A 72,089-nucleotide genomic window follows, 5' to 3' on the forward strand; every position below is an offset into this window, starting at 1 on the left:
GTCATTACACTGTAATCTCATTTGGAGATGACAAATATACATTTTTATTCTTTAGGTTCCTCCCTTCCCACCCCCACCCCTCCTCACTCTTAAATGGGATAGGACTAAAATAAAAAATGTATGTATTTTCATTCCTGCAGTCTAGCTACATCATCTGGTCTGAAGAGTATTCTTGCAGTAGTTTGCATTGTCAAGAACTTTGTAATATCATGGTGTTATTCTGGTTTTTAATACCAAGGTGGGCTTGATCCAGTATATCAAGTTTTATCCAAAATAATTATGTATCTATGCACACTGATTAGTGCTAAGTTATTTACTAGAGAGGCAGTATGACAACTGTACATCAGGAGAACTAATTTCTATTCCTGGTTCTGCCATTGACTTGCTATTTAACTTTAGGAAAGTTGCTTAAGCCAAAAAATTTCACAAGTGGCCTCTAATTTAGGGACTCTCAATTTGTTAGTGTCTTACTAGAAATGCCTAGTGACTGATTTCCAGAGGTACTGAGAACGACTACTCTTTTTGACATATTTACAAAGTTGGGCCTCAGCCTCTCTGTTCCTCAGCTTCTTATCAGTAAAACTAGGAACTTACCTTTGAAGAGCACTTTGACATTATGGATTAAAAGCACCTTGTAGGCACTGGGCACTGTCTTTACTAATTTATTTAACTGGAAAAAACATACAGAATGTTTTACAGTAAATGTAACTTTATATATATAAAATCTTAGCACATTTCAAAAACATTCAGTGGTTGTTTACATGTTGAAGAATCTTACAAGGCACTAAAATATTGTGATAGTCATTAGTGCTGAGGGTGTCCTCCATATCTTCATGTCATGTTTAGATGCCATGTATAGATATAATTGTTTGTGGTATTAGTCAGCCAGATCATTAGAGGAGCTGATAATCTGCATTTCCCAGTAACTTGATGTCTGTCAGAGCTGCAGATCCTCAGGAACTACCAGGATTTGGTCCAAAGTGTATAAGCTGTTAATGGAATGATCAGTGCTTCCATACACATTTTTTACATAGCCTGCAAGATCCCTTTTTATAAAAGATGACATTACTGGGGTCTGTTCTCCTGAAGGCAATGAGCACAATATAAAACAGAGAGAAAAAGATGGATAGACAACTTTTTTGAGTAATATTTAAAACAATAAATCTGAAGCATTTAAAAGGTCCATTTCAAAAGACAATAGTCTTATTAGATTAAAAATGACTGAGTTTAAATTTAGATTTTCAGTACGGTGCCTATGTTTGAAAGGTTATCTTTAATAAAAATAGACTACAGAGATAATAGGAGCTAATTATGATTTATTTCTTCCATCAATTAATCAAATTCAGGATGATGTCTTCCTTTCTACAGTTTCTGTGATGTAAACTATGTAATTTGCCTGTCCTGTGGCTTCAGGCCCAGCTTTGATGATAAAGCCAGTGTTAAATATCACATCAGTTAATGAGATTTGAGTAAATGGACTGGGCCAAAGATAGTATGCAATTACAAGTGATCTGAGTAAACATTTCTTTTGGCATAGGATAGCATAACTGAGAAACTGTAAGAGCATGAACCTAATGTCTGAATAAACTGCAGATGGACACCTTTATCCTTTGAGAGTACTCCTCGGAGGATTCATTTATAGACTTTTTTGTACAGGAAGCCAATTTTGAATTAATTTTCTATTTTCATGTACCAAAGAGTTTGATGCATGAGAAAGGAATTATTTTCTTCAAAATTTCATGAAATTATAGGCAGTGAATAATATAGACTTTGCTCATTGTGCATTTATTTGTAGCTTTTCTATTTCAATGGATTTCTTGACTTAAGATTTCTTTTGAAAAAACATCACAGGGTTTCAGAAAGAACAGTTACTTACCTTACCACAGCTGTCCCTTGAGATGTTGTTGTTAGTGTGGATCCCACTGTAGGGTGTGCATGCCTCCTGTGGGTATGAGATTAGCACCCTGTGCTCCCTGGTGTTCCCAAGCAAAGCCAACAGTAGCTGAGAACTCTGAAAGCAGGGATGGTAGATTCATCATGGGATCCACACTGACAACAACATCTCGAAGAATCAGACTTACTGTATGATAGGTAACCATTCTGTCTTCCTGGAGTATGTGTCAGTGTGGATCCCATTGTAGGTGTCTGTCAAGCTGTATCCTGGGGCATTTCAGCTGCATCAGTCAAACAGTGTAGCACTGCTCTCCTGAACTTGGCATCTGACCTAGCAACTAAATCCAGGGCGTAGTGGTTGACAAAGGTCAAATAGGTTGTTCTACATTGAAGCTTTACAGATTTCTGATATTTGCACGTTCCTGAAGTAGGTGAAGGCTGTTGCTTGTGCTGTGTCAGACCAATCCTTGATGTTCCGTGGGAGAGGTATGCCAGCCAATTGGTAATATAATGTTCCCTTTTCAGGGTTTTTTTTTTAACCTTGTTTTTTTAAATAACTCTAGCTAAATTTCTAAATGAAATATTTCAAAACAAAAAGTGAAAATGTTTCAATTTCTTTGGAAAAAAAAATATCTTTGCCAGCCAAAACTATTTGTTGAATTTGATCTGAATTCGCAAATAGTTTTAGTCACCCAAAAGTGCATTTTCCATCAAATTAATGATTTGTCTGGAAAATGTTGCCATTATCTACTCTGTACCATTTCTGTCCTTGTTTGGCTGTCCATTCTACTTTTATATAGGTCACTGATACAAACAGGCAAGAATACAAATAACCATCACAGTGTTAAGAAAGGCTCAGTAGTTTATCTGTGTCCTTGTTCCTCATAATGCATGACACTTTAAAAGCCAGATTCTATACTTGTGGCAAAGAAACAAATGCTGCTTTATGAATGTATTCTCTTGATGGTAATTCTAATAATAATGGTGTAAACCTGATTCAGTCTCATGAAAATTGTAATCCAGCTGTTATTTGTGATCTCCTTGGATTTCACAGTGAGATATAATATTTAGCAGTATGGAAAGCATGAAAAACATTGCAAGAATTACTAAATAAGTTAGGGAAATGAAAAATAATCACCTCTTTGCAGAGGAGATAAATATGAAAGTTATTAAACTTAAAGTAGCTTTTGCATCATTGAGTGCAGAGTATAACTCTCTAGTTCTAAAACAGTTCAACAAATGAACAGAAAGACAATCTGAGTTTGCATACAAATGCATGAAAGCTTCTTCACTGGCATACTGGTAGAATTTTGCAGCTACAGTTGAACCACTACTTTCCTCCTTGGTCTGGCTGTTATGTTTAAATCAGCTCCAGTATCTGTACTGCATGGCAGGTGGTGTGTGGGAAGGAAAGGGTATAAACTTAACAAGAAACAGTACTTCTCCCTGCCATCTGTTACCCTTTACAGGGACATTCTCAGAATGATTTAGCCCTATTTTACCTTTTGTTTAAGAGAGGTTTTAAGAAAATTCTAAACAGCAGAAAGGTTTGGAATTTTAAATAAAATTAATGGAAATGTGTTTGGTTCATTTATATTTAAACATTTCTCTGCAGTTTTGCAACCTAAATATTGTGGCATTGTGCTAGTGGGGAGGCTCTGTCACTGTGGTGACAACCAAAAGTTAGACTGCCTTGTCTGTTTTCCCTGAATAGGTTCCTTCAAGCAAAGAAACAGAATGGAAAGAGAAGGAAGCAAAAGAAGAGAATGCAGAGAAGAGAACTGGGGTGGAAGTGCACATCAACGAAATTTCATACATCGTGCAGCCCTATCATGCCTGCATATATCTCAGGTAAAACATCACACATAATGAGAGAGAGAGAGACATATCTAATATATACACCCTCCTCCCCAAAACAATGTCTCCCCTCTCTGGCTTAGGAGAGGATGTACAGTGTTGAGAGTAGGCAGCGCAAGAGATCTAGGATCACTTCTTCAAGGGACTATTGTTAAAGTTTATACAATTCACAACCCTTGTTATTGAGCAAGGCCTTAAACTTCTACACGGGGACAGAATCCAGACTCTAATGTGACAGATCTAAGTCTCATTTCATTTGTCACACTGCATGTCTTGTTAAATATACCAGACCTATGTATTTGGCTATGCTGGTCACAACTTGCTCTATAATCATTAAACCACACCTCTCCAAGAACCTTGAATTTAACCCAGGAATCCTGATACCCAGCATTTCACTGCTGTCTCACAAATAGTTGTTTAATAACATTGGTAAAAGGTGTATTGTATCACGTTCATTTGTGGGTGGTCCACAAAGAAGATAGCATTATACTTCTGCTACCAGTTACACCTTTAGATGGAGTGATAGAGGTCTGTGCTGTTGATCTGAATTCTTTGGTCCAAACTCTGATGACAGTGGAAAAGGAGAAAACATATGCATGAGGAACAGAACTAAGATGGCATGGGAAACATGCATTCTGGCATTTCCTAACTTTTGAATTCCTGAGTTTAAGCCTTACTGTTCATTTAGCATAGTCTTGTGTATGCAAAAGTGTCTTTCTGTCTGTCTCTCTCTCTCTCTCTCTCTCCCTCCTTCCCTCTCCAGGACCTTCTTCTTAACTTAGTACCTACTGGGGGCTAAACTTTACTAATGGGCTAAAACCTGTCACTTATGAGTGACCAGTTTTACTCCATCACTGCTTGGCAGGAACTGAAAATTGTTCACATTCCATATAACGGCTGTTTTCTGACCCTTATATGAGATGAGTTTGATAGGTCTCTGCCCTAGTTGCCCCACTATAAATGCACCCCCATGCTTTGCATTAATTGGTCAACTCAATAGAGGAAGGCCAAGAACTGCATGATCCATCGAGACAGAACCACCCCAGGTATCACTACAGCCAGTCCCACCAGATCCAGGGTGAGGCATGCCAACGGGATAGTGCCTGTGGGAAGTTTGCCATGCAGCTCCTGCAGCCACCACCCTTCAGGTAAAAAGAATACTTAATTCACCAGATCTTTCAATCTGATGCCTTTCATCAGCCATAAATCCACACATAATTTTTTAAGCAAATGTTTATACCAATATGCAAATTACTTGGAAATATGCAGATTAACTCATACAATAATTTACATAAAACAGTGCTTAATTTGTGCCAGGACTGAGCCTTGGCAGTTCATAGCCTTGGCACCTCTGGGCTTGTTGCATCTATTATGAATGTAAAAACATTGCTTGAGCCCTGGCACCTGTTTCGTTACAAAGTAAGCACTGACATAAACTATTACATGTGCAACTTCACAAAAGTTGGTTGTTGTGGAAAGGATGCAAGTCCCAATAGTCTAGTGCTGTGAATACCACAGAAAACCATTTAACTGTAAATATAGTTAAAATCGTACAGAAAAGGTACTATCAATCTTTATAATACAGTTTCAGTAAAACAGGTTTGAAAAAAAAATTACACACTTCTGATAAATGATATTTCAAGTTAAGGAATCACACTGTAGGTAACAGCAATAAAAGTGCTGTGTGCACTAGTGGACTCTTAGTCCCATTTTCAGTGGGCCTATTTCCAAAAATTGGTATTTAAATTGGGATACATTAAGCTTGTAGGAGGGAGGTGAGTCAGTAAAATTAAGAGCTTCCTATAGGTCTCTGAACTCCTGTCTCTGGTCACTTCTTAAGTTCACCCTAGTAATTGTTAAAAGGGAAGCTACAATGAACAACTAATAAAAATTTGGTTCCAGTATAGCACATGTATATATTTCCTGATGACCATGGCTGTGGTTTTGTATTCTTCCTCCCCATGACCAATTCTAGAATCAGTAGCATAGCTGCTTTTAGTACACTAGGAATGTTTGAAATCAAAGATGACCAGGGTCAGTCTATGGGCGAATGTTCACCATTACATTGATATTGCTAGTTTTTAAATGATTGATTTGAAACAAGCATTTTAAGTTATTGGAGCAGCAACCTCAAATGTCTCTGTTGATAAATTCCTTCTCTTGACAATAGCATCATAAGGATTTAGTTTGCTGGCTAAAATTGACACAGACACAGATTCAGAATCATTGAGCAAAATACTACCTTTTTGAAACAATACAGGTACCCATGATGTGCTTTTAATATAAACAGACAGCACAAATGCTGCTTGGTTCAGGGGATTGCAGGTACAAACTATAGAAGCAATGACTTGGTTAATAGGTAATGAAGTGCACTACACTACAGAGTATCATTTGTGTATTGAAAAGGGAAGTGTGACAATAGCAGGGGAAGGAGAGAGATCACACACAATTGACAATAGAGGAACAGCGTGAAATGAGCCAAAACTACTCAGTCATGAGCCACTAATAAAGCCTCTAAATTGAGAAAGGCCAGGATAATTGTAGAAATGTCAGCAGTGGGGCCCTTCCTGACTCTACATTTAACTAGCAATTGCCCATCTCTACCTCCAGGCCAATTACTAATAAGGTTCCATCCTTAAGCCATTCAGATTCTGCTATAAAGTTTCATCACTATCCTCTTCACCACTGTCAGTCCCTGCACTAGAAAGTAATGCATTTTCTAAAAACACTTGTTATCAGGGTCTTGATTTATCTCCTGAACCCTCTGAGCCTGGAGATAGCATTTTTTTTTAATGCAAAACATAAAATAACTAAAGAAAAAAGATCGATACTGTAATTTGTCTGCCAGGGTTATTTTTGTAAAGCTTTCATAATCCTACATTTTATGGGTAAGATAATGTATTGCTCATGTTCCTTACAAACTATCATTGACCTTAACTGGTGTAACAAGGCTTTGCTTTCTTTTCTCTGATATATATATGGAGTCTATTTATTTTCCCTATGATATGCAAGACTAATTCCTATTAAAGTTAATGAGGTACATACACTTATCTAGAGAACAGACCTCTAATTAATATCATGATCCCATCTGTAACCTATCCAAACAGCACTTCTTGTTTTCAGACACTGAAGACATGTAGACTTTGTAAAATATCCAGGAGCTTTCAAATGAATCACTAATGACCAAATTCTCCCCTACACACATGCAATTAATTTCAGCTCAGAGTCTCCTGCTGGTTCTGTCAAGGAGTTTGGAGTAGAATTCGTTTATGCACAGAGGCAGCTAAAGTTTCCACTAATTAAACTCAATGCTCCTAAAAGGTAACGGGCTTCCCATTCAGAGCCCCTTGCCTTTGGTCTGATGCCTTTCCCCACTGAGCTCCATTTAGCCCCCCAATTCATTCAAAATGGCTTTTGCTGCAGGAAGCCATGCTGGTAGGAGTTACACTAAGTGCAACTGCTCCTGGAGCCCTCTTCAGTTAGAAAGAGAAGGATTCCATAGTGTGGAAGCAGCGCAAATTACTGAAGACTCTTCCTGCATTCTCATTAAGGTATGTTACCTGGATAAGCACCTCAGTAACTTTTGACAGCTTCATCCATGGCTTTTGAGCCAATGGACATTTGAATCCCTATGGAGCCTTTGTGGAGTTATTTCTGCAGGTTTGGGTAAAGGGCGGGGAAGACAATACTGCAGAGGGTGATATTTCCTCTCTATACTTTTCCCGCTCCTGATTTTATCAGCAGGATGTGGCTTGCTGCACTCATGGGAGCTGATATGAGCACGGGTATCTAAAGGCAGAATTCTACAAATACAGTTTACCCCGTTCCACAATGAAAACCCTTTTAGTCCTGAACCTGAAACAAATGTATTCAGTGAAACAATGAACTACTGAGCTATATTTGGGGAGATGTTTGGTGAAAAATCTTGTTTAAATTAAATGGAAATTGAAAATGATTGCTATCCCAGAACTGAGCCTTTGAGTGTAAAAGTGTAATTTAGATCCTAATGTTCTCTGAGACCAGTAAATGGCAAGCACTGTGGAATGTGTTAAAAAGAAAGGTATTTCTCCAAAAGTCATGTTTTATCTGAGGGAAATAAAATTCTTGAATAAAATATGCATGTCCAGTACCTGCACTAATATCTAGGATAATTCATTTATCCACTATAAAGATTAAAAATTTGTTCCTACTGTCATTGAAGTCAAAGGGACAACTACATTTATTTCAATGAAAGTGGTACTGGACTCAAAATCTCACAATGAACTTTGTAAATATAAGCTTTTATCTTGAAATATATTGTTGCTCTATTCAGAAAACCCCATAAAATACAATGAGATCCCTTGAATTCTCTCTCCTACATTGTTAATTAGTTGAATGGGTATTTTTTAGCTGAATGACTCCTATAAGCTTTAAGGAGTCAATGGGTAAGACACCTCATAACTCCTAATTCTTGACAATCTTCAAAGTGTTTGTTGTGTATTCTGTACCAATGACAGGAAAACATTCTGCAGAAATACATGAAACCTTCATAAGGAAATTTTGAAACTAAATGAGTTTCACCTGATTTTACAAAACCGAAGGTCGGCTGAAATGCATGCCAAGGATTGTGAATCTTTCAGAAGCCTGGCTGAGCATTAAGCAAACATGAGCTATTCTGTGCTTCCTTTGGGCCCCAAATAGGAAAAAGTATTGTTGGTTTTGGTCTATGGTTTCCACTCTAAACTAGAGGGTTGCACTCTTCACAGCTTCTGTAGGCCAAGCTCATTACTCGGGTTGTCAACTTTCTCATCACACAAAACCAAATATCCCTGCCCACCCCTTCTTTGAGGCCCTGCTCCCGCTTGCTCCATCACTTCTCCCTCCATCACTCGCTCTCCCCAACTCTCACTCATTTTCACCTGGCTGGGGCAGGGGATGGGGGTGAAGGCTCTGGCTGGGGATGCAGGCTCTGGGGTAGAGCAGGGAATGAGGGGTTTGGGGAGCGTGAGAGGGCTCTGGGCATGGGGTTGGGGTGCAGGAGGGAAATGGGCTCTGGGCTGGGGGTATGGGCTCCAGGTGGGGCCAGAAATGAGGGCTTCAGGGCTCTTGGCTGGGACAGGGAGATGCGGGGGGGGCGGGGGGTGTGCAGGCTCTGGGGTGGGGCTGAGGATGAGGGGTTTAGGTGCAGGAAGGGGCTCAGGGCTGGGGTGGGGGGGATCCAGCTGGGGTTGTGGGCTCTGGTATAGGGCCAGGGATGACGAGTTTGAGGTGCAGGAAGGGGCTCAGGGCTGGGCAGGGTGTTGGCAGGGTGGGTGCTGTCTTTGGGGTGGGGCCGCGGATGAGGGGTTTGGGCTGCAGGAAGTGGCTCAGAGTAGGGTCCCTGCAGCCCCTAGGCACATAGACAGCCAGGAAGGCTCTGCGCGCCAACTTTGTGCCCGCAGGCGCCACCCCCATAGCTCCCATTGGTCGCAGTTCCCGGCCAATGGGAACTGCTGAGTCGGCACTATTGGCAGGGGCAGCGCGCAGAGTATCCTTGGCCACCCATGCGCTTAGGGAACGCAGGGACCTGGTGGCTGCTTCCAGGAGCCGTGCAGAGCTAGGGCAGGCAGGGAGCCTTCCTTAGCCCCGGGCCCCCACTGTGCAAACAACCAGACTTCTAATGGCCTAGTCAGCAGTGCCGAACAGAGCCGACAGGGTCTCTTTTCAACTGGGCGTTCTGGTCGAAAATTGGATGCTTGGCAATCCTACTCATTACGCACACACAAGGGCTTCTTGCATTCTTCCATCCCCATCTATTTCAGGGACTCGCTGCCACTCCCATCCTCTCCCTTATGCCTGACATTCTCTGTGCCCTACCTTTCCCTGAGCCAGATTTTCTGTGTTAGGCCCCCGCATTACTCTCTCACCAATACCATGGTCCTATATTCTGTAATAGCTCACCTTACCTTGACAGGTTTCAGAGTAGCAGCCGTGTTAGTCTGTATTTGCAAAAAGAAAAGGAGTACTTGTGGCACCTTAGAGACTAACAAATTTATTTGAGCATAAGCTTTCGTGAGCTACAGCTCACTTCATCAGATGCATTCAGTGGAAAATACAGTGGGGAGATTTATATACATAGAGAACATGAAACAATGGGTCCCCAAGTCTGCTACTCCAGCAAATTCTGTGCCCAAGAAGCTATGTTCCTCTGCTTCCTCCCAGTGTCATATCAGGGTCCTTCTGGTTTTCTTTGCTTTCAGTACGCAATCCTAGCTCTGCAACCAGGGAAGCCTCTCTGTTGGCACAACTTAGTTTTGACCTACCATGCAGCCTAATGCGTCAGGTGATAGTCCCCACATGATTTCACATAAAGGGGCTTAATTGGTCCTTCTACTGAGCCTGAAGACTCTGCTTGCCACAGTCATTGGCTTTAATGAGGTCTGTGACTGTCTGTGGATCTAACACCCACCTGCTGGCAGCTATCAGTACTTATCAGCATAACAAAGAATATGGCAGGTAATAAAATAGCCTGCACTTAAGGTGTTGCTCAGATGTCAGTTGTAATCAAACTTTCTTTTGGATCAGAGTAAGAATAAATAAAATAAGTGAACCACACCTCTGAAAGGGATTTTTTTGAGCTCATTGAAAAGTAAAGCTTTTTTGTTCACCAGTAGCTTTGCTTTCAAATGAAAATCATGCCTTCAACATCTAGACTTTATTTGCCCTTGTGGTATTGTGTGTGTGTGTGTGTGTGTGTATACACTTATGTATTTAGAGCAACAGCCGTGTTAGTCTGTATTCGCAAAAAGAAAAGGAGTACTTGTGGCACCTTAGAGACTAACCAATTTATTTGAGCATGAGCTTTCGTGAGCTGAAATGAGCTGTAGCTCACGAAAGCTCATGCTCAAATAAATTGGTTAGTCTCTAAGGTGCCACAAGTACACCTTTTCTTCTTATGTATTTAGTTCAGGATGTGCCTATCTTAAGTTTTATGCACATTACACATAGTAAAAACAAACATCTTGACCAATTGCAAATTTAATAAACATTGTCAGTTTAACCCTTCTGAGATTTGTAAATATGATTGTTCTCCCTGAGCATGCTCATCAAGACTGATTTTTATTGGTTGTGCTGCCTATATTTAGGATGTGATTCCATGGGGACTCTCGTTCCCAGCGTTCAAGATAGTATCAGCTTTTGGATCATAAGGAGGACTTCCACAAATTTGTGCTTTCTTGTGACAACTAGCTAGAATATAGAATTATAATAAAAGTAAATATCCTATTACTGGCTTATTTATTGTGGAATATATTATTATTTATTATGTTCTCATTATATTGTATCACTAGGAGAACTTTATCAATACTGAGAAGCATATGTTTCTTTTTGTAACATGTTAATCTAACAAAATTGCAGGCTCACTTTCTATTTGGCAGAAAAGCTTCACTTTGGATTTCTTAAGATAGCAAAGCTTAACTATTAAGTTTGATCATAAATTCACATCATAGTTTTAACTTGAAGCTACGATTTCTAAAGTTACTAATCGTTTCCTGTATTACTCATCTTGTAATGCACACCTCCATTGGAGCTGACCTTGCTGTGATGATAGATTTGTACCAGGACTTCTGCAGGAGCCATTTGCAGCTGATCTGTCTCCTTTTCTCCACCTTCTGCAGCATGTTCGTTTCTCCATGAGTAGGATTGTTTTGCCTTATGGTGACCAGCTTGGCAGCCCTTACCAACTGGTGACTGGCACTGAGACACCAAAAGGAGGGCAATGAGTGCATGGGCTTGCATGGCCCTCTTCCCCATGTGGATGGGGTAAAAGAGGAGACAATTGTTGCTACCTTGATGACAGCCTGAAGTGCTCCCCATCTGCTCAATTGTGTTTTGGGCTTAATTGCACAGGTGCTGACTTCCCAAAGGGCCGGGGGGGTGCTCGACCCCCAGCTCTGCCCCATGTCCCGTCCCACTCCACCCCTTCCCCCAAGCCCCACCCCGCCCTGCCTCTTCCTGTCCCTGTCCCACCTCTTCCCGCCCTCTTCTCCCCCTCCCCCAAGTGTGCCGCATCCTCCCTCCCTCCTCCTCCTCCCTCCCAGCCTCCTGAAGGCTGCAAAACAGCTGACTGCAATGGGCGGGAGTCATGGGGAGGGAGTGGGAGGCGCTGATCCATGGGGCCTGCTGGTGGGAAGGAGACACTGAGGGGTGTGCGGGAGCTGAGAGGGGGGCTGCCAGTGGGTGCTCAGCACCCACCATTTTTTCCCCGTAGGCGCTCCAGACGCGGAGCACCGACAGAGTCGGCACCTATGCTTAGCCTGGTTTGTGTGAATATTGTTTTGCAACTAAAAATTCATCCAGAATGTTGGCCTGAATGCTCAAGCTGGTTGGATTACCATATTTGGGGTCAGGAAAGAAGATTCTCCATCCCACAAGATTCATTGACTAAGTTAATTGGATGTCTAACTGCAACATATTGCAGGGATTGTTTGATGGGATGTAAGGCTGAGAGGTGCTCGAGATGGGGGAGGCTGCCATAGGGGCATGTGGACAGCTCACTGTTTTGGAATAAGTTCACTTCCATGGTTCACTTGACATTGCACAGTTCACTTGTTCATGTGTAATTAATACTACAAGCTTTGTAGTAGCAGATTTGCACAATTTTGAGGACAGAGTATGGTAATGATGGTGTGGGGAAGAACTTACCATCATATTCAGCTATAAGGCAAACAAGTTTCTCATGATTTTGGATATGGTTTGGGAATTTCATCTTGGCAGCTATATCTCATTGTTATACACAGTAAATGGGGTGTGATGTTGGGCTTTAAAGATTACTAAACCCAACAGGAACTGTTGGCTGTCATTAACACTGTCGCATGAGTTATTTCAATAATTGTGACATTTACCTTTAATCGAATCACAGGTGTACTTTGTTATTTTTCCATTATCCCAAGTGGCATCAGCAATGTGGAGAAATTGGAGAGAGTCCAGTGAAGGGCAACAACAATGATTAGGGGTCTGGAACACATGACTTATGAGGAGAGGCTGAGGGAACTGGGATTGTTTAGTCTACGGAAGAGAAGAATGAGGGGGATTTGATAGCTGCTTTTAACTACCTGAAAGGTGGACCCAAAGAGGATGGATCTAGACTGTTCTCAGTGATAGCAGATGACAGAACAAGGAGTAATGGTCTCAAGTTGCAGTGGGGGAGATTTAGGTTGGATATTAGGAAAAACTTTTTCACTAGGATGGTGGTGAAATACTGGAATGAGTTACCTAGGGAGGTGGTGGAATCCCCTTCCTTAGAAGTTTTTAAGGTCAGGCTTGACAAAGCCCTGGTTGGAATGATTTAGTTGGGATTGGTCTTGCTCTGGGCAGGGGGTTGGACTAGATGACCTCCAGAGGTCCCTTCTAACTCTGATATTCTATGATTCTATGATTCAATGCATAATAATCTGGGTCTCTCTCTCTGCAAATTATTAACCAACAGTTTTTGTCAGAATGTTGTTTGACAAGCTTGCTATTTTTAAATGTCTAACCTAAATTTAGTATATACAAATATATATGCCATAAAATAAAAGGTATTCATGCAGCATTTGCCATTGGACTATGAAATTATTTTGATCACTCAGATGCCACTGAATGGTAATTGTGAGTAACTGTTAACTTTTTCTTGGTAAATTTCTGTATAAAGTACTTCTTAAAACCACAAGGCCCTTGCCAACCTATTGTATTTATAAGAATGGTGTGAGGATTACCCAAGTTGTTGGCTTTTTGCTCCTTTTGAGAGGTACTGAAAGGGAGACAAAAGAGAAAAAAGGTAGTTGTCAATACAAATACCCTGAATGTTCAGTAGTCTGCTTAAGTATATTAGTAGAACATTCATTGCCAAACATGAATCTGGATGGACATGCTCTTGTATTTTGGCTTTTTTAATAGAAAATGAAACTAATACATTACTTAATGACAAGTTTCAGAGTAGCAGCCGTGTTAGTCTGTATTCGCAAAAAGAAAAGGTACTTGTGGCACCTTAGAGACAAATAAATTTATTTGAGCATAAGCTGTAGCTCCTTTTCTTTTTGTGAATACATTACTTGTTACATATGCAATATAGCTTCCCTTTTGAAAAAGAGATTTGTCTAGGATAAATATATTGCACAGGATTAATTTATTTTAAGGATGTTAGCTTATTAAGTTAAAACAAATGTCTAACAGACATATCTAAATACACTTTGCAACTTTTTAATTATTGTATATGTCTGCTGTTTTTCCATGAGCAAGGCTAATGCTGTGTAACACTTGAACAACTAGATCTAGCTACGATTCATAAACCCATCCAAACAACATTACTGAACAGAGAGGTTTTCTGTTTTGCCTCCAACATTAATTGAATGACATATCTGTGCAGAAATAACTTAAGGCTAGCAAACAGCACTTTAGAAAATTGCTATGGAATCTTTGTTTAAAGGTGACTGTTTTTCATTTCTCTAAAGAAAATACAAATAAATGTGATGGGGCTTTCAACTAAAAAAACTGTGAATAGAAACAATATATTATGAGTATTCATTAATGAAGGGAAAATCATCCATTTAGAATTATTTCAGTGACTTCTTTATGCAATTTAATTGGGGTGTCTCCAAAAATTTCTAAAATTCTTTACATTGTTGGAACAGCCTTCATCCATGGAAGCTGGGAAAGTTTACAGAGAATAATTAATTTAACCTCACAATAACCTTTTAATGTGGGGAATCCTTATTACCCCATGTTACTCATGAGTAAATAGAGGCAATAAATGTTAATTGACTTTTCCAAGGTGATACAGTGAATCCATGACCTAGATGAGAACAGAAGCAATCCAAAGCCCATAGAAGTCAGTGGGAGCCCAAGAGGGAAAGGGGATAAAGTTGGCTTTAAGACACCTTTGTGTCTTCCAAATCCTGGATTGTTCCAGCAGCACATAGAGAGGCTGCTGGAGTTGCCTAAAATCTCTGCAATGTGGTGTACTGCAGCCTGACCCCGACACACCCCATATGGGGGATTGTCTTCAAGGTACCTGTGCCAGGGGAATCCTCCCTGGACATAGAACTTTTAGACCACCTTTGCATTACTTGGAACCTTTTGTGTGGTATAAAGGGGACCTCACCCTAGTGTCTCACTCATAGTTTATTGTAATTTGTTTTTGGCTGGGGAATTTTATATTCCTATTCCAGTTGTTTTGTTCATTAACTTAGAAAACCTTGAAAATAGGGGTTTAAAATGAAAGCATTGATACCTCCTTGTTAAAGAAGAGTGGAAGTTATCATTATATAAGACTATTTTAAGTCCTACCAACAGTGAAAGCAACTTACATCTCAATTTGCATGCAAGTAGTCTGTGCTTTCATTCAAAATGAGAAAATATAAATTAAAATTATTTCCATGTTTCCTTAGAGATTTATTGCTAAATTAGAGTACCATATCTATAAATGTCAACTCAGTCTTAATTATGGAGCCATAACTGGTGCTTCTGTAGTATGTGTATATACTGATTACAGGACTATTTGGTAAATTTAACTCCTAATGTCCAGTAAAAATATTGGCAATAATTCTAAGTCTCAGATGCCAAAAAGCAGGTCCTCTCCCTTTCTCCTGGCTTCCTTAGAATCTGCTACATAGTGGAATATGCAATAACCGAAAGCATTCAAGAAACCAATTAAATGTCTACAGTTTCCAAAATATAGGAGGAGGAACTTTTCCCTTCTTCCCCTGGGAAATGCTATTTGTAATAGTACATATAAACTTCTACTCTAATGAACAGTCCTGTGCACCATGGTATTCTTGACAAAACTTTCATGGGACTGAAAACTATTAGACTTGCACTCGAGCTATCAAAATTATTATAGTCAAGGTAATGTGCCCATCTCTAGTAAAAATAAATCTTCCTTTTGATGATGCTCACACAGAATGTTAGTTTTAAAAGAAGTACACCCTGAATTCAGAAACTCAAACTGTACAGTTGAGGTACAGAATTATAAGCTATTTCACAACTAAATTCTTTGGTCCCTATTCTCCTCTCTGCTCATGTGATTGCAGTCAAATGTAGAAGTATCTTCTGGAAAAGGTAAGGAAAGGGAACTCAGTGGCATTTTCTTCTTACCCTTTAATCCCCAAAGTGATTTTGCAGATATGTGACAGGGCTTGAGATCTGCAAGGTGATGAATCTGGAATATATCTGCTGTTTGTGGCAAGATTATTATTCAGTATCTACAGGAATCACCTAGATCAATTCATGCTGACCCAGTCAACATCACTGTATGCAGGATTCCCCTTTGCCACACGCATTCTTCTTGTAGGGGGTTCAAGGATAGTCTGTCCTACGGGCAACTGTACTAACCACTAGGCTACACTTGCTGGAAATAGGTGGCAGGAGATCTGCCTGCTCCCTGTGCAGAGATCAGGTTTGTCCTCGGCACAGGGAGCAGTTATGACTGCTTTTTATAGCAGGTGGGAGAATGAGGAAAAGCGGGCAATCAGGTGGGGATTTCCCTGTAACCAAGGGTCTCCCCCCCATATTACCTATGAAGGGTCTGAATATCCATAGTCTACATGGAAAATCAATTGAAGTGGCAGGTGTGAGAGTACTGTATAAATGAGAATTAGGCATGTAATCAGTAATCAAATTGTGATATGGTATTCACACCACACTATCCTGGAAAGGGTTAATGAGGCTCACAAGTGACCAGTGAACCTGATAGAATACACCTGAGGGACAATTAGGCTTGATAAGCAATCCCCAATTGAGGGTGGAGCCCAGCTGAGTGGAGGGACAGGTATAAAACTAGGAAGTGTTTGCAGCAGAAAGAGGCTGCTGTATGGAAATCTATAATCACTCTCTAGAGTAGGAAAACCCAGTGGGAGAGTGAAACTCTGGGATCCTGGCCGTGAAGGAAGGGTATACCCAGAGAAGTAGCAGAGTAGGAAAAATCTAATGGAAACAGTAGTAAGGTTTGGGATGGTGCAGAACTTGGTTGCTGATTTGAGGGTCCCTGAGCTGGCACCCTGAGTAGTGTGGGTCAGCTGGGTTCCCCTACCACCCACTGGGGAAGTAGCACTGTCTGAGCAGTGAATTGGAAGACTGCTTACAATGGTTCATATGAAACGACTTTGATACCCAGGAAGAGGGAAACCACATAGGGACCTGGCCAGAGGACCAAACCATGAAAAAATAGCAACCCAAGCTATGAGAAGGGAAAAGCCTGACTCTCAAAAATGAAGCACTGCAACTCCTAGGACATGAGAGGGGCCAAACCATGAATGAGAGATTGAAGTCCATGTCAGACTGAGCCGAGCTACTGTCCAGATATAGCCACCAGGAGGTGTCCAGACCGTGAGTAGAAATCCTAGTGACACATGCTATCAGGAGAAGCCTGTAAAACCACAAAAGATGCAGAGGGTGAAAGTAAAGGGAGAACTGATCTAAGTTGGTAACACAAGAAAGGGATCACTTTTTCTTTCTGTTCTATAGGGACCTAGAAGAAAGAAGTATCCATACATTACTGGGTATCTCTTTCCAGTGCTTTACTGTTACTAAGGGATAATAAAACTTGCACAATATTACCAGCAATTGGAGGCAGATGTTAGGGTTTGGTAGAGTTTCAATAGTTATGCACTTGTGTGTGTTGGTTTGACTTTTAAGATGCAGGATAGCAACAGTAGGTGCTAGGATAGCAAGTCTGCCCTGGCAGGCAGCATAGTATATGGCTTAAGGGAATTGATAGAGGAGTTCTCCTGGGAGTCGTGGTTATTAGTTTAGGGTTATAAAATAAAGTTTTATAGTGAGTTCAAAAAACAAAACAAAACTGAATAATTCTGCCTTCTTGTATCATACATGCTATTATTATGTTGATACATTTTCATGAATATCAAGTTCCAGTGATAAAAAAATTAAAAAAAAATTAATTCCAGTCTGCAGATGCTTCATACAGGTATGCATAATCTGAGATTAGGAAGGTTTTTAGAATGCAGGGGAGCAGAGGTGGGGGGGATAAGGGAAGATGGTTTAAAATATTTTCTGAAATTATATAACTTATTAGAATCATTTTAGTGCTGGAAAATTAATTCCAGTCTGCAGATGCTTCATACAGGTATGCATAATCTGAGATTAGGAAGGTTTTTAGAATGCAGGGGAGCAGAGGTGGGGGGGATAAGGGAAGATGGTTTAAAATATTTTCTGAAATTATATAACTTATTAGAATCATTTTAGTGCTGGAAAGAGAGATGAGTAGTCAAAAAGGTTACAAATCCAATCATATAATGACCCACTTATATTGATGTTTCTTTCTGTGATTGATTGTTGATCAAGATGCTGTCTTGTTTTAATTAGAAGATGAGTTTGTAATATATCTGTGCTAGATTTGATTAAACAGAGACATATCTTAAATATCTTATTTCAAAATATTTTACTTAGATATATATTACAATGAAATATCTTCAAAATGACTTAAATTTGAAATATCTAAGTTATTTAACACAGTATAACTATCTTACATTTACATATGTATATGTGAGGAAAGCAGAAACTTTAGAAGGGTATACGCTATTTTCTGAAGGGGTGATGGTCATGGTTTATTCATAAGCCAACACTTTTTTTGTTCTTATACAACATACTCCAGTGTTGTTCAGTTTTGATTACCTTTCCTGACAAAAGACATATGGTAGCAGAAACAGGATCACTTCAAAGAAAGGTAATGAAAATGGAGGAAACATTTTCATATGAGGAAAAATTTAAACTGCTGTGAAAGGAGAAGAGCAAGAGGAGACACAAAGTAATGAATAACAGAGGCCAGCTGGGCATTCCTATTTTACGTTTTCCCACAATACAAGAAAAAATTAACATTCAGAGAAACTTTTAAAGGGCAACACTTTAAAATGGATAAAAATAGAAGACATGCAGCAGGCAAATACTTTAGTAATAGTCTAAAGGTTGTTTTACTTTCATTTTGATCATGCTAAATTGTACAACCCTTGTATTAATGATCACTTAATCACATGAGTAGTCTCATTGGCATCTTGCCTTTTGGTGGTTCTAGTCCTATCATTGTGTCCTCCAATATTTCTTCCTTAAAAGTCATGTGTGTTACTCATGGCTTGATCCCTCCATCTTTCCCCACAAAACCTATACTTAACTCTTTAGAGGCTGCAACAACAACCCAAAAAGGGACATTTGTCTTCCTGAAAAGATTTGATTTTTATTGAATCTACATCAGAATTTGCCTTCCATCTAAATATTGGTACAACTCTGGTCTCTTGTCTTCCTATTAGCACAGTTCTGTAACTGCATTTCATTTTTCAGATCAAGTTCTAGTAAAGGCAGAAAAGCTATTTTGCAATATGTTCGTGCTGTTTTTAACTACTGTACCACAAACAACATGGAAATACTGCAAAAAAATGCACAGAATAAATACCTGCAAGTCATTAACTATCAATCAGCATAGAAAGTACTGTTTAAAAAAAAATCCAAACCTGAAATGAACAACTTTTAAAGGCATATACATTTCAAATGTCTTCTGCTTCAGGAGAGCACTAGAGTAAACATGCATGTATGTGAGTCATCTCTTTACTAGTAAGTACAGATCACTAGTAAGTAGCTCAGACAACAACTTTCCCCAAGTAAGGAAACCTAATTAGGAATTGAAGAACCTGGAGTTAGGATGTTGACCTTAAATGCCTAGCAGAGCCTGAAATAATTGGTAGGAATCCACACAAGTGACACACAGGACTACAGTGGTGTGGAATATAGTCAGGCCACATATCTTTGTCTAGGCACTGCGCTGCTGAGAAAATATGCTTATGGTTTGGCACTTAAGGAAAATGTTGATAATGTAATATTCATGTATAAAATTTGCCACTGCATCACAGCATATAAATTCCTTTATTTATTATCTTAATCTTTATAATCTGTTACCAGCCAATGAAAAGATGTGGCAAAATATGTAGTTAACATTACTTATTGGTCTAATGAAGGACGGACAAATACGCTATACAACTCACTTTCTAAGGGAACCAATTTAGAGTTTCTCATAGGCAAAGCTCAGTGAGTCGGATGGATATAAATATAGACTTATTCTTTTGGCCAGGAAAAGTTATTTCTAGGCCTTATACATTTGAAAGCAAGATCCTGCAGACAATTTTTTAAAAAGGGGGGTCATTTTCATCTCTACTCTCGTGAGCAGTTCACATAGTGTAATTAAATGTGATTTTAATTAATATTCATGAAGTGCTTACTTTTTTTATAAAAAAGTTAGAAATATGAGCAACTTTTATAAATATATGACAGCTGAGCCTGTGTGAAAAGCTTAAGAACCTGCCAGGCAGCATTGTGAACAGCCCACAACTTGGGTTCTATACAACATGTAAAGAAATATAAAATTATTAACATTAAAGTGTGTGGGGGGGATCTAAAATTAAACTTATTCTCTAAAAATGTAAATCTTTAAATAGCTGAATTTGGAATATCTCTCGTTGCATATGTTTGAAGTCAATTTAACGCTCATAAAATGTGCAATATTCACAATACTAGAGACAGTGAAATTTTCAGCCCTGTTCTGGACTCTCTAAGCCCAAAGAGGCAGAAAGGGTAAGGATTCCCTTTGACTCTGTGCCAGCATGGGATTCCCTTTACACAATGTAGCCAGCCTTTTGCCACCTCTCCTGCCTCTCGCTGGTGTAGAAGGCATGTTGGTGCCGTGCCAGGAGAAGGGGTCCTGCCTGTAACTCTGGTGAATAATGCAGAATGATTTCCCCTCCCCACACCCAATGCTTCACTTTGAATTTTGTTAAATATTCTTTTCAGATGATTTAATAATCCAATCCATCAATCTTTAGGTAAGCTGTGTGCACACAACAAAAAAACTGTTAGATGGAAAGGCAAATTAATCTTTGTTCTATTCTTCTCTAGAAAGAGGCGTTTTTTGTTTGAAAGTAAATTCTATACTTTGAAAATTCTCCTGTGGAAACGACTTGTGAGCAGTCATCATAATGTGATACCTTCCCCATCATCATGTGTTTGCTTGTATAATAGTTAGAAATATTACTTAAGGTACAGGCATTACCAGTTTTGTTTAAACCCACAGTATTCCTCCTAAAGGTGAACTCTCTTTCAGATAGAAGCAGCAAGGAAAGAAAAAGTACTGACCCTTTTAATGTCCTGATTTCCAATCCCTAAAACAAAGGGGTGCTGTTTATCACACCATGGTTCCATACCATGCTTCTCAGTACCACTTGGATACAGGCAATTTAACATGTGGTTTGATGTTTATGATAGGTGGAGATGGCAGCAATTTAGACAAGGCGCTTGGGGGGAGAAACAGGAACTGGGATGGGGAACCTAGATGGGGGTGGAGCCTGGGCTTTCCTGAGCAAGGAGACAGCAACTTGGACCAGGAGCTGCAGGGGCATAAACAGAATTGGACAAGGAGCTGGGATGGGGAGAGATGGGACTGACACAGGAACAGGCTGGAAGGAACACAGCACAAGGGGTCAGGCTTGGGGAGAACTGGGGAAGAAGGGTCTGTGTGCCCACTAGAGAACACTTGCTCAAGATCAGCCCTAGGTGTTTTGCCATCCAGGGCGGAAAATGTTTTTGGTGTGTACCCCCAAGCCAACCAGCTAAGTGCAAAACCTAAAATAAATAAAACCCTATCCAAGTCATGTGGGACCCCTGCAGATTCTGGTTTAGTGCCCCTAGCAGATGGCAGCAAGGGTGACTGACTGGATTGACTGCCCCTATAGCTAGCCATATGCTGTCCTCTAGAGCCTGCTATTGGAGGACTTTCAGCATTCCTCTGCTGTCAGCAAATATGTGAAACCTACTGGCTAAGTGTGTGTCACATCCCGGTCCAGTGGCTGGTCCACATAGCAGGTGTAGGTTGTCATCCTCTATAATGTATGCAGTTAGGTAAAATGGCAGTGGTATATGCTACAGAGCTAAAGATTCCAGTCCTGCTGTTGACCCATGTAGGAGTCACATTAATTCTACATGACAGAATTTCTGTTTTGTTTTTTTTTTTCCCAGTTAGTATATTTGTGTATAATTCCCTAGGTTGTTTTTTTGTTTTGTTTGTTTGTTTTTTAAAGTTTTAAGGTTGCAAAATCAAGCACTCAGGTTAGGAAATATCAGAATTAAGGTTGCCTGTGCAGATAAGAAAAACGTATCTAACTACAAAGGTAGGTAAGCTTTGGAACAGCTTTCAGAGGAGGTTGTGGAATCCCCACCACTGGAGGTTTTTTAAGAACAGGTTGGACAAACACCTGTCACAGATGGTACGCTAAATTTACTTGGCCCTGATTCAATGCCAGGGGCTGGACTTGGTGACTTCTCAAGGTCCCTTCCAGCCCTGCATTTCTACGATACTAATGTTTTTCCTGTCTTCTTCTAATCAACAAAAAATATTTTGATGAGATTAAAAAAAAAGACAACCTTTTTGTTACACATTTTATTGCTGGCTTGAAATACTGAAAAATGATGTCATTGCATTTGGGGAATTATACAAATGAATCTCAATTAAGTAGTCCATTTTTAATACTGTATGTCTCTAAATGTGTTTCTATACATTTTCTAAATCTGTTTTAGTTTAAACAGTAGTGAAAACTGAGGAGGCAGTGGCATACAGATGGCAATGCAAGAAAGGCATACCCTTAATGGATGGACATTGAGTCATGTCCCTTTTGAGAGACAGTTTGGAATAGATTAGTTCTGAGTGGGAAACAGTTTTCTCATCCCACAGAACTTTTCAAGGTATCAAAAAATCCCATCTTGAATCAGGATGAAAAGTTGAAATCTTTAAAATTTTGAAAGTCAAAAATCTGAAGAAAAAAACCAAGGTTTTTTGTTTTGATCATATCAAAATGTTCCAGTTTGACTTTAAAATTTTATTATTTTTGCATTTTTCATTTAACTAGCTTAAGTCACTTTGAACTTTAAAATTGGATTTTTCAAGTCTAAACAAATTTTATGAAATTTAAATTTTTTTCCATTTTTTGTGAAAATATTTGTGGAAACCAACCCTTTTCCCCCAAAAGAAACTATCAAAATTCTTGAACAGCTCTAGAAGAGATGCATTAGATTTTGAGGTTAAGTCCTCATTTAAAAAAAAAATAGGAGAAAAGTGGATGGGTATTAAAACATTTACGTAAATGATTAACCAAATTCTGTGCTGACATATTAATGAATAATTCCTAGCAAAAATGAACAGGTGTTCTACAGATATAACTCAAGGCAATATGACCCTATTTATGTACAGATTCAAATAAAAGCATGTATACATATGGCATGATATATTAACAATTGATTTATCTGAGGTTGACAGTCTCTTGCTTTTAAAAAAGGAGGTGGGGAGAAAGGGTTAGGTTACAAAAAAAGCTCCAAGGGCCTTAAACTTCATCCTAGAAGAAAATGTAGTAAAATCTTGATGGATTTTAATTTTTATCTTTTAACAAAATAAAGTAGTATAATAAAATAGTTTGGCAGAGAAATAGATTATCCTCACATCACATTAATTTGTATTTTTTTTCCTCTTACTAAAAAAGTTTAATGATGTGTAATGGGTCGTGTCTTGTAAAATACATGGACATTTCATTTAACAGATTCTTTTAGTCAAAACTTTTGGTAATTTAAACTATCATAATCTCTATTTACAATAGCAGACCCAAACTGTTTTTACTGCATAAGTAGCAACTGAATGAATAGTTCCTGTTAAATTTAAATAAAATAATGATGCATAAAGTTGGATGGGGAATACTAGGAAAGAGAGCATTTGCTCTCCAGAGATATAAATAAAATAGCAAAAAGTAGAAGAGGGTATGTTCCATTTATCTTCCACATTAGTACAATTATACAATAGGTTTTATATGATTTTAACATTTGTTTGTATAACTAAAATGTAGCCCTATGCATGGTATATTATGCCAAAGGACTACAATATCCACCAAAGTTAAAATATACAAACTGCCTCCAAAGGTCAGGTGGAGACTTTGCTGTCACTCTTTCTGCAGATCTTAAGAAAACATTTTATTACTTCAAATATTGATTGGATTGGTAATTAAACTGGAAGTAGGGGTAGTTAGAGTTTTACTACTATTCTTCCTCTAACCCTAACACAGAAAAAGCTATTAGCTTTTTCAAAGTGATTTTTTTTTTTTTAGAAACAAATGAAGCCATATATTAGTTATAGGTATATATGCAGGGCTCCCACTAACTTTAATGGAACCCGTATACAAGTATCTGAAGTAGAAAAATTGCCTGTGGATAGCTACAATTGAAAAAGACAGAAACATCTTGGACTGTATCATGACACTGACTTGAAATAAGAGTTTTTCAGGTCTCCAACCAAAGTTTAGTGTTGAGTGGGACGAGTAGATGGGTGCAGTTATCTCCTTATCGTATGCTAATTGAAACCTGCCTGTGAACTAGTACATATTTTCTCATCATGGACCAATGAGCACATTTAAAAGACCAGAAGAAATCATGTTAAAGATTTTCCTGATGTAACCATAAGAGCTTACAAAATTCATATATACTAATTAGGGTGAGGAGGGAAGTGACTGTTTGACAGAATCAATATAATGTTACATAGCTTTGTGTGGGGTGGTCCTAGCTTCATACATAATTCCATGGGTCACAGGCATGTTTGTCACTGTGAACATGCCATATGAAAGGACAGGAAAATAAAATGTAATTGATAGTGTGAGGACTATTATGGGGCTATTATGTGGTGATTCATTGGTGTATATGAATGTATTCTGTAATATACACCTCTTTTAGGGATGAACTGATAATTGTATGATCAGACACTCAAGATAGCTGGATGAATGTTTCTTCCACTCCAGGCATTTGGTAACCAGTTACAAAAGGACTATTAGGAACATGTGTAATGAGTTGGGCTGCATTTTAAACCACACCCTTTCTTATTAACCTTTCCAAGAAATTCCCAAAAAAACATGTTTTTGTTTTTTTGAAAGCTATAAATGTTTTGGCAGTCTTCCACACTCTTTAGTCAGAGGTACAGGGATTGTTTTATTCCGGTAGAACACTCTGCTGCCATTACAAACAGATTTAAGATTCAGTTCACTCTCTCATACAATCCTTCAGCAAGGTTGGAAGATGACTTTCTTTCACTCTATGTCATCTTTGGAGTCCTGGAGGATATACTGGATTATCTAAATTAACAGATGAAATATCTTCATCCAGTTCAGGTGTTTGCTTTTTTTTCTTTTTTTTTTTTCCTGGTTCTGCTCTGACCTATGGGCAGATGACATTTCTGCATGGTACACCTGTTTTCTATACCATGCAGTAGGTTCTGTTCTGACCTACTGTTCAATTTTAACCCTGCCTTGTCCAGCCTTTCTAGGACTTTCAGTAGGTGCAAGTGGTTTTGCCATGATGGTATGCCATAGAAGAAAGAAATATGGTCCATTTGGCACCAGAGGACCCTTTCCTCCAGACTCTCAACTTCCATTGGAAGTGTTCAGAAGGTCAAGAGATGTTAAATGCTAGCTTTCTGAGGGTGGCGGGGGCGGAGGGGGGGGTTCGACGACAAAAAATGAGCTGAGTCTGGAATTAGCTGTGTCCTGTATCTGTTAGAATCTAGTTTGGGCATCCAATTTTGAAAAGACATTTGCCTCTCCACATTGCCTAAAATGTGTGTTTCATGCAACAAAACATGTCCTATCTGCTGATGGTTTCATAAGCTTAGTAAGATTTACACACATAGTCATGTCTGCATGCCATTCTGCTGAACTTCAGCATGGGTCATTTTTCAGAGCATAATGGAACCAATGACCTAGTGAAATCCAAGAAGTGAAAGAGAGAGAAAGTAAGTCAAGGATGATGAGCTAAACAGTTGGAAATTGAAAATTACACAATGAGTTCCATTACACAGTTACCTCTACTACATGTCTTTAAAATGGAATTTACTACAAATACATAGTAGATTAAACTATGGTGGGTGATAAATGTCTAGTTTTAATAGCTACCAATATATTGCATATTTTTATATCCTTTCCAGGGTGGCATGTTATGTTTTCTTATTTAAGTAACTGCTTCCTCCATACTCTCCTACTTAGACAAATTAAAGTTTGTTTGATTCAACCACAGTTTTAATATCTCTGAGGGGAGGGAATGTATAAGGTAACTGCTGAGTATTTGCAGATTTCCTTTCAATGTGTCAGTAAAAAGGTACTGTTTATTCAGTAACTTTCCTTTAAAACAAATGGTCAGCCACTCAGGTTTTGATTGTTAGATAACCTCCAGTAGTTTGATTTGCATTGCTAAGTTAAGAGTAGAAACATTTTAGTAACAAAACTAATATCCTTTAAAAAAGACACTTTCCCTTGAAGAAATACATATGCTAACATGCTCCTATCACCTTTAGACATATTAACAACTCTTTAAATTAAGTATCTAGGTGTTCCAAAAACTTTTAAATTGCACCTCTATTACCACAATAAATAAATAGGGGTCATATGTGAAAAATTGCTAGTTTTATTTTTAGTTGGTAGACAGAGTAACTTCAGTATTTCTAGTAGTATTTCTACTGCAGGGTGTACTCATGTGGGATAAAGTTACTTAGTTATTGAAAGCATTTGGCAAGATTTTAAAAATATAAATCAAGTGCAGTGGCCTCTTAAGACAAACTAGTCAGACAAAACCAGAATTATCTAAAGGAGTACTTGTGGCACCTTGGAGACTAACAAATTTATTTGAGCATAAGCTTTCGTGAGCTACAGCTCACTTCATCGGATGCATGAACTGTCACTCACGAAAGCTTATGCTCAAATAAATTTGTTAGTCTCCAAGGTAACACAAGTACTCCTTTTCTTTTTGCGGATACAGACTAACATGGCTGCTACTCTGAAACTTAACCAATAAGTAGCCTAAACAAGTATCTGATCTTCCGAAGATCAGGTCTTAAGTAGTAGTGTGTGAAGATGGAGAGTCACTGGTGGAGGTATTTTTGCTGGAGGGATTGCGCTAGGTGGTCATTGAGACGGATGGAATGAGGTGACTACTGGGGAAGGGGAAATATTGCAAAGGATACCGAAAGAAAGAGTGGTAGGATGGAGAGGAGCATTGGCTGAGGAGTATAACTCTTACATTCACAAGAAGTGTTTCTAAATCATTTTAAGTAATGGAACACTGAAGTGTTCCATCTAGTGGCAATGGGAACAAGACTCCCTTTTATATTAAAACACTTCCATTTAAAAAGCAAATTTTTGTGTAGAAGACTGCAGTTTATCTTTTTTTCTGCCACACCTATACTGCACACGTGTACCTAAGTAACTTCAGTGCTCTCAGAAATGCATTTTATTAAGCATCAAGATTCACTTGAACTATTGTCAGCTATTCTGCAATCAATGGGGTAAGCACCTCATTATGTAATGAGCTGTCTGTTTCCAAAGAGTTGACTTTTTTTTAAATTGAATTTGAGAAGAGAGAGAAATGAAAATGTAAACAGATCATGGAGATGGTGGGTAGAGTGCTGAGTTCATTGGGACCTGGCTATGATCCAGATTTTTATTTTATGGCTTGGATTAACTGTCAATCAGTAGCCAAATTAGAATGGCTTTAGCCAACTTTTATAATAGAAGAAACTACTTGCTATTCCCTATCACGTTTTGTATTTTTGTGTCAGATGCTTACAAAATTGTGCAATGTATCATGAAATTGTTGTAGCAGACATCCTAGAGACCTAAGATTTGAGAGAATCAGAAATAAATGTCAAAGGGATACTTTTTCTCAAGAAGCAGAGTACACATGGGGGAAAGTCTGCTGGCAAGACTGTGGGATCAGAATTGCAATCACAAGCTCTCTTCCCCCAGGAAGTCTACAAGCTACCAATGCAGCCAACGGTAGCTAGTGCAGAAAGGGGAGAAGGAGCTGATTCAAGGTATGCCTGTTGCAGCCTCTCCATGCATGTCTCAATTGCCCATTTACGCCTACAGGATCTTTTTTATTTCTCCCTACCTTCTGTGTCCAGATTTTCCCAGACAGCTTTAACTCAGACAAAGAGATTAGGTGCCCCCCATAAGGCTTTATGGAAATATGCTTATGAATATATGACATAACTGGAATATGTTCTATGCTACACATGCCATGTAACATAGCTATGTAAAGGTTATGATCTACTGACTCTATTAATCCTATTTGTATGCATGTATCATTTTTTGTGTTTGAAGTTTTGAATATTGGCCATGTACTGGCTTGATTTCTAAATAACCTTAATAGAGCATTTGGTCAGTTCCTGGAGAAAGGAATTCGCAAAGTTAAGTGCCCAGTCAAGAAGCACTTAAGGAACAATGCATCTTGGAATGCTCCAATCCACATAAGAAGTCTTCCTGGAGACATTCAAGATACCATGTGCGCAATGGCTTCTGCCTGTAAAAACTGGGAGTCATGCATGGACATGTGACTTGGTCCATCTTGGAGCTGGATTTTGCATAGGAGAGAAGAGGGGGTCTCCACCCACAAGAGAGAGTCTATTTTAAGCCCGTGGGAGACCCCTCCATTTTGTCTTCAACTGGCTAAGGAGATAGCCTCTCCACACCCAAGGATACCTGAAAGAAACTGGAACAAAAGACAGTAACTACAGGGGGTGTGAGTGATTGCTGGACCTGGACTAGAAGGAGATCAGTCTGTAAAAGGAAGCTTACTGGAACTGGTGAGGTTTTGTCTGTATTCAGTTTTATTAGACATAGACTTGCAGGTTCTATTTTATTTTGCTTGGTAATTCTCTTTGTTCTGTCTGTTACTACTTGGAACCACTTAAATCCTACTTTATGTATTTAATAAAATCACTTCATTTACTTATTAATTAAGCAGAGTATGTATTAATAGTTGGGGAGGGGGGAGCAAACAGCTGTGCATATCTCTCTGTGTTTTAGAGGGCGAACAATTTATGAGTTAACCCTGTATAAAGTTTGTAAAATGGATTTATTTAGGGTTTGGACCCCGTTGGGAGTGTTAAAGACAGGCACACTTCTGTGAGCTGCTTTCAGTTAAGCCTACAGCTGTTAGGGGATGTGGTTCAGATCTGGATCGGGTTTGCAGCAGGCTAGCGGGTCTGGCTCAAACTAGGCAGGGCGCTGAAATCCTAAACTGAGGGCAGGAAAGCAGGAGCAGAAGTAGTCTTGGCACATCAGGTAGCAGCACCCAGGGGGTTTCTGCGATCCAGCCAGTCACATTGGGTCCTTAAAGTTCCCTTTAACAGATCAAGCTCTTATCACTATCAGCAAGAAAGCATTCAAGATATGCTTCTCTGATGACCCCTCCAGAGTGAGGTCTTGCAATAACCTGTTTCCAGGAGATGGAACAAACAGTATTCAAATTAAATACATATGTCAGACATGCTTTGTATTCAGAGTTCTTCTTTCATTTTCAAAGTATAAAGACAAGCATTACAACAGAAAAAACATCTTACAAGAAAGCATATACACTATCTAAGATGTTTTCCATGCTACTGGAAATTTTTGCTACCTAATACAGACAACTAGCATTTTCTTTTATGTATTATTACAGCTCACATTGTCATTGAAAGACATTCCCTTATTGACACAATCTCCCTTCCGCATAGTCCAATATTTTAGCTTTCTGGGGATGTGTGCTCTTACCAGTTATGGGGGGGAAATCATGTTATTTAGTAGAGATGGGGCTGAGCAGCAATGGTCAGAACCGGATATATATCCAAACTTCCTACAAATTCATGTGTGTTTGGAACTAGAATTTCTGTTCAAGTCGTCATGTTGTAAGAGGCCGCAATAGAAACTTAGTAATTTTACTAAATTTTGCAGAAGCTTAGAGAAATTTTTAAAATATTTTCTTGTCGCATACAAAAAAGGTTAGTTTAAAAAATAGTATTTTCGCAAAATAGTATTAATAGGAAGGAAGAAATGGGAAACCCTCTTTGATCTTAGGGCTTTCCCACACAGCACTGGTAAAGTGTGCCGGAGGGGTTTGATTTGTAAAGCACACTAACGAGTTGCACTCTAACTGCCCCATGTGGACCCTGCTGTCTAAATCTCAGGGCTGTCCAAATTACATTGGGGGCTACTCTAGTCCCCCAAGCAGGACAAGACTGGAAGTGCAGAAAGGTGTCTTAACATCATCATAGCCTTCACCCTCTGGGCTGTGAGTTCTGGGGCTGTGGCTCTGTAAGGTAGCTCTTAGAGGCATAGCATAAAATGTCACTTATTATTTTACAACATCTGTTACTGTTTTTTTTACCAAATTGCCCTGCAAAAATCTACCTGGAATGAGTTTTAAGAAAATTTGATGTGGAGTTCACCTTGGTCTTACAAAGGGAAACTAGTTTGGAATAGGTACTATTACTGCATCATAATTAATAGATTCCTCACAAGTATGTAAACATACGTTTTCATTCATGAATTGTCTGTATAAGCAGATCATGATTTTTACAAATTGTTATGTTTTCAGTTCAGCATATTTCAGCCTATGGATTGCTGTTGGTGGCAAGGATTTATTTCACTGTTTGAGATTTATTATTTATTCTGTGTGGTGGGCCATCTAAGTTATTTGGCATTATTTCAGCTCCCTATTGGACTGTATAATCTTTATAAACACAAGAATGTCTGAACAAAATTGTTGGGGCTTTGTTTCTCAGAGAGAGAGGTACAGCCCAAGGGAATATGACATTTCTAACCTATCCTTGTCCATAAGAAAGCCGCGAATTTGGCTATGTTCATGCACTCCCCACCACCCCCATTTAATAATATCAGAGTTCCATCCTGCTCTGAAGGAAAGAGGAAGATGCAACTAGTGCATAGTTTGTCTGGAGCCTTTAAGGAATATAATATATAAAAACCTATGTTACAAGCTAATACACTCTGTGTGTGTGTGCGTGCGCGCGCGCGCACCTGTGTCAAATAAATCAGGAAAGCAGGTGTAAATATAGTTACACCTAACTATAATTTCTGCATTGTTAGTGTTCCTTTAAATCAGTTTCATAATACTATTTAACATAGCTTTTCATATATGCTGCCATATCAGTTTTGCTTGTTGTTAATACAAAAATGTCAGCTGTTCTGTCAGTGAAATTGATGTATTTACATAAAAAGTCTTTGATATGGCAAACCTCCATTTCCTATCTCATTTTTCTTGGTACAGGCTAACTTTTTTCTATCTGGTACCAGGTAATAGAAAAATGAGAGAGAAATTGTTTAGTATTTGCCAGTTTATACATTATCTCTTCTTGGCTTCCCTTCCCCTCCCCCTTCCAGAGCAAACATCTGTCTCATTTTGTGGTAAGTAAAATACATTCTGATTTTCTGTATCTTTTATTGGCTCTTTATATTTGTCATTTCACACATTATGCACTGTAATAGTCTGTAATCTATTTATGAAAGATTGTGGACATCTGCAGCCAAATGTAATGCAGTCAAGCTTAGGGGGGTTTGTGCTTACTAGGATATATCATACCCACAAGTACTCAAAGTATAAAAAATTATGCTTAATGTGTATTTCTAATGTTCTTTATCAGGGAATCCTAATCTTCACTTCATTTTTTTTGTTTAACAAAACTGCCCTTTTCCAGAGAGATAAGAGTGGAGGTAGTGCCTGATAATTACATGTCATAGTCTTTGTCCATGGACCTTGGACATAGATCTAGTTGATTTGTTACTTTTTTCCATCCAAGCATTTTAAAGAAAGTTATCTACAATATTGTGGTGTTATTGTGTTGGGCTGCAAAGCGGTACCGGAACTGAAAGTGACCCTGAGTAGATCTGGCAAAAACAGATAGTCAAAGGTTGTGGTAAATGTCACTTATCGCATGGTTCTGCAATTTATCGTATGGATATCGCTACTACGTACATAGTGTATAGACATATGTGGACACAACTGATAGCAAGTAAACTGGTATGTACAATTGCGTCAGCATATAACTCCATGTATAGGGTATCTGCCTTTAGTGTTTACAATATACAGTGCCATCTAATTACAGTAGAACAAAAGATATTGCAGCATTAGTTAGCATATTTATGAAATGAGTATAATAGGCTACAATGTTTCTGTGTAACCAGGATATAGAAATGAATTAGATATGTATCCCATAATGATTGACAACAGTGATTTATTACTAGTATTTTGAAGAAAAAAAATTAGATGTGACCCCTTCATATAATTTCATCCAAGCCAACAAACATTTACTGTGGTCTGGGCATGCAGCAAGCAGAAACACATTGCAAATTTTAGTATGTTGAGGATCATTAACTTGATTGTGTCAATTTGTTAAAGTGCCAAGTAATGATTTTACAGGTAATTAGACTTTAACAGGCAGAAACTACTTTATGTCCTTCTTGTTTTTATGATGTGTGTAATGATAGATGTACTATCACACAAGCTGTTGTTTTTAGGTACACAACGTCTCTTAATATCCTAAAGCAAATGAAATATTACATGTCAGGAAGTGATCAGTGACTGTATAAAACACATTAGTGCCTTTTCTTCTTTTAGCTGCTCTTAATCGAAGCTCATTCATCATGTCATAGAAAGATGGAATGTTTCAGGTTATTTTTGCTGCTCAGAGAAATGGCAGTGAACCTTTAAGGTCAAGAGGACAAGACAATAGCTTCAGGTTATTACAATTGTTTTTCTAATAGTTGAGGCTCAGGCTGCCCTAATGGATTGTGAGATTTTTGTTTTGTTTTTGTTTTTGTTTTTCCTACCTGAGAACAGCAGCAAAACACCCACTTTAATTTGCAAGTAGGAAAGCCCTTACAGCTTTCATAACAATTATCACCACTTGTGCACCACTTACAATGTTGGGAAAACCACTTGAGGATTGAAGCTGGTGTAAGACAGCTTGAACCTCTTAAGGCTGGAAATAGTCTAGAAATCTTGCAAGTTTTCCATAATTCCTGATCCTGGCTACATAGGAAAAGAAAAGATTTCATTGCAACATTATCCAAAGCAGGGAATGCCAAGTTATGTAATAAATTATGGTTTGTTTTTGCTTTTGAAAAGTGTTAACTACACTCCTTTTAAGTCTTCAAAAAAGTTTGCATTCAGTTGCTTCTAAATTTGTTTTGGTTATTGTTTACATCAGCTTGGTCATCCTTGACTTCAACACCAGTTTCAAGTGCTCTAAGGAGCAGAAACTTTTCCCTCCCTAAATTAGGATTTATTTTTTAAACTCAAGGTTAATTAAAGGTGGTTCAGTGAGTCTGTCTGTTACTCAGCTGTGTTTCCAGTTCTTTTCTGGAGAGCAGAGAGGGAGTAAAGACCATGGATGGTCCATAAATTTCTTATTTACTTAAATAAAATCTGCTTTATGTCATGTTTGTTGGCTTTTAGTAGCTGACAAGTTTGCCTTCAATCAGCCCTGTTGTCAGATGATTTGATTGCCAGTAATGTCTCAAAGCTGTAGTCTAATGCAGCTTGTTGGCTGACACTTCCTGAGCATGGTGTTTACTTCAATAGATTACCTGTAATTATAGTGTCACTATTCAGGATGTTGTAGTTAAAGATCTGTCAAAATTTCCATTACAAACACTATTTTCAGGGATGTAAACTGAGTAACAACTTGTTCAAGGCTGAAAATGTGGCATGCAGTTCAAGAATGTGATCCTTGCATCTTCAAAGGTGGAGGGGGTAGGTGTGGTCTGGTCAAGTAGGAATAAAGGAGTAGTGGCTCTTTTTTAAGGGTTTTCCATTGGGTTGGAAGAATAATGGGAGGGATGAAAGGGGGCAGCATCACCTGAGCTGGGAGTTGTCGGGGGGGGGGGGGGGCTCAGATATCCCATTGGTGTCCTGCATAGCAGGTGGAACCCTTGTCCTGCTAGACCGAACCCTCTCTGATTCCTGGATGGGCAGCTGATTGCTGGCACCTCCTAGAGGCAGGTGTCCAGTGCAATTACTCATTCCCTTAGGATTCTAGCTCCCTGGTAAACCGAACTGGAAGTGGATGTAGGTAGAAGGCATCCCCTAAAGAAACTGGGGAAAGGGGCTGAGGCTCCTAACATCAGGTACATTGAGGAGACAAACCCCCTTTCCTCAGCCCCTCAACCCACATACATGAGAGGAGGGCAGTTGGGGTCCTAGCAATTGGCTTGAGACAAATTTAGAGGGCAGGGGACTGATGGTAGCTCTCCCCAAATAGGTGGACAAGTTTGTGGAAGGAATGATGATGTACAAGTTATAGCTCACCTGGGAATTATCCAGCTAAGTTAATAAACTTGTGGCCTAATTAAACCACATCCTTCGCATCTTGTGTTTCTTCCTGCATATGTGGGACCATTTCAGGCAATTGTTTGAACTACTGGCATCTCCCATGCTGCAAAGTAGATGGCCCTCTCTTCCTCACATATTTTAGGACTCCTTAAGACTATACGTCTGTCCAAATGAATCTGCAAAAGTTTAGGTTCAGCAGACTAACACTAGAGATTTAGATGGGTTTGGATTTCAGTTTGGGTTTTTTGTTTTGCACTTAAGAAAATCATACATAGCTTTTGAAAGAAATATTCAGATGCAGGTTTCTATCTACTTCACCTGGAGTAGGGTGTGCCAACAGTTTATTATATGGGCCTGATCCTTCTAGCCTTGTCCCCACTACTGACTCAGAACAGACTGGTACATTGTTCTTGTGCTTCTTAGGTGTTTCCATCAGTTTCAGCAGAATTTAAACCATGGCCAAACCTAGTTTTCTAGCCCTTATGGTTGCCAAGGATGATAAACTGAAGCCCAGTCTACCCACAAAATTGTACCGGTTTAATTAAAGGTATATTTTTAACTGAGTTGGTTAAACATTGTGTGGACGCTCTTAAATCAACTGAAATATGGCTTACATTCATTTAGCTTAGTCCAATTATTAACCAACTAAAGCTAAACAATATGACAATTTTAACCAGATTTGGGAGTGTCTATGTGGGGCTTTAAGTGATTTATACACCAAATAGGGACGAACTTAAACATTTGTTAATGTTAGACATCCTTAAGTGTTTTACTAGGGCCTTAAGTGACTTGGTACCTCCGGATACATAAAGGATGACAATATTTCCTTTGAAAATACATTATTTCATCTGATTACTCCTTGGCCTCACTAGTGAACAGGAAGTAAACTATGATCTCCAATTCATTTCACAGAGGGGAAAGGTTACTGGTTACATGAATATATTTTAAGTGATTGTCTCATGGCCAAAAGTTGCAGACGTGAGCGTTTAAAGCTGCGTGCCTCTATCCATATTCAGTCCTGATCCTTCAAAGACTATGTGCACACAAAGTTAAGCATGTGCACAAATCATTGCAGCATTGGAGCCGATGGGACCAGAATAAGTAGCAGGATTTTGAAGCAGTCAGCACCCTAAATGCCCACAGAAATAAATGTTATAAATTTAAAGTAGATTAGTTCGAAACTGAAACACTTAACCACTTAGTGTAATAAATTAGGTATTATCTACTTTTAAGCACCAAACTGAGTCCTGGATGAAAATTCTATTTAAATTGCTGAAGCGAGTTTGGTTACAGTACCTAGGTTGAAAATGGAAGTCAATGGGAGCTTTGTGTGTTAATCACATCAAAATAGGATACTTGTTTTGGTTCATAAATATGTATTTAGGCATCTAAATTTGAAACTTCTGCCTCATGATTAATTGGACCAATATAGTTGCCCGCTAGTCTATGAACTATTGAATGCAGGTTATTTAATTACTTGCTATCCATAACAGAATTGAGACTATATGCAATTGTCATTAGGATTCTCTTACAGATATTTGTTTGGGGGGTGCCTGAGGCATAAATTTCACACAGCATTTTCACACAGTATTTTTATACTTAAATACTCTGAGGATATAGGGGAAACATTTTCCCCAAGTAGGCAAATTCATGTCACTCTGGTAGTGTCCTCTCTGTGTGTCACTCAGGATGTTATCAAACCAAAAATAATGTTATAGCATTACTTTGTGTGATCACAGCATGAGCTTATACCTTTTGTACCATTAGGTAGTATGGTAAAGACGATGTAAATGTTATTGTTAAATGCCAGGATGGAGTCATAAATGGGACAGCCCCAACCACGCTTTTCGTGTAGCTGTCAGGCAGTCTGATTTGAAATCAACTAATATCAGCCATTTTGCATAGACCAAACTACAATTCCCGTTAACTCAAGAGAAATGCAGTTTAATATTGAACTGACTCAGAATGAAGCATATAGGTCAATTTTTAAAAGCAGAATAAAACATTTCAATTTCAGAAATGTTGAAATGTTTCATTTTGACTGAAAATATTGGGTTTTTTTTCTAAATAAAAAAAATTAGAATTTCCAGTATGCAAAATTTTTCACGTCATGTTTCAGTTTTGGAACTAAAACAAATGTTGAAATGTCAGAATTTCCTCTGAGAAATTTTTACTTTTGCTCAGCTCTGTTTCCTGTGTATCACATGCTTTTTACATCGTGTTAACAATTCTGCAGCCATGGCATCACAGAATTAGAACCTATACGGACTATGCCAGGGCCTGATTTATCCTAAATCTGCTTTAAAGATTCAACTCCAAGATTCAGTTTTGTTAGTTCTTCTAACAATAGGTAAGATAGCTATTCTTGCACTTTGCTTTTTCAAAGTAATGGAAAGGATTTCTAAAGAGTCCAAAATGCAGAAGCGTTCTCAAATTAAAGTTAGACTGGATGGCTTTGCAAGTTTTGAGATGGTGACTACATGATCAAAAGGAATACTGGAATACTCTCTTTTTGTCATTGCTGCTACCTTGGTATTCTGTTCAATCCATAACAATTTAAAATCTATAAAAATTTTGGTAATTTCAACTACCACTTTTGAAAGTTTGCTATTCATCTGCTGTTAATCACTGAGGGCTTTGATATCCATCAGCTGGCTGACAGTGTCAGAGCAAGTTGCTTCTGTCATAAAGTGTGTGGCAACCCATTGCCGTCATTGTAAACATGTTTTCTGAGATAAGACTAATTCTCAGTTGTGTGGTGCACATGTCCCTTCGTCCTAAATTATAAAGATTGGTTTTCAAAGTGACTAAAGTATTTTCAGTACGCTTATTAGTCTATTCTAAATATTTTCATGTTTTTAAAGTGATACTAATAGTATCCCACCACATACTGAGGTTTATCTTAACTGTCAGGTATAATTCCGGCTTACTACTTCACTGATAGCAGCAGGGCAACGTTCCCTGCGTGACTTCCCTTGTCTTGTTAAATACACTTGTTTAAAACACGCTTATCTGTGCATTTGCATATGTTATGATTTCACAAATTAGAAGAGTTTAATCTGGAATGTAATGTACAAAAGTTCTGAAGCTCATGGACTACAGAAAATATTATACATAAAATATTTAAAGTTACTAATACCTAGAAATTATTAACAACAAACAAATATTTATAAGCAAAAATAAGGAAGTACTTCACACAATGCACAGTCAACCTGGAACACATTGCTGGGGATGTTGTGAACACTAAAAGTATAACTAGGTTCAGAAAAGAACTAGATAAGTTCATGGAGGATAGGTTCATAAGCAGTTATTAATCAAGATGATCAGAGATGCAACCCCATGATCGGGGTGTCCCTAAGTCTCTGACTGCCAGAAACTGGAACTGGACGACAGAGGGTAGATCACTCAGTAATTGTCCTGTTCTATTTATTCCCTGTGAGGCTCCTGGCACTGGCAACTGTCAGAAGACTGGATACTGGGCTAGGTGGACAGTTGGTCTGATACAGTATGGTCATTCTTATGTACACAGCTCAGCCTTTGAGCTATACAAAGCAACTCAAGCTTATATGACAGTTTCTACTAGAAATCTGGTTTGAACCACTTTCAAAGAAAAGCTCACTTCAGCCTGAGATTTGACATTGAGTTTTAGGTTAAAACTAAGCATATGGGTTTTTGTTTGTTTGCTTTTAGAAAGCTTGAGGCTATTCAGAGATGCCACATTCCAGCTCTGAGACTCAGAAAAATAAATGGGTTTTTCTTTTTAAAATGGTTCTATTTGGGGGCAGGGAAAGTGGCTCTTTTTTGGTCTCTTGTTGCTCAAAAACTGCTTGAGATGAAAGCTGCAAAATCATTTGTAATATTGGTCCTCATTAAGAAGTAATTATTCATATGCTTAGTTTTTACCTTCTTTTGCAGTCCCTAAAATCTCAATGCTAAAACAACGCTAAGCATGTGCTTGACTTTAAGCACATTCTTAAACCCAACTGCTCTCTAGGCTTCAGAGACTCTGCGGGTTTTAAAACGCAGTGTAGATGTACCCTTAATATTCTAGTTTATATAATTTCAGCCTTTCTAGCTCTTTGGCAGGATAACCAATGTAAGAGGAATGATGTAATGAATCTCTGTGTTAGGGTTTGTCTACTCAGGGAAGTTCTACCTTATACCAGTATCACATGAATTTAAAACTCTGTAGTTATAGCAGTATAACTCCCAAAGTGGACTTGCTTATAAGAAGAAAAGGAGGACTTGTGGCACCTTAGAGACTAACCAATTTATTTGAGCATAAGCTTTTGTGAGCTACAGCTCACTTCATCGGATGCATCCAATGAAGTGAGCTGTAGCTCACGAAAGCTTATGCTCAAATAAATTGGTTAGTCTCTAAGGTGCCACAAGTCCTCCTTTTCTTTTTTGCGAATACAGACTAACACGGCTGCTACTCTGAAACCTTGCTTATAAGAGCATCTTTTCCAGGTTAGCTTACGTTATTTTTGAAGCAGCTTAAGCTAAACCCAAAAAAGCCAATCTTACTCCAGAATAAGTGTGTCCACACAGGGAAATAGACTAATATAATTATAGCAGGTTTCCAGTTATATCAGTATAGTTAGTTTCCCTTGTTGACAAGCCTTTATCATCAGAGCTGTGAGAATTTGCACTAATGCCAAAAAATTGTTTTAACCACTTTTTTGGTAACACCTCTTTGTACAGTATACGACTCTTCTAATGTTTTTCCCTCTTTTTCACAAATATGACTTTTTTTATATGCTGCTTCCACCATGAAACTAGTACACTTTTGTTGCAGATATGGCAAGTTTCCGATAAGGACAAATGTGCAAAGAGATGCAAATTGCTGTAGGATAGAACCTCACTGTTTTTACTGCAAGAAAACTGTTTTCATTACATAAAAGTTGTCCTTATCTAATGGACATAAAAATAGTTGTTTTGTTTTAGGCAAAAACGTTTGGACCTTAAATTAATAGTTTTGCTTAGTTCTAATTCTGAGAACTTTTCTTTGGGTAAAATCTTTTTGTTTACAGACATTCCACACTCCAGCCACCCATTGCTCAAATATGGTTTTTAAAATCCTTTATATGCCAGGGAACTCATTTTAATAAACTGGCAATAGGTCTGCTTGTAACAAGCAGTTTCTCTTTCATAATCTTATGCTGTCTAACTCAATGAGATTTCCCTTTTATTGTTCTGTAACTATTGTGTTTACAGTAATAGATTCATAGATATTAAGGTCAGAAGGGACCATTATGATCATCTAGTCTGACCTCCTGCACAATGCAGGCCACAGAATCTCATCCACCCACTCCCGCGATAAACCTCTCACCTATGTCTGAGCTATTGAAGACCTCAAATCATGGTTTAAAGACTTCAAGGAGCAGAGAATCCTCCAGCAAGTGAGCTGTGCCCCATGCTACAGAGGAAGGCGAAAAACCTCCAGGGCCTCTTCCAATCTGCCCTGGAGGAAAATTCCTTCCCGACCCCAAATATGGTGGTCAGCTGAACCCTGAGCATATGGGCAAGATTCACCAGCCAGATACCCAGGAAAGAATTCTCTGTAGTAACTCAGATCCCACGTCATCTAACATCCCATCACAGGCCATTGGGCCTATTTACCATGAATATTTAAAGATCACTTAATTGCCAAAATCATGTTATCCCATCATACCATCTCCTCCATAAACTTATCGAGTTTAATCTTAAAGCCAGCCATGTCTGATTAATTTATTTCATACATCAGCATCAATTACACCCATACACACAACTACCAGACACTAACTAGATTTGTTGTTCTTCCCAATATATTTACAAGTGCTACAGTGTCCTTATAGGAAGGTGACTGGGATTTGGCCCATATTGCATAATTTTATCCAATTATGGTCTTTCTGCTCAATTCAGTGTGAGTCTTTCCACTGACTTCAGAGGGCTTTAGATCGGGCTCATAATTATAGAAAATGTATATAAAGGAATGAAGTAATCCAGTTAAACTCAACTATCTTGTTTGCTTTTATTAGTGATAGCTAATGACATGACTGTATGAGCCTTAATGCAAAGAAATATTAATTATTAAATTCTAATGAAGGTGAATCCTTTTGCAAATTTCAATCTGAGAACAAATTCTTTAAGCTTTTATAATCCAGGAACAGTTTCAAAATCATCAGAGAAAATGACAAAAAATGTTAAGTTCTTGAGGGGGAAAACATTCTTTGATGGTCAACTGATGTAAAAGTCAAAATGGAGTGAAAATCGGTATCTATACTCATGAAGTGTCTGAGAACCAGAGGCCAATTCTGTTAAAGTAAATGTGAAAACTCCCACTAACTTCAAAGGTAGTTTATTCAGGCCACAACTTAAGAGGGCTTTTTATGTCTTCATCTGACCACAGAATTTATAAATTGCTATAAATAACCGGGGGGCGGGAAAGGTGTTTCAATAAAATACTAATTTTACTCATAGTTCAGGGCAACTGCATGTGTATTCCCTCTTTATAGCTCACCAAGGGCACCCACTCTCAGGCTTCTGGTTCCCCAGCCATCAGTCACCTCTCCTAGTTGAAGACCTGCATCTCTCTCCCTCCGGACCAGGATATTTCCAGGCTACTGCCTACACTGTGGATTCCCCAGGAAGTCAGACTGCCTCTGCAGGCCTGCTTCATTTTCTCCTCAGAGGCTATAAACAATGTAATTGCCCAGGTTTCATGTTACCACACAGCTTTTTCTAAGCAAGCACATTTATTCTTAAGGTAAAGGCATTACAGAGCAAACATATTAAAAGCAATAGAAGAACCCACCCACATGATAATAAGCTTATCAGAAATCACTCTCTATCTCCATAAGGCCTCTGATCATTTGTCCTTCCAACCCTTCCAAAAGGATTAGTGTCCTCCCTTTAGACAGAAGGATGCTGTCCATTTGCTGGATCAGAAAGAGAGCCCTGAGTCCACTCAAGCTATTTATCCAAAAGTCCTTTCTTTTGGCTTTTGGAAAATTCAGCTTGAACTAGTATCAGTGAGCCTCCCCAGGAGGTGGTTCCTATCTAGAGGTGTTACCTGAGTGAATTTGCCTCATCACCCCGCGCATTTCTTAGTTCCTGGAGGGTTGTGGTTACCCTCCCTCATGGAATTACATATAATCCCTGACCCACAATGAAGTGTCAACTTAATACAATAAGATCTCCCAAATATATAGCAGGAAATTGCCAGCTCTGTCACATTGATGTCCTCTCTTGAATGTTTGTCCTTTGCATTAATAGTGGACTATTGTTGAATCATGACCTCACTTGCTATGACAGATCTGACTTATTTTCTCCTTCAATATTCTCTTCTGCTAGTTACAAATTGTTGTGTGTTCTAGGAATGGTGGGATTCTTGGCCCTCAGATTTTAATCCGTCTTGCCTCCCTTCTCTGACTGCATCATTCACTCATGACACACTTCTAGCTCAGTCTTAATGCTGCTCCTTTGTAAACGTTCTTTATTTATTGGAAGAGGAAAATTGTCCAGATTCTTTTCTGAATAGACATTTCAGTAATTAGGTTATGGTATAGATTTATTGTGCTAGAGTTACTTTGGTTGAATTGTCACTGACCATCTTGATTTGATATAAAGTTTGATTAACCAATAAGGCCCTGTATTAGGAATCCATAGTTTCATTGTGTTACCAAAATTACCTCCCCTACATGGTATAAAATAATTTTCTCTCGTTTGTGCTAAGATTTTGACTTATTACTCCTTCCTGCATTTTAACATCTACTGTTAAGTTCATTCATTCAAACATTTGCAAACACGATCATAGAAACATATTTTTTTTCTTTCTGTAACATATTAGCATTACTATTTGTATTGTGGTAGCACCTTTGATCATGGATCAAAGCCCCATTCTACTGCACCAACACAGAAAGATGATCTGTGAGCCGAAGAGCTTACTGTCTAAGTCAAGTAAACAACTTTAGATTTACTAATAAAACTTATAACTTTAGAATAAGTACCAACCCTGTACTTTAGCTTATGCAACACAAATTCATAATAAATGTGTTTTCTATCTACCTTAATGTTCTCACAACATCCTCCTAGAGTTACAAACAATACATGTAGTGTACAGATTGTAGGGAAAAAAAGATGTTTCTAATGTGAAAGTAAATTGCTGGATAACTGGCAGCGTTACTGACTGAAGTGGCTACAGGAAAAAAATGCCCATGTTACCTGTTTTTGATGGGTTTTTGTTTTACAGGATGATGTATTAGTAGTCAGGGCCCTGTATTTCTGCAGCTGCAGAAGTCCCTACTTGAAGCAAAATTGTGCTCCAGAATCAGAGCTTCATGTTGGAGTGCGGGAAGGGGGTGTTATCTTGCATGGACATAGAGATAACCTTGAAAATATGATCCAAGTGTAATAAACTCATGATCTGGTGTCCTCTGCCTGACACTGTTGACATCTCCCATTCATCTCAATTGGGGCTTCTGGACTCCATGATTCTACCGCTCTGGAACTTTGTATTTTCAATATTCTATTGAATTTGCCATTTTGCTGCAGTCAGGCACCAATATTTTGTTGGTCTCCCTGCCATCCCTTTCATATAGGAGTTGCCTGCAGCTGCCTCTGGCCTGCAAACTTTCCTCATAAGAGACATGGATTACAGTGTGTGTTTCGTGTACTGCTTCATGGAGCCAGGCAGCAGACAGGCAGGTAGCTACAGCTGGAACCAGGAGCAAGGAGAGCCAGAAGTAATGGCTGGTGGGCTAGGCCACCTGAAGAGCAGCATAGCCATTTCTCCATGTTTGGGGGTTGAGGGATATGGGGAGAGAGATTTCTAGAGCTGAGTAAAAAACAGAATTTCTGCCTTGTGGGGAAACTCCAGTAGTTCAGTTCTTTATGTACGTATATCCTGAATCAGGATGAAAAGCTGAAATATCAAAATTTCTCACAGAATAAAATAGTCTGAAAAAATTGATTCAGAAATGGTAAAGTGTTTCATTTAGACATTTTTTGATCCAAACAAAACATTTTGACATTCCCAAATGTAAATATATGTTTGTCAGTTTATTAAACTGACCGAAAATGTTGCATTGGTTACTGGGTGAGAAGTAGATAAAGTGAATGCTTTGATAGCTACGTATTAATTAGGTATGAATTTAGGTGTGAAAATGTGGAATATTCCTCTGTCCTGCACTGTGCACCCTTTTAATTCCTCACCTTTAAGTTGCCTTTAAAAAAAAAAACCAACATACTACATCATATGTTACTTATTACTTACTCCGGACCAGGTTAATATGCAAAGAACATAACTAAAGACTCTGGTTGTTGGTTGGATTACCTTCCTCAGCTTCAGTTTTTCTTACATCTGGGTCTGTCTCCTTCAACTCCCTTGAAGTTATGGTGGGTTTTGGGTGACTAACACCCTCAGTTTCATTTGAAACTTCCACCCTAGACTTTTTACTATAACTTTGTATGTTAAATCTTGTATCTCAGAACTCTATATCTGTTTATTGCATATATAAAATACACACGCACTGGCAGAACTTAATTTTCATTTTATCATAAGTGTATAACACCAACACATTGGACAATCACTTTCATTTTCTGGAATTATAGTCCAAATAAAGGAACTTCTAAAAATATATTATTTTCATAGTTCTGAAGAGACCACTTTTCTCATCAGTGTCTATCTTTCACACAGCTTGGTCATGCTTCCATTGATTTGGATGGGTGCAGGGTTGCTTCCATAATGCCTGTGGAGGTTTTTCATTACTTTTTTCTCAAAACTTAATTTAATTGAGAAGCATATCCATCATATGGATTTCACACAGCTACCATTACTTACCCTGCCTACATGTCTGACACTTAAAATTAGGACTGGATGACTCAAGGAATTGGTAAGGGGATTCAAAAGATTTTTGCCTACTAACTAGATGAACTGTAAAAGTTGAGTGGTGGTTGAGCCATGTTGAAATGAGAGAACACACCTTCAAAGGACAAGACTGGGAGCTTAAATTCATAGCTTTGCTAGACTCAAAATCACAGACTCAACAAAGATATTGGTTTTATGACTCATTAGAACAGTCTAACCTACTAACCCTACTTAGTCCTATGGTTGCAGAGGTGCTAATTTCTCACTTCACCTTAAATGGTTTCCTGCAACATGTGTCCCCATTTGCTAAACAATCTGTCCCACCTTGTATTTAGCTGTGACACTTTGATTACTTTTTCCAGACCTGAAGAGCTCTGTGTAGCTTGAAAGCTTGTCTCTTTCACCAACAGAAGTTGGTCCAATAAAAGATATTCCCTAACCCATCTCGTCTTCTAAAAAGTTCAACCATTTTGACTGTTTTTTACAATTTTCTGCAATTTTTTCTATGTTGTAATGGGGAATCTGCAAGAAACTGCCATGTCTTTCAAAAGGTACATATTTTTAAGGGTGTATACAATAGATAACAAGTTTCAATCTTATCTTAACTGGAATTTTTTACCTTTCTCTGTATTTGGTGGCCTATTATATCTGAAATGGTCTTGTCCGCTTTACATTCCCAATACCAACATGATTGGCACTCTTGTTAACAGCTTAAGGACATGAAGCTATTGTTAAATCAGTCAGTTGCTCAATCTGCCTGAACTAAAATTTTCACAGCAAAAGGTGATCTATTTGGTTCAGGGTGAAAGCACATTAAGGTGAGACTGCTTGCACTCCTGCTGCCTGTGAGGCACCAGTTCTGAGGATACAGGATTTTAGGACCAAATCCTCAGCTGGTGTAAATGGGTGCAGTTCCATTTCAGTCAATGGAGCTGCACCAATGTATGCTCACTCAAGGTCTGGCCATTTGATGTATGAGCAGTAAATCCAATTATTTTGAGCGAATTTACACATCCATTCTTAATCTTTGAGAGAGCTCTAATTGATTGGTTTTGCAGGTAGAGACCTGAGGCCCCCTTATACCTGGCCCTGTAGAAGTACAATCTGGGACACTGTATCTGCATTGGTATTTGCTGTGAAAACAGTTTTGTATAAGGTTTTCCCTGTTATAAAACTTCTTCTTGTCTCATTGCTGCTGGATGGGGAGTGCAGAATGTCAGGCAAACATCCTACCATCCAGATGACTTCTGGAGGAGGGTAGAAATGGAAGAAAGTTGGTTCACAGAGAGGGGCTGGAGGAAACAGCAGGCCAGATGCCAAGATGGTGGGAGCAGGTAGGAGAAGTACCAGGTGCTGGGCACTTAGGGTTGAGTGGTTCAGAAATGTTACAAGAAGCCTGTATCAATTTCCTGCCCTCAGAGGAGGCTAGGACTGGTGGGTGGGTGAGTGAGAGAGAAAAGTCCTAGTCAGAGAGACTTCCTGGACAAGCAACTTCTCTAATTACCAGCTAACTCTGGTATGCACATGGGAAAAATCAGAATGCTGGGGAAGAAAGATGCAAGCAGGAGATGGCAGCTGAGGATTTTTTGGGGGGGGTGAGGGGGAAGGCAGAGGCGGGGGGAGGGGGAGGAGTGGTGGTGGAAGAAAGTGGCTTCTGCAGAGGCTGCTTTAGCAGTTTAATTTTTCAGCTATTTCCCAGCTATGAAATTGCAGAATTCAGAGCTCTGAGATTCAGAAAAAGGTACATCTGCCTATGAGTGCAACAGATTTTATTCATAATAAAAATGTAAATTAATGTAAATAAACCACAATATTCAACCTAGATCTAAAGAAGCCAGTGCTTAGTAGCTACATTAAACCATGTAAATCTGCACACAGGAGCAACAAATATACTGACCAAGAAACAGAAATTAGTGCATTCTACCTGTGCTCATTAGATCTCAAAGTACGTGAGGAATCGTTGTGCTGGAAGAGTTCTCTGAATTGACACCAATTACTTTATAGCAGTATTGTCTTTTATAAGCGCACAAACCTCCTATCATTGATGTAAAGGTAAAATGCACTCAGTGTAACAGAGGTGTAACCATTCTGACCATCTGACAATCATGGGAGTTTTAGACTAGGTGAAACTAATGGTCTGTGTTTGTTACAAAGCAAAAACAAACATGGTTGTAAATGCTATGTAAGAAACAGCCTATAATCAAAAGGGATGGTTCTTCCCCTTTTAGCAGCAGAGCAGACTGAAGTAGAGCCACTGCAGGGTAACTTCTGGTGTTATAAGAGAGGTAGCTGCACTGAAATATGGGATGCTGTCGGCATCCAAGTCATGGGCAATCTGGCCTAGTGGATGCTCCTGCCTACTAATTATAACTGAATCCAAATGGGGCAGATCCAGGAGCAAAGCAAAGAGTCAGGGCTGGGAGTCCGAGACCACAGTCCAAGCCAAAGAGTTAACTGGATTTGTAGTCTGAAGGTGGAGCAATACTCTGAGCCGGAGGTCAGAGTCAGGAAGTAGTTGGGGGCAGGAGCAAGGCTAGAGGCAGGGGACAAGATCAAGTGCAGTTGCAGCCTAGGAATGCATTGAGTAGCCACTGGACTCCAGCTGTTGCTGACGCCTTCTGCCAGTCAGGTGATGTAGTCAGACTGTTTCCATCAGGGCCATCTGTGCAGATTGAGTTTCCAGGAGACTGGCTCTTCTGCGGGCTAGGCCCTTGGCGGTATTCCCTTCCCATTCAAGGGTGCCTGTTAGCAGCCAGGGACCCTGGTTTTAGGGAGTCCTTCTGATGGAAGACACTTAAGAGTTCTGGAGCCTGGACATTTTCTCACTACTCCTATGATCTCTTTTCTGGGCCATAGTCCTCCCAGCCTACCAGATAGGTGAATATGCTTTGAACTCATTAGGAGTCTAGGATTTTCTGGACCTCTTATTCCTCTTGGCACTAGACATCTATGAGAGATGATGGTTGAATGCAGCATCTGGGAAAGGGGTTCTACATGTATGGTTTCAGAAAGAACACATGGAAAACTGGTGGATCTTTTAAGGATTTTGGTGACTGGAAGCTAAATGCTACTGGGTTAATTTGTTCCACAGTCTTTAGGGGGCTTAGGTTCTGATGGTCCAGTTTGGCTGGCAGATGAGTGGATTTTCAGTTGCCATAATGTATGCCTCTTTGCAGGCTTCCAGATGTTCAGCAAGCTCTTGGTGGATCCTGTGAAGATGTGCAACTAGATCTTCTGTGGCAGGGACATGGGAGGCTGGAGGTGTGGCCAAATGAAATTGGAGGTTGGAAACTGTAGTTTGCGTAGAATGGGCTATGTTGTATGGATGCATGGGTGGAGGAGTTGAATGCAAACTCTGTGTATGGCAGGAAGATGACCCAGTCATCCTGACAATAATTGAGAAAGCAATAGAGCTATTGCTCAAGGACCTGGTTCATTCGTTCTCTGTCCATTGACCTGCGGGTGATAGGCCGCGGAGTTAAGCTGTTCCATTCCTAAGAGTTTACAGAGTTCACCCCAAAAACAGTAAATGAATTGCAAATCTCCGTCTGAGACTATTCCTGTCAGCAGCCCACTGAGCCAATAAACATGATCTAGAAAAACTAGCTGTTTTCTGAGTGGTTGGGAGGAAGTGAATGAAAATAAAGTGCTCCATGTCCAGTGAGGAGATTGATTGATTGTGATGAGGATGATAATACAACCCTGTGAGCACAACAGCTCTATAATCAAGACCAAAGCTGTCAAGAACCAGGATTGAAACAAGGTAGGCAAAGGCTGGAGAAGACCAAGTGGTTTGGCATGTGGACACTTGCTCCGATGGCACAGATCACGTGAATTAACCTGCCTCTTAACATCGGTATTCAACCCTGGCCACCAGAAATTCCATATCATTGAAGTGGCCAGCTGTGACAGGTTGGATCCCCCTTCAGGGGTGCCACCTGATGTGCTGGGGTCCCACTGAGCCTGCCCATTCCACCATCCTGGGCTCCCTCACCCTGTTCCACTGTGCCAGGCCCTCAAGTCTTCTCCAGCACGTGCGCGCACACACACACAGGGACACACCCAGCTGCAAATGGACACAGAGACACTGAGATCAACTCTATGTGGGAAGAATCAGCTCTGGGATTTTCCAGCATTCAAGTGCACACCTCCTTTGGGATGCAAACCCAAAATTATATTGTCTTGCACCCTATAGAGTAAGCTCATAAATTTGCTCCCTTCCTCAAAGTGGAGGAAGATATGCACAGCTCTCCCAAACCTCCAGTTATGAATTGCACAAACTGGGTTTTAGAAAACAAAACTAGCTTATTAACCACAAAAGGTGAATTTTAAGTGATTATAAGGGATAGGAATTTAAGGGATTATAAGAGAGCAAAGCAGATTACCGAGGAAATAAAACAAAACATGCAAACTAAGCTTAATGCACTAAGGAATACTGGCTACAAATAATAATTTCACACCCTAAATGTTGTTTCAAGCAGGATACAGAGTTTCTTGAAGGTAAACTGCACTGCTTGCAGCTTAAATCTTCAGGGATTCTTTTTACAGGCTGTCCTTTCCTGTCTGAACTCAGCCCCTGTCTCCCCCAGCTGAGTTCCTTTTGTTTTGTTTTTCAGGTGTTTTCCCGCAGTCTTCCTTCTTGGGGCAGGGCAGCAGTGGAGAAAAGCCTTGATTTATTCACTCCCCAGCCTTAAATAGGATTTACATATGGCAGGAACCTTTTGTTTCCCAGTCTGACCCCACATCCTCTTTTAATGGAAAAAAGGCTGGAAGCCCAACACAGGGGTATGGTACCAGGCCACACGATCACATGATCTTGCAGTATCAGAGCAGCAATCCAGGAAGCTTCTCAAGAAGGCATGAGATTAGTATCTTCCAAGCCTTATTGTTCTTCCTAATGGCCCATTCAAGGCTGATTGCCTATTGTCTGGTGGGCGTTTCCCAGGTGCAAACACTTTTGCATTGATACAGAGTTTATATTCCTAACTTCAAATACAGCAATGATACATGCTTACAAATAGGATAATCCTATTCAGTAAATCCTAACCTCACATGACCCCTCTTGTATAAAATACATTGCAGTTATGCCATATTCATATCATAAGCATATTTTTATGAAGACTATAAGGTGTAATGTGACACCAGCAACTGGAGTATGGTGACATCTTTAATACCTCACATCTGAGTTTACCCTTTGGGATATAAAAACACCTTCCATGATAAAACAGACAATTCTTGAAATGAAATGCTGAGCTGGGGCAGACCACCGGGAGCATCTAGGGTCTGACGGACCTTAGTAGTTTGAACATCTTGGGGCAGCAGGGACTGGATGAGGGACATCAGGCCCCTATTTGTTGCATGTTGAATTAAATTTGACAGGCATAAAACAGTAGTGGAAGGAGCCATGTCCCACTCAACATATTCATCCTTTCAGGACAGGACATCTGCCCTCCCATTACGTGACCCTGGGAGGTAGGTGACAATACAATTGAATCTGGCAAAGAAGAGTGACTAGCAGATGCCTCTGGTTAAGTTTATAAGTAGTCTGAAGATATCCCAGTTTCAGATGATTGGTAAGGACCTGGACCAGGAACCAAACTCCCTCTAGAAACGGTCTCCATTCTTCAAATGCTGCCTTTATCTCCAATATCTCCTTGTCCCAAATATTATTCTTCTTCTCAGTAGGGGTTAGTTTCCTTGAATAAAAGGTACAGGGGTGGAGTTGGTTACGAGAGCCACTATGTGACAGAATGGCTCCAATGGCAAAGTTCCAAGAATCTGCCTCTATGGTTGGGGCCTGGCAGGATCCAGGTGAACAAGAATGGCAGCAAAAGTCCAAAGCTTTCTTTAGCTGATCAATCATGAACATTGCCTCTGGCAACCAGATGAAGTGGACTCCCTTTTGAAGAAGTGCAGCTATTGAGGCAAATAGGTGAAAGAAATGCCCATAGAACCTGGCAAATCCAAAAAACTGCTGAATGCCTGTTATGTCCTTTAGCATGTTCCACCTAGAGATCTGAGACCTTTCTTGGGTCCATTGTTAGCCCTTTGGGGGAAATTATCTACTTGAGGAACTTGATTGTGTCTGTCAAGCTTATGTTTCTCCAGTTAGGTATAAAAATAGCTTTGGCAGAGTTGGGTGAAAATGTGGTGCACATGCCGTTCATGCAGTGCCTTTTGGAAAACACATCATCCAAATAAATAACTATGAACCAGTCCCATATATCCCCGAATATCTCATTCACGACATGCTGAAACGTTTCCAGGGAGTTACATAACCCAAAAGGCACAACTAAATATTCAAAATATCTGTACTGGGGGCCAAACACAGTCTTCCATTCATTTCCTTCCCTGTTTCGGACCATGTTGTAGGCCTCACAAAGGTCCAACTTAGTAAAAACTTTGGCTGAGCAGATCCTCTCAAATTTCATTAATAAGTGGCAGGAGGCAGTAGTTTTGGACCATTATTTTGTTCAGAGCTCAGTAGTGAACACAAGAGCCAGCCCTGTTTGCCACTGAAATGGTGGGATGTTGGAGGGTTCTGGCATAGTGTTCATCCATAACCAGGGTGCCAGTAGATAAGGAAAGGTGCAAGGTCCTGTAGTGAGGTGGGGAACACAGGCTCAGTCCTGACCCCCTTATCAGGGCTGATGTCTGGAATCTTTCTGGTCAAGATACAGCTTTATTTTTAGAGACGTATCCCACAGCATAGTGTCAATTCCCCACAATACATGCATAACCCTGAAGCCCAATGCCAGCCCTTTTCTGCATCTGAGAGGCAAGGCTGAACCCAACTGATCTTCCCACGCCCCTGTGATAATGTAGAAGGGGGTCAGGCACTTAACTCTCTCTCGAGGCAGTATTCACTCAGAGAGACATCAATATTAATACACAACTTGACCAAGATATCCAGTCAAATTCACATGTACCAGCTCATCCTTTATTTCCTCGCTTAGGGCATGTAGGAAATAGTCATGTTGCACTAACTCATTCCTTTCAGCGTCTGCTGCCCGGCACCAGAACTCTGTAGCAAACTTGGTGATTGACCTATTACGCAATGCAGCCACCTGAAGTATGTTCTCAGTGGACTGTGTGCAATTCAGAACATCAAACAGAATTGCCAGAATTTGGATGCACTCTTTAAACTACCTCAGCAGGGGACAAGAAGTCTCCAGGAGGGGAGACACCTGGGCCAGGGCCTCCCTTGTTAGCAGAATAGTAATAAGTCCTGGTCTGGTCTTGTCAGTGGAGAATGGCTGACTAGGACTGAAGCATACACAGGAACAAGAACTGGTTTAAGAAACTGCAGAACTTTTTCCAGTTCCCCGCAAATATATCTGGCATTGGCATCTCTGGCTCCCTAGAAGCTGGGGTGGCAGATACAGGCAGCACAGCTTGAGCCTGTAGCATTTGTACGTACAAAGGTCATAACCTGAGCCAGTAGGGTCAGCAGGGAGATTGCTGCCTTGGCAAAATTCATCTGAAGTGCAGTCCAGCCACTTACCTGCCCTACTTCAATCTTTTGGGCTGCTCAAACTGTCAGTGACTGAGTTGTGAGGGTGGTCAGGCCTAGTGGTTGGATCAAGAGTTTGGCCTACCAGCTAGTGCTGAATCCAGAGGGGGCAAGTCCAGGAGCAAAGCCAAGGGTCATAGCCAGGAGTCAAGAGATCAAAACCTAAGCCAAAGCGTTAACCAGACTTGCAGTCAAAAGGTGGAGCTGAGGGTCTGACTTGGGAATCAGAGGTCAAGAAAGATCTGTGGGTTAGAGCAGCATCAGGAACTGGCTAGGACTGGAGCAGGAGCTAGGCTACAGACTGTGAAAGCAGGGACAGGACTAAGCACAGCTGCAGGCTAGGAATGCGTTGAGCAGCCACTGACTGGACTGCAGCTGCTGCTGAGCTTAAGTATCAGCGTGCTGACTCCTTCTGCCAGTCAGGTGATGAAATGAGACCGCTTCTGTCTGGGTCAGTTGTGCTCATTGGGTTGTCAGGAGATGGGCTTTTCTGCAGGCTAGGCCTCTGATGGACCCTGAGGCTATGGAAGTGGAGGTTAGTTGCGAAGTTGGAGCAGTGTGAGCATAAAGCATTTGTAATCTAAAGATATACATTATTTAGTCATGGTGTAGTCTGTTACAATATGTATAAAGAATACATTGTAAAATCCTTATTTTTGTAATCCATGATTGACCAATAAAACTACATGATACAAAAGAGAACAGAAGATCAAGGAAAGATTGGGCAGAACAGGTGTTGTGGCAGGGCAAAAGAAAAGGCCATTACTCCAGACAGATCCATGCTTGCGAGTGATGCCACAGCACCCTTTTTTTTTTTTTTTTGGGGGGGGGGGGGTCAAGTCATCCACATACTTTATGAAAGAGAGTGACGCATCCAAAAGTCTGTAAAACATTTGGTACACTTGTCATGTTTGCTTTTTGCTGTGATGTTAAAAACAATCACTCTCTTCTATCTCAGTAATTCATTAAACCAAAGCAAGTTAAAACTATTAAACCAAACATTCACTAAAAAGCCCTCAAAATTAGTTTAAAAATTGAGTAATTAGACCCATGCTGCGATGACACTGTTTGCTTGTATTACTTTCGAAATATGCCCAGTATCACAGCAGAATCTTCATTAACTGCCCCATGTAAATTGGCTGCTAAAGAATGCCCTATGTTTCAATTAAATTTTAATGGAAAAGAACAGTTTATTATCTCCCTAGTCTATAAGATTGAGAGACATTTTATGCATAATACTTATCTACCACTATCATTTTTGTTGGTAGATTAGTTTGCAATGATTTAGGTTTGTAAAAGTCTGATAATTGGTTAGAAGGTAGATTTACAGATTAGTTCTTTTTAAAAGTACTTTTACCACAAAGTACTGCATAGTACTTTTAATGAACATTATCAGCTAGATTCAACTCCCAATGACTTGAGTGGGAGTTGGAACAGGTCTGTAATGGAATGGGTATCATCAAAACAAATGGAAATGACACTGATGAATGACAGCAGCAAAAAGTGCCTTTGTATTCGAGGATATAGTGTACTGGAAGATGTACAACCCATCTCTTGTAACAGCTCATTTCACAAGCTACAGTAACTAAAAACAACCTTTCTGATTTGCTTGACAACTTCCTGATTTTTTTTAAACTAAATTTCCTCCTGTAAATAGAGACTAGCATTTCTGAAATTCTAATTTGTTGTGTATTTATTTATGGGGCTTGAGCATTAAACACTCATATTAGAAGAGGATATTCTTGCTTAGAGATCAGAGTTGTTTAGATTGTATAATGCCCCACAGTTTTATGAAAATATGGTTTACTCCTGTCTGCAAAAGTAAAATTTCAGAATACTGAACTACCATATACATTATATCAGTAAATAATACAATATTATGGCCAACCTGGAGACCCAAAAAAATCAAAAGAAAAGGAACTTAGTGTCTGTCTTGGAGGCAAAATTAAAAATGAATTATGTTGCTCTGACCTCTGAGAACTTATGCAAACAAAAATATGACGTTATCTTCCTGTTGGCTATTATAGGAGTATTTTTAATAGACAATTTTAAACTACTACTCTTCTCTAAAAATATAAATTAATCAGGACACCTAGGAAAATGTAAGCAGCAAGACTGGATTTTAAGTGATAGCTGACAATTTTATTAATTTTTAACTCTAATGGGCCTGGGAGAACTCAGCATAATATTTTATCATTCTTTTCCCCAGATTTTTAGGTTTCTAGGACACTCTAAGGTTTGGGCCAAGTCTGACCTGAGTTTGTGTAATGACCAACTTTACAAAATAAAAAAAGTTTTCTGGATTTTAAAAATGTAGTTGAAAATGTTTGTTTAAAACAAACTGGACACTATCTGTCCAGCAATTAGGTTTTATGTCACTTAGAGTAATTGGAATTCCAAGTGATAATTTGGTCATTTGGAATCACATACAATAAATGTTTGCATTTTCCAGCTGTGGGAATGGATATATTTTTGTCTGCTGTTAATGACAGAGTCAGAACCCAGAGGAGGTGTGGGGAGGCAGCCAAGCATAATTGCTGGCACCTCCTTTTGGCCAAAGTCCAGTGCAGGTATTCATTACGGATGGGATTAAGTTACCAGATAAAATTGATTTGTAAGTGATGTGAAGGAAAGCATCTCTTAAGGGAGCTGAGTAAGGAGATTTTGGGACTCCTATGTCTGGTACAGTAGGAAACAGCCTTCCCCTCAAAAAATATTTTTGTAGCCCTATGTATGGTCTCTGTAATAAATGTGTGTGTATAGCTATTACACAAACAGCTATTGCAGGCGTGGGCAAACTATGGCTCATGGGCTAGATCAGGCCAGCAGGATTGCCACCTCTGTGGCAGGGCTAAGGCAGGCTCCCTGCCTGCCCTGGCCCTGCGCTGCTCCCAGAAGCGGCCAGCACTCCGTCCCTATGCCCCCCCCCGGGGGGGGGGAGAGGAATGGGGAACCGCAACCAATGGGAGCTTCAGGGGAGGTATCCACAGGCAAGGGCAGCACACAGAGCCTTCTGCCCACCCACCTGCAGGGGCCGCGGGGATGTGGTGCCGTCCACTACCAGGAGTGGCATGGGGCCAGGGTAGGCAGGGAGCCTGCCTTAGTCCCGCTGCATGCTGCTGCCACCCTGGAACTGCTCAAGGTAAGCGGTGCCAGGCCGGAGTCTGCACCCCGAACCCTGCACCTCAACCCCTTGCCCTGAGCCCCCTGCTGAACCCTCCACTCCTTCTGTACCCCAACCCCCTGCCCTAAGCCCCTTCCTGCACCCCACAGCCCCTTCCACACTCCGCACTCCCTCCCGCACCCCAACCCCCCTGCCCCAGCCTTACATTCATGGCCTTGCATGCAATTTCCCCACCCAGATGTGGCCCTCGGGCCAAAAAGTTTTCCCACCCCATAGCTATTGATTCAAAGGGTAGTAGTAAAATGCAGTAAAAATCTGTGTTATCTGACACTTTACCAACCAGAAAGCTTTATAAATCGGCATTTCTGATCTTCATTGAAAGTCCGGTTTATAGTCTAGTTGGCTCGGGGCTGGCAGGCTCACTACCTGGCTCTGCGTGGCTCCCTGGAAGCAGCAACATGTCCCTGCTGCTCCTAGGGGGAGGAACACCCACAAGGGGTTCAGAGTGCAGGACGGGGTGTGTGGTGCAGGCTCTCTGAGGGAGTATGTGTGTGGGAGGGGGCTCAGGGCAGGGGGTTCAGGCACAGGAGGAGGTGCGGAGTGCTGGATCCGGGCAGCGCTCACCTCTGGCGGCTCCCCACAAGTGGCAACAGGTCCCTTCTGCTCCTAGGTTGAGGTGCGGCTAGGTGGCGCTGTCCCCGCTCCGTCCCAAGCACTGGCTCCGCAGCTCCCACTGGCCAAATTCTTCCCTCTTAGTTAACCAGAATTTACTTACCCACTCCACCAACATGCCAGATAACAGAACTTTTACTGTATCAGCAAGGATAAACATAGTTTCCGAGATTATAATATAATGCACTAATCAATACATACAGAATCCAAAAGGTGCCATTTTAGGCCCACTAACTCATAACTAAGTGAAATAATAAGCTGGGAGTTGCAATCCCTACCATTTTCATCCTTCTCTCTCTCTCTCCCTGTGCACGTCTGATTCTGCTGTACATCTCAGCTGATTAAAGATAGAGTATAAAGGACAAAAGGAAATATTAATTGAAGGGCTGATCCAGAGTTGTATCCTGCATACCTCAGCTCTAAGTGAAAACAGTAAATTCATTCCAAAGATACCTCTGAAAGAGTAACTGTAAAATACATGAGGTATCAAGACCTATAAAATATTGTTTATATATTATAGAAATATTACACTACTATTAAACATAGTTCTAGTCCATCATAACTCCTATTTACACACACATCCCTTTTGCAGTTACCCATAACTTTCTCAACATTTTTCTTGGGAATGAAATTTTCTCTGCTTAGTGTCAAGACCAAAGGTATATTTGTTTAGAAAACTTGAGCTCAAGATATTCAATTATGTTGGAATTATGCAATCATGCACAAAAATACTTCTCACATGTTCCAGTTGACATGTTTGCACTTAAATCACACACAATTGTCAAAACATAATTAAAGTAAACCACATTTGTATTTTAGTTCTTATTGTGGAAAAAAGTCTAAGCTGGAAAAAAATTGGTTTAGTTGTTTTATAGTTAGGGAAGTTTTATGTTGGAATAGTCGTGCATACGTCCATGTACATCAGAACATTTTTCATTTAGTTTTTCATGATGCCCTTATATTTAAGGGTCTGATCAATTCCCATTACAGGTAATGAAAATAATCCTATTGATTTCAGTAGGAATTGGATCAAGTTCTAAGTACTAAGTGAGCCATATTTGTGTGACCTTCTTGAAGTCTCCACCCCTGGTATTTCAATGATATTTTACAGCTCTGTTTTAGGAGACTGAGTTATTATGGCATGTCCTAAAACCTGTGGCCCAAAACCTCTTGTTATTGAGAAGAAATGTCTAACAATACTATAACACTGACAGACAAAATTGATTGCAGTATCTGCATGATGATAGCAACCCTCCTGTTGCCATGATTACAAGTGCAGAAGGTGAGAAGGAGGCATGGGAAAACATACAGAATCTATCTGAATTAGATACAAAATACCAAAGTAATGGAAATTATTAACTCCTTCATCTTGAAAGAGATTTTGGGGATGTGCGTGTGTGGGAGTGGGAAGGGGATGAATAAGCAAATCTCAGATAAAAGGAGAATGTTTGCTGGTTAAGAGAAACACAGAAGCTGTTGACACAGGTCTTGAGGCTACTATTACCTGTTTGGAAATGAGGTTTGATGAACCATTGGCAAGAAATAGACTATAAGAAATTATCACTTATACTTATAAGAAATTAACTCAAAGGTCTGAGGATTCTCGAATAAAGGGGCTAGTTGACTTCAAGACCAAAGGTCCTGAATTTGTGGGATTAGGATGAACCAAATGTCAGATCTAATTGAATCCATTTCCCTGGACATTCTCTGCCATCCTTTCTGAGAGCTCAAAAGAGTCTTCACAGGCACATTCCCAAGGAGAGAATGACAATCTTGGAGGAAAGAAGAGCAGTAAGTAAGAGGAATATATCTCAACTATCAAACCCCCTTCATGGGTGGCCAATAAAACTCAGCCTCCAACATCCTCAATGGCACTGACTGCCTCCAGTGCCAAATGCGATGAGTTTTGATGTACTCTGATCAAGTGAGATCAAATGAAGATCAAAACTCCTCATTCTCCAATGTTGTCATATTTCATTTGACTTGTATATGTACCATATAAGTAGCTTCTGTCAACTGCTACTTCCTCCAGTGCCATTGTCATTTTACACGCTAAATTTTGATTGGTTTAGGAAGAAGGGATTACTGTGCAATTGAAATTCCCTGACAAGACACAATCTGAGGACCAGTGTATTACCTTTAAGCTCCTTAATTCAGCATCTGGATTTGTGCCTCAGGATTTGCACATAGAAACTACTATGTGAACTATTAAGCACAAATTCAGAGGTCAAATTCAAAAAAACTCCACTAAAAACTGTTTAATACTGTACACAACTATGCTTGAAAAAATTAGTATCTTTAGTTACAGCAGACCTACTTAATCATAAACTGAGTTCATTTTGATTTAAAAAATCTTTACACCCAAAATGACTTATTTGATCTAACTTAACTTCCAGAAAATGTCAATATTTTAAAATAGACTGTAGCTCATTGTTTAACCAAGGAGCATTTTTATGATAAAAATGTGTGCTGCTGAGATTTTTAGTTGTTTAACATGCTCTAGACAGTTATTAGGTGGCAATAAATAATTGTTTGGAATACTGAAGCACAATATTTTAAGAATATAAATTGCAAACTGTCATTGAATTAAAAATGTTTTCTAATGATGAAGAGGAAGTTGGATTCTTATGGGAGAAGGCACCAGGAAGCCCCAGTTGTATTATTTACTCAGTCCACAGCTGTTGTTATAATGGAGATTTTTATACTTCTGGCACTGAAGCGAACTTCATTTAGTTATCACAAGCAATAATAATTATACAGACTCATGGTAGAGCCTCCATTGTTTTGGATATTTGGAGCCTTCTGTTAAAATATTCAACCTCAAGTTTCAGTGGGAGAGCTTGTTCTGAATATTGAAATCTTTGCCTTATTGAAAGTATGGCAAATATTTTTTTTCAAAACTATATCTGTACATTTTTAATTTTAGTCAAATCTATAACATATGTAGTATAAAGATTAAATGTTGATTTTAATAGACTTAAATTTGTTCACTGTTTAAAAAAAATTTGAAATGTAGGTCCAGTCCTAGAGTTGTTACTCAATCTTCAATCAAGCAAATCTCCCAGTGACTTCAGTGGGAGTTTTGCCTCACTAATTACAACAGGGTCTGGACCTTAAATTATATATCTAGCCATATGCAGAATAATTTAGATTTAATTTTTAGCACAGGATCGCTTTTCAATAGAAACTAATCTTGAATCTAATGTGACGGAGCAAGGCCAGATGGCTATGGAAAAGTAGTGGGAGATAGATATATTAGCTCCAGGCTAAACAAATCCCTGGTACCAGGTTAAGTGAAATGGAAGCTGCTCCAGGTCAATTAAGACACCTGGGGCCAATTAAGAACTTTCCAGAAGGCAGGGAGAAGGCTAGGTTGATTGGGACACCTGAAGCCAATCAGGGGCTGGCTGAAACTAGTTAAAAACCTCCCGGTTAGTCAGGTGGGTGTGCATGTCAGGAGCTGTGGGAGGAAGCTGTGCTGGTGGAGAGGCTGAGTAGTACACACCATATCAGGCACAAAGAAGGAGGCCCTGAGGTAAGGGTGAAGTAGAGCTTGAGGAAGTGAGGGCTGCTGTGGGGGAAGTAGCCCAGGGAATTGTACATGTTGTTATGTTTCTAAAAGGTCAGCTACCATAGCTGATACTATTAGGGCCCCTGGGCTGGAGCAGAAGGTGGGCCTGGGCTGCCCCCCTCCCCCCACCTTTCCCCCCTGATTAATCACCGAGACTGGGAGACAAGAGACTGTGCAAAGAAGGATAGCTTCTCCTCAGCTCCCTCGCTGGCTTATGATGAAAATGGCTCAGTAGACTGTGACCCTTGTCTCTAGAGAGAGAAGGGTTACATGGAGGGTCACAGTGAGCTTCTGAGGCTAGCGAAATCCGCCAGGAAACACAGGACCCACAGAGGCAAGGACAGAACTTTGTCACACTAAATATAGAATGGTGACACAAGCAGTCTGCAAAATAAATGCACTTGAAAAAATAACTTCTTTGCCAGCATTAAAACTAGAAGAATTCTTGTTTTGGGAAACCTATTTCTATTGAACTCTATATCCCAATAAACCCTTATTTCCAGATTCTTTATAATCTTTGTGGCAAATTGCCAGTACAATTATGATGGGTCCTGCACATCCTCTTCTTGTGGGGGAGGATTCAGGGCGCAGTTTCCTGCCCCTGAGCTAGGGTATTTACTGTCCCACTAGTAACTCAGAGAAGAGTAGTGGAGAGGGAGGAACTCAGGCCCACCCTCTACTCCGGGTCCCGGGCCCTAGGGATAGTGGTAAACCACATGAACTAGTGCTTCCTTTCCCTGGGCTGCTTCCCTCTTCAGCTTGTGGGGCTTCCTGCCCTCTCTCTCTGCACAAGCTGGGTGTTTCTTTACCTAGGGTCTTGGTCTTCTAGCCAGCCACAACACTTCTCCAAACCTCTCTGCTCCAGCTCCTTCCCCTGGCTGATTGAAGCAGGGGGGGTTTATCAGGTGACTAGCTTCAGGTACTCTAATTGGCTTCAGGTGCTTTTAATTAATCTATTAAAACCTTTCTTCCCTCTACAGGGACTTAGATATCTCTCCTATATCACTCTCCTGCTGCCTTCTGGCCATGCTGTATTGCATCTTTAAGAATTTTTGACAGTTATTTATATTCAGTGACACTTGTTAAAATACATATACGGTGGTTATCTATCTAAGCACTTTGTGGGTCTCAATCACAGTATTAGAGCACTTCAACTATTTAAAAAGAGAGATACAGCAGCATACCCTCTCCATTTCTTGATTCCCAGCCTGAATGAAAAAAATATTGATTAGCTCCTAAGGTTTTCTGTTTGTTTACATTTGTGTTTCTGGGTGAGTATATTGTATGTCTGTGAATATAAGGAGAACTTACTGAGTGATAACTAAGTATGCACTTTGGTTTGGAATTTAGTTTCACGGGAACTTCTCTCTCTCTCTTACTCATTACCATCCTCCTATGGGTTGACACTTATATTCCTCCTGTGGAAAGCAATTGATGTTAGGGTACAGAGCTGATTCTCGGACTGGGCTAGCAGGGTGGTTGCCCTGGTTGTCCCAAGGCATCATATTACTGTAATCCTCAGCTATTTTTTTGTTCAGCTTTTTTGCTTGGCTGCTTATGCGTGGTGGTGGGGCACCGAAAACATTTTCCACCATAGCCAGGAAAATGCTTAGGGCCATTCCTGTTAGGAAATTATGGGCGTGGAAGAAAAGCCAACCTTTCAAACACCTGGGGACACTTTGATTATGGACTGAGGGGAAGAGATGTTGAATTGAACTGTGTTAGAAAGCAAGCACTGGAGGTAGTGTGGTCAAAATGACCTGCGTTGCTAAGCAGAGACAGTCCTCTGTTTTGTACCAGTTGGCGCTTTTTCAGTGTCTGTGACTTCTTTCCTCTATATGAGTTGTAGTAATTAAGTCTGGATGTCACAAGTATGTGAATCACTATAGATAGGTCTGTGTCCAATAGGATGTTATGCAGTCTTCTGTCAGTCTCAGGTGAAAGTGGGTGCTTCTTGGTACCATGGCTGCTTGGTCATTTAGTAGCATGGAGGAGTCCAAAAATAATGCAAGGCAGCAGACAGACATAAAAAGCAAAGGGCAGATGCCTCCTCTTTGACCACTAATATTGAGGGTAGGTGCTTCATAGCATCATCACCTTAGTCTTGCTTGGATTCAGATTTTGTGCTAATTTTTGTGCTAATCAAGGAAAGAGCTGAAAATTGATGGTATTTCCTTTTGATGAAAAGGAGATGTAGAGCTGGGTGTTCAAAGGAGTACTGCTTACACTTCAGTCTATATGTTTTTGGCCAAATCTATCAACTGCTTCATGTCTGTTAACAGTCTGAGAGGAAGAACCCTAAGTCACTTCTGTTTACCTCACTGTTTGCTGGACCTGGACATGGGTATTTGATGACCAACAGTATCAAATGCTGCAGAACTGTCTGGGATCATGAATATGGATATACTTTGTCTGTGTAAAGGGAGGATGTCATTCGCTATGGCAACAAGTACCATATTATGGTCTGGCCTGAAGCAGCTTGATTGTGAGGGGTTCAAGGTACTGAGAGGTGACATTAGAAACTCTCTTTTTTGCTCTCTACTCAGTATTTAAGGTAACCTTATCATAGCTACTTTGTAACGTGAATTCCAGATTGGAAGTCTGAGTGCAGAGGTCTGCACCAGTTGATTCTGATGCAGAATTGGGGCCATGACATGGTGAGAATGGCATTTCCACTCTTTTTAAGGAGGTTGTCTGAAAGGAATCTCTAACGCTAAACGCAGAAATGAAATTGTCAAACTCTGTCTTTGGCATCAGAAGCTCCCTGAGATCCTTTTTTATATATCTTCTAAGACACACAACAACAACAAAACAGATAAAGGTACTGAACTACTTTGGAATGGGATGGGGTAAAGTTAGATATAGAATCCAGCCTGTCATACTCATACAAGAAGTGTGCAGCCTAAAAAATTTCCCCCACCCCCATGTGACTGGAGAGGTGTTAATGGACCACTTCACCTTGAATGGTCCATTGAAATGTTTAACTACTTATGCTGAACAATTTGTTCCACCTTGTATTTAGCTGTGACACTCAGTATGTTTCCCAGACTTGAAGAAGAGCTATGTGTAGCTCGAAATATTGTCTCTCTCAGGGCAGGTCTACACTATGGGGTTAAGTTGACCTAAGTTACGCAACTCCAGCTATGTGAATAACATACTTAGAGTCGAGGTAGTTTAGGTCAACTTATTGCAGTGTCTACACCGCGCTGGATTGACAGGAGAAAGTCTCCTGTCAATTTACCTTACGTGTCTCATTCTGGTGGAGTACTAGAGTCAATGGGAGAACAATCTGCGATTGATTTAGCATATCTTCACTAAACCCGCTAAATTGACCCCCGGTGGATCGATCGCTGCAGCCTCTATCCAGAGTAAGTGTAGACATGCCCTCACCAACAGAAGTTGGTCCAAGAAAAGATATTACCTCACTCACCTTGTCAGCCTACAAAGTGACATTCACTGCTTTAAAAATAGAAAAAAGAAAAGGAGTACTTGTGGCACCTTAGAGACTAACCAATTTATTTGAGCATGAGCTTTCGTGAGCTACAGCTCACTTCATCGGATGCATAGCATATCGTGGAAACTGCAGAAGACATTATATACACACAGAGACCATGAAACAAAACTTCCTCCCACCCCACTCTCCTGCTGGTAACAGCTTATCTAAAGTGATCAACAAGTAGGGCCATTTCCAGCACAAATCCAGGTTTTCTCACCCCCCCACACACACCCCCCTCCAAAAACCACACACACAAACTCACTCTCCTGCTGGCAATAGCTCATCTTACAATGTGCACAGCAATAATCCAAGTTTAACCAGAACGTCTTGGGGGGGGGGGTTGTAGGAAAAAAAACAAGGGGAGATAGGCTACACTATCAGAGGCTCGTTCACCTGCACATCCACCAATGTGATATATGCCATCATGTGCCAGCAATGCCCCTCTGCCATGTACATTGGTCAAACTGGACAGTCTCTACGTAAAAGAATAAATGGACACAAATCAGATGTTAAGAATTATAACATTCATAAACCAGTCGGAGAACACTTCAATCTCTCTGGTCACGCAATCACAGACATGAGGGTCGCTATCTTAAAGCAAAAAAACTTCAAATCCAGACTCCAGCGAGAAACTGCTGAATTGGAATTCATTTGCAAATTGGATACTATTAATTTGGGCTTGAATAGAGACTGGGAGTGGCTAAGTCATTATGCAAGGTAGCCTATCTCCCCTTGTTTTTTTCCTACAAAACCCCCCCCCCCAAGACGTTCTGGTTAAACTTGGATTATTGCTGTGCACATTGTAAGATGAGCTATTGCCAGCAGGAGAGTGAGTTTGTGTGTGTGGTTTTTGGAGGGGGGGTGTGGGGGGGGTGAGAGAACCTGGATTAGTGCTGGAAATGACCCACCTTGATTATCATGCGCATTATAAAGAGAGGTTTCAAAGAGGGATGGGCTATTACCAGCAGGAGAGTGAGTTTGTATGTGTGTGTGGGGGGGGGGAAGGGTGAGAAAACCTGGATTTGTGCTGGAAATGGCCCTACTTGTTGATCACTTTAGATAAGCTGTTACCAGCAGGAGAGTGGGGTGGGAGGAAGTTTTGTTTCATGGTCTCTGTGTGTATATAATGTCTTCTGCAGTTTCCACGATATGCTATGCATCCGATGAAGTGAGCTGTAGCTCACGAAAGCTCATGCTCAAATAAACGGGTTAGTCTCTAAGGTGCCACAAGTACTCCTTTTCTTTTTTCTATTTACGAATACAGACTAACACGGCTGTTACTCTGAAAACTGCTTTAAAACTTAGCCATTGAAGTTGTGTAGTTTGAAATTTTGACAAATGATGGCTGCACCTGAAGAATTTTTTAAAACTAAATACAGAATTAAGTATTTGGCCATTTTAAATAAATAAGAAACGTTCCATCATCTTTTCAGATAAATAAATCCTATATTATCCTATACGTCCAGTCTGAAAAAGCTTTGAGGTTCCATTTGGAGAGGGAAATCTTAGTTTCCAAATGTTAGCTGACTGGAAATCTGTCTGCAGCTTCATCATATTTCCAGTACATCCTGATATTGGTCAGGTTGGAAGGAGAATTTCTTGTGATATTGTTATCCATCCACTTCCAGTCTTGGATGAAACTAGGAAGTTCAGAACCACATACTTTTTTTTAACTGAATTTTTTTCCGGCATGCAAAGGTTTATATTCAGCTCAACATTTTTCATCTAGTCTTAGTGTGAGGAGGAGGCAAAGGCTTACTCTGATTAGGCAAGTAGCAATTCAACACAAAATAAACATTCTCTTTTTTTTTTTTTTTTTAGCAAACTATGCACCTCAAACATTTCAGTGTTTTGAAACTTAGATCTGTTTCCTAAGTCTAGCCATATTTTTTTCTTATGGATTTTCACTGTTTTTGTCTTGATAGGGAATAATACTTACCTAAACCATGGCAAAAAACCCAATCATTTAAAAACAAAAACTTCAAATTGGTTCAACAGAATTGCATTGGAAATCATGACATTGAAGACTCTACAAAAAAGCTGAGTGTTGAAATAATACTTAAATACTAGGTTCATGCTGTTTTTTATTTTAAAGTGGAAATCTTGAAAAGGTTGAATATGCTATGCAAACACAGTAATTGAGGATGGGATGAGGGGGAACCAAAATAAAAAAAAAAATCAAACAATAAAAACAAATAAAAGCCACCAAACTAAAATGCTAGGTTATGGACAAAACACTTAGAAAGTCCAAATGCATTATTACCATTGCATTGTATCAAAGAGAGAGAGACATACGTATTTTAGTAAATATCCTATTTATTAGCTTATTCCACCATCTAGTGGACAGCTGAAAATGATAGTGTTGAGTTGGTTTCAGTATCTTGCGTAATGCTTACTGAAAACTTACAAAAGACTGATTTTTCTAGAAGCTTCGAGCTTTTCATATGATCTTTTCCTGATAGATATCTGCTGCTGATCTGTGCTGCTGATTTTAAGAACCGATTTAGAGCCTTATTTTGTGCCTTGTTACATCCATTTAACACAATAGAATTACACTGGTGTAAGACCAGAAGATCCGTGTGTGTGTGGGAGGGTGGGGAATGGAGAAATAATGTCTTTCAGATTAAATGAAAGTCAGCCCTCACCTTCTACATCTCATTGTGGTAGGAAAGTTTTAACATTGCTTGAAGTCCTTCACCGTCTGCCAGTGGTAAGACTTGTGCTCCTAAGTCAGATACGAGATTTTGAAAATCCCCTTACGCACCTAAATATGGACTTCAAAGCCTAATTATAGGCTCCTGTTTTTGAAAACAATTGTCATAATAATTAGGAACATTTCTATAGATCTCACCCTTATTTTTTAAAAGTACTAGGAATAGAGACAAGTTTCATTTATGAAACCTGCTTTTTTTTATTTGTGGTGAGTTCAAATCAAAATCCACCTGAGAGGATACTTTCCTTCTCTCTCCCCACATATATGAATATAATTAGGAGAGAAGGTTAAATTTGTCAGTAGTACTTTGTGAAAATCAGTTGTAGTAATAACCGCCACATAAACATCAGACTACTGTAAATGCATATGTTCAGCAATGACCATGTGCCTGAATTTATGTATCTATTTATATTGTACCACTATGTCTTTCCAAAAGAGCCCATTCAATTTGTCTGTAATCCATTAAAAATGGAGGTCTTTATTACTTTCTTTAGTTTCCTTGTAGGCAAAACCAGAAATGAGACTGCGAGCCCATTTATTAGTATTCACAAGGTTTCTTGTTCTCCTACTTAGGTTCTATACTTCAGTCTGTGCCCTAGCAATTTCCACAATGATAGATAGCAGCACACAGGTCTGTTATCACTGTGGTAGTCTCCCATAGCAATTTCTACAGTGATAGCTTCAAGGGGGCACAGCGGTAGTGGACACAGCCAATTAATTTTGCCTACCCTTTTTCTTTTCATAGTTTGATACTGTAACTGAATGTCAAGTGAAAATTGCAGTTCTTGTCCCTAAAACATATCTATCCTCAAAACAATATAGATAAGCATCAGAATAGGTGGTACTTATCCAAACTGAATGCTTGAATCTCTTGAGATTTACATATCACTAATTAAAGTTTAGAGATGCATGTGCCTATAATTAGCAGGGTTTTTATGACTACAGTGGTCCAATATTCTTCCCTACGATGGACAGACATGTGGATTTCAGATCCCAGAGGAAAACTCTTAGGCAATGTCATATAGTTTTCTTTTCCCCCTACTGCCTCATGCAGTTTTTTTCTGAGGGGGCGGAGATGTTCTTCTGCCATGTGATTAAATGACTGATAGGCATTGCAGCAATCACATGCCTCAAGAGAAGCTCATCCCATTGTGAATATACAAAATATTGCATAACCATGCCCAATCCTGTAACAGTTCTGCAATTTGACAATGGGAAGTCAAACTGTGCTTCCCGCAGAAGTGTGAATAGTGGGAAGCTTTGTCTGGCCAGTGGGAAGAAATGGAGTTGTGACTCCTCTAAGGGTTCCCCTCCTCCTTTGGGTTCAGAGGATAGGGCAGGGAGCATATCCCTTGAGCCAGAGGCTGACCAGAAGGAAATCAGGTGGGCTGGATCATGTGTACTTATGGGAGGGGAGGTATTTACACATCCTGTCCCCTTTTGGCCAAGGTTAGGGAGTAAATTATTCACTATCTGGGAACCTGACTGGGGGTGTGGAGGGGCCAGTCAAGCTAATTACTTAGCATCTCCATGTGGAAGGTGTCCAATGAAAATATGGGATCTTGTTCCATACAGGATCTGATTCCCTGATGCTTGGAATTAGCAATGGACTTAGGAGAAGGCATCCCCTAAGGAAGCTGAGGGAGAGGAGTTGGGTAGGGTTGTCGGGCGTCCGGTTTTTGACCACAGCACCCGGTGTGACCCTGACTGCTCTGGTCAGCACTGATGACCGGGCCATTTAAAGTCCAGTTGGCGGCGCAGTGGGGGCCCAGGGCTAAGGCAGGCTCCCTACCTGCCCTGGTTCCGCATGGCTCCTGGAAGTGGACGAGAGGTACTTGCGATCCCTAGGCACATGGGTGGCCAGAGAGACTCTGTGTGCTGCCCCTACCTGAGTGCTGGCTCCACAGCTCCCATTGGCCAGGAATCACAACCAATGGGAGCTGCAGGGGCGGTGCCTGCAGGCATGAGTGCAGTCTGCAGAGTGTCCCTGGCTGCCCATGTGACTAGGGGCTGCAGGGACCTGGCGGCCGCTTCATGGGAGTCGTGGTAAGCACCGACAGGACCCCACACTGCAAACCCCCTCCCACACCCTAAGCCCCTGCCCCAGCACAGAGTCTCCTCCTGCACCCAACCTCCCTTCTGGAGCCCTGCACCCTACCACTCCAACCCCCTGCCCAGTCTTGAACCCCCCCCAACCCCTCATCCCCAGCCTGAGCCCTTACCTCCCCCCCACACACACACTTCAACTCCCTGCCTCAGACCGGAGCCACCCCAGAGCCTGCACCCCCAGCAGGAGCCCTCACTCCCCCCCCCACCAGCATCCAACCCTTTGCCCCAGCCTGGTGAAAGTGAGTGAGGGTGGGGGGAAAGCGAGTGATGGAGTGTCAAGGTTCCTCCCCCACTCTGAACTCTAGGGTACAGATGTGGGGACCTACATGAAAAACCTCCTAAGCTTATCTTTACCAGCTTAGGTCAAAACTTCCCCAAGGTACAAAATATTCCACCCTTTTGTCCTTGGATTGACCGCTACCACCACCAAACAAATACTGGTTACTGGGGAAGAGCTGTTTGGACACTTCTTTCCCCCCAAAATACTTCCCAAAACCTTGCACCCCACTTCCTGGACAAGGTTTGGTAAAAAGCCTCACCAATTTGCCTAGGTGACTACAGACCCAGACCCTTGGATCTTAAGAACAATGAACAATCCTCCCAACACTTGCACCCCCCCTTTCCAGGGAAATGTTGGATAAAAAGCCTCACCAATTTGCATAGGTGACCACAGACCCAAACCCTTGGATCTGAGAACAATGAAAAAGCATTCAGTTTTCTTACAAAAAGACTTTTAATAGAAATAGAAGTAAATAGAAATTAAAAAAAAAATCCCCCCTGTAAAGTCAGGATGGTAGATACCTTACAGGGTAATTAGATTCAAAACATAGAGAACCCCTCTAGGCAAAAACCTTAAGTTACAAAAAAGATACACAGACAGAAATAGTTATTCTATTCAGCACAATTCTTTTCTCAGCCATTTAAAGAAATCATAATCTAACACGTACCTAGCTAGATTACTTACTAAAAGTTCTAAGGCTTCATTCCTGGTCTATCTCCGGCAAAGACAGAATATAGACAGACACACAGACCCTTTGTTTCTCTCCCTCCTCCCAGCTTTTGAAAGTATCTTGTCTCCTCATTGGTCATTTTGGTCAGGTGCCAGTGAGGTTACCTTTAGCTTCTTAACCCTTTACAGGTGAGAGGAGATTTCCTCTGGCCAGGAGGGATTTTAAAGGGGTTTACCCTTCCCTTTCTATTTATGACATGGAGGGAGGGGGGATGGTGCAAGCGGGGGATGGGGCCTTGGAGAAGGGGCAGGACAGGGGTGTTCAGTTTTGTTTGATTAGAAAGTTCCCAACCCTAGGGTTGGGGCACCTAACAACTGGTGCAATCAGAGGACAATGCTCTTTCTCCAGCCCCTTATCCTTTGTCCAAGGGGAGGGCAGCTGGACAGGTTTGGAGGAGTGGAGGGGCTGGTGACAGCCCTGTCCAAATATGTGGAAATGGTTTAAGGAAAGATAATGACCCGCACTGTACAATTTATTGCCATGTATTTCCCAAATGAACTAATACAGTTGCAGAGTAATTAAACTACATCCTTTGCATCTTGTCTTCCTTTCTGTGTGGCTAAGATGATAGGCTGATAGTGAGCCAGGTCTATAGCTATGTTATGCCTTAACTCAAATTGCTGTTCATTTGTCATTCCAATGGCTCTGCATATGCATCAGTGTGATGGGTGCCCTTTATGTCAGTGTTGCTGGAATTGGGTCAGAGGTCGGTGGGAAATTTGTGCTTGGAAGACAAGAAAGCATGATGATGGGAAGGGAAGTGTGGTGTGGTTATTGTCCAACAGTTCATCGATTGTGCAATAGGATCCAGTATTTTCAAAGGCACATAGCATCCTGCCCCATGTACAGTAATTCTCTGTAACAAGATCCAGTCACAACTTCATGTTGAAAGCAGTGTCCCTGAATTTTGTCTCTCCCCTCTGCCAAAAAGAAATGCATCAACTGATTTAAAATTGATCTGTAGATTTAGCCTGAGCATATTTTTTAAAAGGCCACCAACTGTTGCAACTTTGTCATTATATCAAAAATAAAAAATTAAGATCTTAGCACTATTTTTCAATATACTCACTAATGAATCTTGACGAGCAAGTCAAATGAATGGCTGATCTAGATGGATGGATGAAAGAATGACATATAATTGAAGATCAGTAATAAAATGTTTTTTCAGTAACAATATTAACTTTCAGACTGGAATAGCAAAACTTAAAAGTGCTTAAACAATTAAACTAAAATGTTAAGTATGAAGTTGGTTGAATAGGATGAAGCTGAGGATTATCAAGTTTAGGGAATCATAATTTCCCCTACAGAAAGTCAGCTAGATCTGTTTTTGATGATGATACTGGCTGAATGCTCAGGAGTGGTCTAATTTGTAAGAGGAAATCAAGGCTGTCAGAATTGTTCTAGGGATATGAAGGTTACGTTTCCTAGGATACTGCTCACCCATGAACATCCTTTTTATTTACCAGAATTTCATAATGTACACAATTTCATTGGGACAGTTCCACACTCCTAAAACTTTGAGCACTTCGCATTTATGTATTAATAGTTCTCTTTTGCATTTTCATGTTTCAAAGTATACCTTTTGCTTATTTTTCCCCATGTAAAATTGCAAACAGAAGTGGTACAGCACCGGGTTTCTGCCATATGGAAAAGGAGCAGGTCGGCGCATGGGGTGCTGCTTCTGCCCTCACAACCCTTCAAGAGGAAGCAGGTAGAGCAGTAGCAGCTGGTCTTCAGCATGGCTCCCCACTAGCTGAATCTTATGGCTATGGTACTGTGGGGACAGAATGCTCTTAGGCAAGTGTGCACCACTGCACTGCAGGGAGTTCCAAAGAGAGTGACAGTTTACTCGGTAAAGACAAGCTATTAAAGCGATTATACTAGTGGTAACTGCAGTGTCTTGTAAACACAGGCGCACATGCAGTGCAATGTATTCTTATTTGCAGAGCTCCAACCATTTGTTCAGATGCTAGATTAATTTTCAGCAGTAGGGTTCTCAGATTACAACACAGTGGTGCAAGCACATTTTATGCTGGGACTTTAGGCCTGAATTTCTCATGTGTCAAATAGCTGACGATGTCTCTCTTTCTAAGAGTAGTTTTAGGTTGGGTAACAATTAGCTAGGTGGGAAAATAATCAGACACTTGCAAAATTGTCATGAAGTCATTTATTCTTGATCTTTTTCTTATACATAATATGCTTTATTCATAGATGTTCATGAGCGATTCTATATACAAGCTCAAGCTAACATTTAATATACTGTTGTCATAAATATAAAGGGAAGGGTAAACACCTTTAAATCCCTCCTGGCCAGAGGGAAAAACCCTTTCACCTGTAAAGGGTTAAGAAGCTAAGACAACCTTGCTGGCACCTGACCAAAATGACCAATGAGGAGACAAGATACTTTCAAAGTTGGAGCGGGGGAAACAAAGGGTTCTCTCTCTTTCTGTGTATTGCTTTTGCCAGGACCAGAGCAGGAATGCAGGTCAGAACTCCTGTAAAAAGTCAGTAGGCAATCTAGTTAGATATGCGTTAGATTCTGTTTTGTTTAAATGGCTGATAAAATAAGTTGTGCTGAATGGAACGTATATTCCTGTTTTTGTGTCTTTTTGTAACTTAAAGATTTAGCCTAGAGGGATTCTCTATGTTTTGAATCTAATTACCCTGTAAGGTATTTACCATCCTGATTTTACAGAGGTGGTTCTTTTACTTTTTCTTTAATTAAAATTCTTCTTTTAAGAACCTGATTGCTTTTTCATTGTTCTTAAGATCCAAGGGTTTGGGTCTGTGTTCATCTATGCAAATTGGTGAGGATTTTTATCAAGCCTTTCCCAGGAAAGGGGGTGTAGGGCTTGGGGGGATTTGGGGGGAAAGACGTTTCCAAGTGAGCTCTTTCCCTGTTATATTTGTTAGACGCTTGCTGGTGGCAGCAATAAAGTCCAGGGACAAAAGGTAAAATAGTTTGTACCTTGGGGAAGTTTTAACCTAAGCTGGTAAAAATAAGCTTAGGGGTTTTTTCATGCAGGTCCCCACATCTGTACCGTAGAGTTCAGAGTGGGGAAGGATCCTTGACAACTGTTAAAACTGTATGTCTAGAAAGCTAAAAGTATTGGTTAAAACATAAGCAGCTTGAGAAGTAAGGCTTTCTAAAGCATTTTGTAACAGACCCCATAGTCTGAGGAAGTTTCCTTGCCAAGGAAACAATGACTATAAAGAATGCTGCAAATAGTTTGGACCATGTTGTATATTTATTTAGAAATACAATTGATAAGAAATATATATCTCTAATCACTACCAAGTATAACAAGATATTTGTTTGGTCTTTAAAGAATACGATACATTTAGTTGACTCTTAAGAAGCCAATGTAAAATGAAAATCTCTTACCATGAAACTTACAAAAATGATTTACGATTAAATGGCAACAAGAGAGACAAGGTGGGTGAGAATATCTTTTTTTGGACCAACTTCTGTTGGTGAGAGAGATGAGCTTTCGAGCCGTACAGAGCTACAAGGCATTTGTGGCTGACTGAGAGTGGAACAGAGATGGCTTAACATAGAAAGTACTTACAATTCAAGGGATGGGAATAGCTTAATACTAGTGTACAAGTATCTACAGCTGTCTTGTCTTACTGTTTCATTATCAACATTAATGGGGATGAACCAAGAAAATGAGACAAATTGCTTTAAGTTGCTGCATAATTAACTACTAAACAAGTGCAGAATGTGAAGGACAGTGGAAGGGACATGAGGAGATTCTATAGATAGACTCTATGCTAATTTCGATATGGATATTTCAGTAGACAGAACAAGGTACTGCCAAAGAAATTGTAAACTGGGAAATAACATGGAGTCATGGCAAGATGGCCAAAGACCTCACCACAGGGATCCCCAAGGGAAACAACCTGTGGATATAGGTTGCTGACTAGAGGTTAACCAGTGCATGCTGAATAGTTGCCATGCTATGTCTTTTACAAACTGATATGGCTGAACCTGCCTTACAAAAACTGGTCTATAAGATTTTACATGACAGTGTATGAACTTTGTTCTGGCTTCTAAGCAACAGTGTACAATTACAAAAATGTCTCAAAGGAGATGCATCATTTTCT

Source organism: Natator depressus, chromosome 9 (assembly GCF_965152275.1).
Source record: "Natator depressus isolate rNatDep1 chromosome 9, rNatDep2.hap1, whole genome shotgun sequence".
NCBI classification, from domain to species: Eukaryota; Metazoa; Chordata; order Testudines; family Cheloniidae; genus Natator; species Natator depressus.